We start from the raw sequence: 60,948 nt of genomic DNA on the forward strand, positions 1-60,948 counted from the left end.
CCTCTAGAGCAAGCAATCTTCACCCCGGTGCTCCCTGAAGCACCCAGAGTGCTGGATGCTCGTGTCCGATTTGGTGCTTGCGAGCACTCTTGATCAGCGTTCCACTTAAAAACAAATTATACCTCTACCTTACTCAGTTTCGTATCCAGAGGTTTCGGAAAATTCTTCGAGATCACTGAAGTTAAACTGTTTAATATTTAATCACTCACAAAACTCCATCAAAAATTCAGTTTACCATCAGTAAGAACAGCTTTCGTTAGCAGGCATTTGTACAGAGGATCATCTTTGGCTAACATTACGCTGACCATATTTCCCCGAAAGAAACACGAGAAATTGGGATTCCAAATATGGGAAAATACGGGACAATTATCGTCAAAAGTAAGCAAAATTGCAAAATGTCGCTGAAAAACCACTAATGGCGGGAAATTAAACACTGCTGCATTATTTGACGACCAATATGAAATACATTCATAAATTGAGTACGTCAATAAGGATTGTTGACGAGGAAATATATTTGGCACAAGTTCTCTGACAACAAACAATAGAAAAAAAATTTTTTACTTCAGAAAAATACAGCATTGAACCCAAATTCACATATTATAATTTTACATATAATATCCTCACATATATATTACATTTTTTTTTAATTTTACATGTACTCACTTTTTTTAGTTTTAGATATCCTAACTTTTTTAATTTCACATATTATCTTTTTTTTAAATTTTACATATCATCACTTTTTCAATTTTACAAATCATCAATTTTTCAATTTTACAAATCATCAATTCAATTTCACGTATCACTTTTTCAATTTCAAGTATCACTTTTTTAATTTCACGTATCACTTTTTTAATTTCACGTATCACTTTTTCAATTTCACGTATCACTTTTTCAATTTCACGTATCACTTTTTCAATTTCACGTATCACTTTTTCAATTTCACGTATCACTTTTTCAATTTTACAAATCCTCACTTTTTCAATTTCACTTTTTCAATTTCACAAATCCTCACTTTTTCAATTTCACAAATCCTCACTTTTTCAATTTCACAAATCATCACTTTTTCAGTTTTACATATCATCACTTTTTCAGTTTTACATATCATCACTTTTTCAGTTTTACATATCATCACTTTTTCAGTTTTACATATCATCACTTTTTCAGTTTTACATATCATCACTTTTTCAGTTTTACATATCATCACTTTTTAATTTCACGTATTATCACTCTCTTTTTTAATTTCACGTATTATCACTCTCTTTTTTAATTTCACGTATTATCACTCTCTTTTTTAATTTTACATATCATCACTTTTTCAATTTTACAAATCCCTTTTTTTTTAAATTTCACATATTCTCACTTTATCAAGAGATTGATAGATAGAGCATTCAACGCGCAAGGAGTCGGAAAAGGTTATAAAATGTCTTCATTGGACACAAACCGCAAAATGCCGCAAACAACCGCAAGGAGCCTGGAAGATGAGTGCGAATGCGTTGAGGAATTCAGGGCCGCCCTTAGGGGTGTGCCGCACCGGACCACTCACTTACGGTAATAACAATTATTTTCATAAATTCTGGAATTATGGGTTTTCATTTAGAAAGAAATAATTCTAAAATTCTGCATTTCCTTCATTTTTGAAATTCTGCATTTTCATCTGGAAAGAAATAATTCTGGAATTTTCTGCATTTTCTTAATTTTTTAGAATCCTAAATTCTGCATTTTCTTTTTTTTTTTGGAATTCCAAATTTTCATCAATCTCAGGAATTATTTATTTAATTGATTTTGAATTTCATCAATTCCTGGAATTATTTCTTGCATTTATTCTGAATTTACTTGATTTTCATTTTCTGAATTTTCGATTCTCCCTCTCCCACAGAATATTCTCCCAGTATAAAATTCGAGGCTAGCGTGGGTAGGGGGGAGGGGGCTGAAATTATCAAGACGTTTCTGGCCCCCGCAATTATTTTCGCATCGGGCCCGCATCTGGTATGGGCGGCCCTGGGTAAATTTCGAGAGGCGCGTTGGTCCATTGTTGCATTGTAAGACATTTCATTTTATTACCTACGTGCGAATCGAATGCTCCGTCTATCAGCCCTTTCACACCTACAAAATCAGGGTTGCCAACTTAGTTATTTTCCAACTAGATCTGGTCTTTTTCGGACATTTAGTTGCTAAAAATACTCATCTAGTTTAGAAGTCTAGAAAAAAGCGTTGTTTGTTATTATCTGCTATACTTTCATAACTTTTCTTCAATTTTTGAATTCAAATATCTCAGAAAATATTGCAGCATGAATTTCTTTTTTGTTGGGATCAGAGTTTTCCGAGCCCAACAAAAACAGTGTAAAATTTAGATTTTTATTTTTATTTTGTAACGCATTGTATTCTCATTCTTAATACTGGTACAGGGTGATCTTTGGACACATTTTGGGCATTTCTTAAACTGAAACCATACCTTTGTTACAAACGGTTGATGAAATAAAGACCGCATTAGCACTTACGGGTCATCTTGTATGATACGGCTTCTGAGAGGGATTATCATCCCTTCCACCAACCCCCCCCCCTTCCTCCGGGATCCGTGCTTGACCAAGGGTTCTAGAGATCGATCTTAATTCACCACGAGAAGAGAATATGGTCAAAAGAGAGGCCATGGGCTAAAAAAGATTGAAAACCACGAATTTAAATAATGACTGAAATTAATTCTGGTCGCTTGCTTAAGCCCAGTTTCTAGTTGTTTTTGATGAAGAATCTAGTTGGAAAATTTTCTGACTGTTGGCAACACCGTGCAAACTCAGCCCGAAGCTTAAACCTCATAAATATTGTAAGTAACAATCACGGGAATCTGGTATGCATGATCAGCCATGGAACAGTTTTTTACCAGTAAATTCAGAACATTGCAATTATATTGCATGCATTTGGAGACCAGAACTCCGTAAAATTGTTCGTTAACTTCAGTAGGGGAATCCACTGATGATAAGTCCTGTTCTTCTGCAAGGGAAATAATGTCCGCCGATTTAATTTGGGGGTACATTTCAGCGATCTTCAAATAGCTCGTATCCAGCGGGATCAACTTGATCTCGGTCTCCATTTTGCCGTCCTTGACCAAAGCTTTAACATCGAGAATAAATGCCGACACCCATGACACGGCAACAGAAGACACTTCAAAGGTCATCTCAGAATCAACGTTTGACATACGATCAATCACCCTTGCATTTTTTTCCTTATCGATCCGAGCATTGAACTTTATCTGCAATTCCTGGAAAGCGATGTAATTGGCTTCGTGCAAGTCCTTGTCCAAATAAGTGGATTTCTCCAAGCTCGATGGATCCTGTCCGCTTTCAACAGCTACATCAGGAAAGCTACCGTAGATTACTTGCAGGTGTATTGTATCAAGATCTTGTGAGCTAAGCAGAACCGGACCTAGTATTCCTGGTTGATACCATGTACAAATGTATGGGACCAACTCATATGGAATATAAGGAGGTATATTGTTCCATGATGGGAAAGGCGGGCTTGATATGGCCGTATATTGTATGTTATAAGGCAAGTTGCTTGAGGATTCAAAGTGTTGTTCTTGATGGACATCGAATTGATGATCAGGGAGACTCATCTCAACAAAATCTGGAGCCTTCAGGTTCTGCAGCAGTTTTTTAATATCTTTTGGAATCGACGGGTTGCCAAGATCAGCTGGCTGTGGACCGGAAGATGAAAGGTACAAGACAAAGTTGTCATTGTAGTATATAGACATGTCCCTGGAAAAATCCATCGCTGACGCTGTTGCTATAAGTGACGACGAAGGATATACGTAGCGGACTTCGAAGAGCGATGTTGGTAGTAAGCCATTGTCAACATATTCAACGCATCTTATCCTTCCGTACCTTTCCATACATTTTACAGTCTCTGGAGCTGCTTCCGATGTCGGTAAGAGAATAAACTTTTCCGGAACTGTTTCGAGAGAGCTTCTACTATTCCAGAAACGTTCAACCATTTCATTTATCCAGTACGGCAGCGGTGCAACTTCGCTTTTATTCCAAACTTTCAGTGCAAACAATCCGGTCTTGTCTTTCCTCATAGCATTGATGGCATGGACAGCTGCATTGGCCGCAAAGGTCTCCTGGTAAATTGCAAAAGCTACATGATCGAAAAATTTCAGATCGCCTCGGAGTATTCGAAAGTACTTGATGACTCCAAAAAATCCAAGGAGCTCGCGGATGACACGCTTACAACGGAGATCCGAAAAATTCTTCACCAACACCACATTCTCCAATGGCCAAAGATTGTCCCTATTCTGGTTGAAGGAAGCCATCACTTACCGTCTGAAAGAAAATATAAATTGAACTGTTATTTCATGACTGGTATAGAATTTTAGGTCATGAAAGATGTGGTTAAAGTACTCATACAGAAAGATATGATTAAGAATTCATATAAAAATATACGTACTCACAGAGCCACCCTTACTTTGGGCTCCTCGTTTTGGGAAGCCCTGCACTTACACAGTAATAATTATTTACTCGTCAATTCCGAAATTCTGCATTTTATTATGGAAATAAATAATTCTGGAATTTTCTGCATTTTCTCATTTTTGAAATTCTGTGTTTTAATCTATTTCGGGAATAATTTATTTAACTTATTCTGAATTTTTCATGGATGTTGCAATTATTTCTTGTATTCACACCGAATTTTGATGGGCGCTGGAATTACCTTTTGCATTTTCTCTGAATTTTCATGGACGCACACGATGAAATTATTTCTTCTATTTATTCTGAATTTCGATGGACAGCGCTTCTCATATTATAAGAATTATTTCTTCTATTTATTCTGAATTTCGATGGACAGCGCTTCTCATATTATAAGAATTATTTCTTCCATTTATTCTGAATTTCGATGGACACAGCGCTTCTCATATTATAAGAACTATTTCTTCCATTTATTCTGAATTTCGATGGACACAGCGCTTCTCATATTATAAGAACTATTTCTTCCATTTATTCTGAATTTGGATGGACACAGCGCTTCTCATATTATAAGAACTATTTCTTCCATTTATTCTGAATTTGGATGGACACAGCGCTTCTCATATTATAAGAACTATTTCTTCCATTTATTCTGAATTTCGATGGACACAGCGCTTCTCATATTATAAGAACGATTTCTTCCATTTATTCTGAATTTCGATGGACACAGCGCTTCTCATATTATAAGAACTATTTCTTCCATTTATTCTGAATTTCGATGGACACAGCGCTTCTCATATTATAAGAATTATTTCTTCTATTTATTCTGAATTTTGATGGACAGCGCTTCTCATATTATAAGAACTATTTCTTCCATTTATTCTGAATTTCGATGGACACAGCGCTTCTCATATCATAAGAATTATTTCTTCTATTTATTCTGAATTTCGATGGACAGCGCTTCTCTTATTATAAGAATTATTTCTTCCATTTATTCTGAATTTCGATGGACACAGTGCTTCTCATATTATAAGAACTATTTCTTCCATTTATTCTGAATTTCGATGGACACAGCGCTTCTCATATTATAAGAATTATTTCTTCTATTTATTCTGAATTTCGATGGACAGCGCTTCTCTTATTATAAGAATTATTTCTTCCATTTATTCTGAATTTCGATGGACACAGTGCTTCTCATATTATAAGAACTATTTCTTCCATTTATTCTGAATTTCGATGGACACAGCGCTTCTCATATTATAAGAATTATTTCTTCTATTTATTCTGAATTTTGATGGACAGCGCTTCTCATATTATAAGAATTATTTCTTCTATTTATTCTGAATTTCGATGGACAGCGCTTCTCATATTATAAGAACTATTTCTTCCATTTATTCTGAATTTGGATGGACACAGCGCTTCTCATATTATAAGAACTATTTCTTCCATTTATTCTGAATTTCGATGGACACAGCGCTTCTCATATTATAAGAACTATTTCTTCCATTTATTCTGAATTTCGATGGACACAGCGCTTCTCATATTATAAGAACGATTTCTTCCATTTATTCTGAATTTCGATGGACACAGCGCTTCTCATATTATAAGAATTATTTCTTCTATTTATTCTGAATTTCGATGGACACAGCGCTTCTCATATTATAAGAACTATTTCTTCCATTTATTCTGAATTTCGATGGACACAGCGCTTCTCATATCATAAGAATTATTTCTTCCATTTATTCTGAATTTCGATGGACACAGTACTTCTCATATTATAAGAATTATTTCTTCCATTTATTCTGAATTTCGATGGACACAGCGCTTCTCATATTATAAGAACTATTTCTTCCATTTATTCTGAATTTCGATGGACACAGCGCTTCTCATATTATAAGAATTATTTCTTCTATTTATTCTGAATTTGGATGGACACAGCGCTTCTCATATTATAAGAACTATTTCTTCCATTTATTCTGAATTTGGATGGACACAGCGCTTCTCATATTATAAGAACTATTTCTTCCATTTATTCTGAATTTCGATGGACACAGCGCTTCTCATATTATAAGAACTATTTCTTCTATTTATTCTGAATTTCGATGGACAGCGCTTCTCATATTATAAGAATTATTTCTTCCATTTATTCTGAATTTCGATGGACAGCGCTTCTCATATTATAAGAATTATTTCTTCTATTTATTCTGAATTTCGATGGACACAACGCTTCTCATATTATAAGAATTATTTCTTCCATTTATTCTGAATTTTGATGGACGCTGGGGAATTATTTCTTGCATTTATTCTGAATTATGATGGATGTTGGATTATTTCTTGCATTTATTCTGAATTTTGATGGATGTTGGATTATTTCTTGCATTTATTCTGGATTTTCACTGATATAAGATGGAATTATTTTTCCTGAATTTTTTAATGATGTTCATTTTCTGAATTTTTCGTTCCCCTCTCCCACAGAATATTCTCCCTGTATGAAATTCGGGGCTAAGGGGTCTCGAAATTATCAAGACGTCTCTGGCCCCGGTATTATTTTTCGCACAGAGCTCCACGTCTGGTAAGGGCGGCCCTCCGTACGCATTACCTAATACGAGGGCGCACAACCTGCGGCCCACCAAAGCGTTCCCTCCGGCCGCGAAATTTGTTCTGGTAAAAGAGTATCACAATGCACACTACACGATAAATACCTATGCTGACCATATTTCTTTCATAAAAATGTAGGATATCGCGAAAAAAGTTATCAAGGCAAGTCCGAAAAAATTGTTAAAGGCAAATAAAAAGTTGCCACTTACAGTGGAGAAAATTTTTAAAGGCAAGTAAAGTTGCCAGTTTCAACCACAAAAAATTGTGAAAGGCACATAAAGTTGTCAGTCTTGGTTTCGTTTAAGTGATCTGGATATGCGCTGGTGGCAACTTGAATAATCTGTCGCGAGCCACTGAAGAAGTTTGGAAATGTGCCACAGGCAACTCGGGTACCTTTCGTGGGCCAATTGAGTGGTTTGATTACCTGTAACGGGCCACATCACATGACTCCGAGGTCCACATTTGGCCCGCGGGCCATTTGTTGGTTAAATTCGGATTTTAACCAATTCGTGTCGTCCTATCCAAAAATTGTGACTACCTTAAACCATATATGCTCAACCCATGTACTGCGGGCCAAATGTGGCCCTTGGAGTTATCTGATGCAGCCCGTTACAGATAACCGAACCACTGAAGTGGCCCACCAAAGTCAAACCTAATTTTGTGAAAATGAACGAAGTGGTATATTTCCAGATCACAAAACTGCCCCACGGTGCAGTTCCACATCACTTGAGTGGCCCGTGACATATTCCCAGATCCCTTAAATGGCCCGCGGCAAATTTTCAGATCATTTAAGTGACCCTCGGTGCGTTCCACATCGTTCAAGTGGCCTGCAGCACATTCTCAGGTCCCTTGAATGACACACGGCACAGTTCCACATCACTTCATTTTCCCGCGGCACATTCACATATCACTGCGGTACTGTTCCAGAGTACTTGAGTGACCCACGGTTCAGTTCCAGATCACTCAAGTGGCTCACGGCGAAGTTCCAGATCATTCAAGGGCCCTGCAGCACCGTTCCACATCACTTCAGTGTCTCGCGATGCATTCCTAGATAACTTAATTGATCCGCAGCATATTTACAGATCGCTTAAGAGACCCGCAGCACATTTACAGACCACTTAAATAACCTGCGGTGCTGTTCCAGATCATTATTTATCTACTTAACTGAGTGGCCCGCGACTTGTTTTCAAATCGATGAAGTGGCCCACACTCTTCTAAAGGTTGATCGCCATTGGGCTAATCAGTGCTTTCAGGTGTTTCTTTTTTTAGACTGAACCTGGGGAACCGTGGATAAACGTTGCCGTGGAAAGAGAGTAGTGGGTGGCAAAGGTATAAGAACCATTGTCGTGGATGAATAAAGCTCAACTCGAAATTTAGTTGGCTAATAATCCCTCAGATCAAGAGAATGGTTGTTTGGTAGTTGGTAATTGCATTTAGCGATATCATGTTGAATATTCAATTCTTCGAGCCAGGGCCACCCTCACCAGCCGCGGGGTCCGGTTCGAAAATAACTTTGAGGCCAGAGGCGTGTTGATAATTTCGGCGTCCCTCAGCTCTGATTTTATTATTCTGTGGAAGAGGGGAGTGGACATCCAAAAACTCATACGCGCATCGAAAATAAGGAAAATAATTGACAGAAATAGTTCCAAAGCACCCATGAAAATTCAGAATTCATGAAAGAAAATAATTCCAGAACTATGTTTTTCTACATGAAAATGCAGAATAGCAGAATAGATGAAAATTCATAATTCCAAAATGAAGGAAAATTCAGAATTCCAAAATGAAGGAAAATTCAGAATTCCAAAATGAAGGAAAATTCAGAATTCCAAAATGAAGGAAAATTCAGAATTCCAGAATGGATGAAAATTCACTTTAAAACACCAGCGTGGATGAAAATTCAGAACTCCAAAATGGATAAAATTTCAAAACTCCAGAATGGATAGGAATTCAGAACTCCACAATGGATGGGAATTCAGAACTCCAGAATGGATGGGAATTCAGAACTCCAGAATGGATGGGAATTCAGAACTCCACAATGGATGGGAATTCAGAACTCCAGAATGAATGAAAATTCAGAACTCCAGAATGAATGAAAATTCAGAACTCTAGAATGGAGGAATATCAGATCCTCCCGATAGATGAAAATTCAGGATTCGACAATGGATGAAAATTCAGGATTCGACAATGGATGAAAATTCAGGATTCGACAGTGGATGAAAATTCAGGACTCCAGAACGGATTAAAATTCAGGACTCCAGAATGGATTAAAATTCAGAATTCTAGAATGTACAAAAATTCAGAATTTAAGTAAAAGGTTATTATTGCCGTAGGTACGGGGCCACCAAAACCACGGGGCTTGTTTTTGGGCCCCCTGTAAGGGCGGCTCTGTTTCTTGCAATAAACCATAATTTCCAAACTTTTCGTTCCATCGTCCCACCCCTCAATTTCAAGTCAACCCATAGGATCTTACGCTAAATACGAAGCTTCAACCGCCCCACTGAACCATTCCATCACCCCCAGGGAGCGATATTGCCCTCTTTGGGAAACACTACAATAAACGAATATATTCTTCACATTCAAATACTTAATATAAACACAGATTCGTTAATCAAATGTTTGCGTACTGTACTTACTTAGGTCGTCAATTTCAGAAATGTAATATGACCCGTCAAATCTGTGGTGTAATTCCGTAGAATGCCGATAGATCGACGCAACGTATACTGCACAAGACTGACTAAGACAAAAAGAGCATCGTTGCCGAGACTTCGGAGTATTTAACTCCACCAATAATTGGCAACTTGCCAACGCATCTGTGGAATCTTCCAAATGTTGCGTATGCAACGGATGACCATATCCCGTACTCACAGTACCGCAACTGGGAGGGGTGGGAGAGCAGGCGGATCTGGTGCCACCAGAACAAAGGGGGCACAAATTTCACTCTTTAAACCAGGGGTTCTTTACCTACGGGTGGTGACAAAAACTTGGGTCACAGAGCTCCCGAAATGGGTCGTTCAAATCCATTAACAGCCAGGGACTCTTGAGCTATGGATCCCGACCAAACTTGATTCGCAGGGGCGTCCGAGATGGGTCGGACAAATCCTTTTACAGCTAGGGATTCATGAGCTATATGGATCACAACCCAAGCTCAGTGTTGTCTTAACGCATGGGCCCACCCGGGCACGGTCCGGAGGCCTTAAGAGAAGAGAGGCCTCACAAAAGTGAGATCTGTTTGAAATTTTCTCGAATTTGCCAGGTAGGGCCTCAGAAAAACCACTTGGCCCGAGGGCCCCATGATGCTCTTAAGGCGGCCCGGCCCAAGCTTGGTGCACAGTGCTTCCCAAATTGGTTATACCAAAACACTTACTGCCAGAGTTTGTTGAGCTACGAGTCAGTACCCAAACTTGATCCTAGATAAGTCCTTCCAGATGGGTCGTTCAAATCCACTTACATTCCTGTTATAAATGCACTTATCACGTTACTGGTTTCTATAATTTCGCAAAAAGAAAAAAATCAGTTCCATGGGTCACGAAGCTGATCGAGTTGTTTATTTTGGGTCACAGTTAAAAAAGGTTAAGAACTCTTGCTTTTAACCATGCATGCTCACCCCATGTTGCGCGGGACAAATGTGGCCCTCGGAGTTATTTAATATGGCCCATGATATGAAACCCAAATTTGTAAAGATGTAAAGAGTGGCACACACATTCCCAGATCACAAAGAAGTGACCAGCCATGCAGTTCCACATCACTTAAGAGGTCCGGGGCACAATCCCAGATCAACTGACCAACAGCTAATTTACAGATCACTCAAGTGACCTAGCGCACATTTACATAACCACTTAAACAGCCCGCCAGAGTTGAGCACCCTCGCTTTAAACTCTCCTTCAAAATTACAAGGGGCACCAAAACGTGTACTTGCCTCGGCTGACCAATCATTTAGCAGCAGTATCCCCGTACTTTTGGTTGTCCCGACTTTTCTTCATAAGTATCTCTTCCCGTACTTTAAATTAAATACTTCAGCTAAGCCTACTTGAATTTTAACACTTCATCACTGAGCATTTTCTGACATGTACGGATGTGAATTTCCTCCGGTAAGCGATTGGAAGTTAAGATTTGGTAATCAATCCAAATGCGATCCTCAGTTAACGTGACAGTGTGGTGCCCTGTATATCCCCATCCAGCCTTTATCTCATCAACCGTTCGTCGTAGAGGTATGGTTCTAATTTGAAAAATGCTCAAAATGGGTTAAGAAATCCAGTCTGTATCAGTTTCGAGGTGGGAAAATACAACGTGCTATAAAATTAAAAAATCTTAATTTTTATACGGTCCCCCTGTCCTGTAGCTTCCAATTAAAAAGTTGGTGCCCTCTCTCTTCTGAGGCTAACAAAAAAAAATTCCATTTTTCAAAGTGCAATATTCGCTAAGATTTTTTTATCATTTTTGTCGCACCGCGGTCATTTTCTGCACACGAGGGCTTATTTTAGACCGGGACCTACAATTTATTGCCGATTCTGAACGGCAGGCTTGTTTTTTTTATACTCATCGAGAGGTTGGTGCGCTAACCCCTCGATGGGGGAACTCCCTGCGGTAGCAATTTTTTGCTGCGGTCAAGTCGCCGTTTTTTGTTGTGTGTACCCCTGTCAGGAAAGTTTTCTGACGAGGACGGGTTGGTTGGTAGGGTAGGGGGATGGTAGCCCGGTCGATAAGATGCTCGCCTAATGTACCAAAGGATGTTTAGAGGTGTCGCGAGTTCGATACCCGGTTCGTCCTTGTCAGAAAACTTTCCTGACACAGGGGTACAACAAAAAACGGCGACTTGACCGCAGCAAAAAATTGCTACCGCAGGGAGTCCCCCATCGAGGGGTTAGCGCACCAACCTCTCGATGAGTATAAAAAACAAGACTGCCGTTCGGAATCGGCAATAAATTGTAGGTCCCGGTCTAATTAGCTCTCGTGTGCAGAAAAATGACCGGGGTGTGACAAAAATGATCAAATATATGGAAGTTCATCGGTGCCATAAAAATAGAACAGAGTTTAAATGAAGTTCGGATGGAGCAAATTGTAAGTGGACAAAACCATCACATTAGGAGAAAGAAATACCGGGACTCTACGCAGAGATTAAAGAATTTAGTTGATAAGTATCATCAAGGATGTGACATTAAAGACTATTTGAGAGGTATAGCTCATAATGTATCATTTTAATTATGATATCAATATTTGTGAGAAATGAATATTTTTCTCCCGTTTTTTCTTACATTTGCGTGTTATCTGTTTTTCTAGATTAGTAGATTGGAACCCTTTAATTATAAATATGTAAGGAAGAAAATCATGTCGAAAATTTTTAAATAAATACTATATGTTTTGAATGAAAATTATGTCAGATATTACTAATTAAATATTGTAGGTTTTGATTGAAAATTACCAATTGAATATGTATGTAATGAAAACTGTGCGAAAATTATCCTTCTAAAATACTCCTCTAACATTGCCCAAAAAGAATGCCATTTTTTATATCGTTTTTTGAAGCTGTGGTTCCGTGAGTTTCAGTTTTCGAAAATGTTATTTGTCACCCAAGAGGTTTTATGTCCAAGAATTGGATGTTTAAAACGAGATAACTTCATACGATTTTTGAACTCACGCATATAACTTTAGGATCGAACCGGGTATCGAACTCGCGACACCTCTAAACATCCTTTGGCATTTTAGGCGAGTATCTTACCGACCTGGGCTACCGTGCCCCTGAGATTTTTGAGTTGAAAAATCGGAGAAAAATTGGGGAAGAACAGCATAAACTAACGGACAACGCTTCATTCCCTCATTTATGCTGTTCTTTCCAACTTTCCCCCGATTTTCGAACCCAAATAATTGGAAGTTAGACAACGGGGGGAATGTTTTGATTTTTTATTTTATGACACGCTCTATTTTCACTCTCGAATCTATACAGATTGATTTCTGAACAAAATTTTGAGCATTTTTTTAAATTAAAACCATACCTCTACGACAAACGGTTAATGAGATAAAGACCGAATCAGGACTAACAGGACACCCTGTATATATCCTCTGAAGACTGCACCCATTCTGTGTCGAGACACGTTTGGAATCGTTTTCTTTACGTCGGAGCCTCTGGCTATATCCACTGTTCATAAGTAGATTGCTTACACAATAATCAGGCCTGTATTTAGGGTCTCTTACTGCAGGGCCGCAGTGTGTCTTTTCGTGGCCCCGGGGTAAACTTTTCCTTGGAGCCCTTCTGGCAAGGGTTGTTATTAAGCGAAATAAGTGTAAAGGTTTTAGGGCCCACTATTCTTCTCGAGGCCCTGGGGCAGTGCCACGGTTGCCCCAGCCTAGTTACAGCCTGCCTTATTGTCTGTCCTAACAAGAAAAGAATAAAAAAAATAGCGACTCGATTTTGCCGGCAGCTGCAGACTGGGCCGCTACTAGAAAAGAAAACTGAGTCTATCGCCTGAAGCTAATACCTATTTTGAAACCCTCCTACCTGTTATTTTCAACAGAAAAAGAGTACTGATCCAGCGTCAGGAGCACCAGATCCCCTGCCCTCCCCTAGTTGCGGCCCTGGCTGTACATGCCTGAATATGGCCATGACAGAAGCGGTTCGAGCTTACATGCCACCTGAGTGCGAAGCCTCATATGCCGCCCCTAATGGTGACCCTAGCAGGAGGCTTACAGGGCTTCAGTAAAGGGGATCTCGAGATAAACCTGTTTTTTCCCAGAAGAAAGCCGCACACCATTGTTAAACATGCAAAATGTTCGTGATCATGCGTCCCGCTTTTTTGAACCAATTTTTCTGCTTTTTGTTTCAGAATTATTTTGTCATACTTACTAATGCCAGATAACTTAATCCTTGAAACGGCACTTATTTTAGTGAGCATCATCACTTATCCTATATATAAAGATTTTATTGTCATTAAGAAATTTATTTTAAAGGTGTTTCTGGTGATCCAGGGACCGGACAAGTGAGAAACCGAATTATTTTTTGCGTCAATTTGATTTATCTGGAACAAATACTTGGTGAGGGAACCAAAATGCACACTTGCCCCTTATGATAGAATACAGGGGCAGCTTTTGGCCATACGACCCGTTGCGGCCGCACAGGATGCCGCTCAAGAGAGGGTGCTAAATCCAAGGTGAATGGGTAAAAAAGTTTCATTGGCCAAACAAAATCAAAGAAAATGGTTTCTGTCCGCTCTTGGGGCGCCGAATCCGAGATGAAAGAAAAAAAAATTTCTGGGAAAAAAAGTATTTTTGTTAGGAAATTGTTGGGACAAGTTGCGAGGGAGGGCATGACCCACACAAAGTTAGAACTGACAGGGCCCCAGCTTGGGAGAACGGGACTAAATCCTTATCATTTTCTTCACACTATAAATTAACTGTAGAAGGGGCCCCATGAAAAATCTGGCTTGGGAGCCCACGAAAGATTCCAGCCTAGGAACCGACACAGAATGTAAGGACTATTAGTGGGGGATAGGCAGGAGACGCAGAAAATAAGTCCAGCACTTGAGCCCGAACTCACTCATTTAGATGTTGAAGAAAGTGAGTAGTCACACTACTCAGACTTCATGTCAATATCTCAATCCAATTTTCCATTACACTGTACCTTCTATCTGCACCACACCAAGCAGACAACCAAGAACTAATAGACGCTTTTGTCTATTTGGAGCAAAGTTGCATTACGAGTTAATTAAGAGCAGCATTAACTTTCAACCAGCTTTAATTATTACTACTATCTAGCTTGCACTCAGGGGCAAAGGAAGGATCAACTTTTGGGGAGAACAAATAATTTCTTCCAGGGTTGCCTGGAAAGATGTCCCCCTTGGTGCTCAATATGACTATTGTATTCATGTGTTGTCTTTTATATGTATTTTTTTTTTTTTTGCAAAAAAAATTTAAGTTACCAACCTTTAAAAATCATTTAAATCAACATAAATTGATAAAAATAGCATATAAAAGGTATTTTCTTTAAGAAAATTAAAAAAATATATATATCTGGTCGGATTTGGCAGGGACACGAGCCCTCTATGATCCTCTCCTGCAGACGCTTCTGGATACACCATAAACCTACCAAAAAAAAAAGCATTAAAGTTCCCCTCTATTCTAAACTAGGCTATTCATCAGAAAGCGCTAAGGAACTTCAGGAACATCTCAATAAGATCAGAAAAATTTTCAAAACTAATTCAAAGACTAAAAATTAATGAACTGTTTCTAGTACAGAGTCAGTTTTTGTGTTTCACTCGCAAAGCACAACCACGTAAAATCGACATCATACTCATTAGTGCAGTGTTTCTAAAAATGTGCATCGTGGCGAACTGGAGATATTGATTTGTGCGCCCATTTATGCTTTGAAGTAGTTCTTTTATATGGGAAAATACCTATCAAGCTATTCTGGGGAGCCCCAGGTGAAAAAGTTTGAGAACCACTGCATTAGTGAATGGGAACACTGTTGATAAAGACGTTTGGATGCCCTACCATGAAGCTTGAGCAGATGGGTCATATTTCTGTACTACCATTTGCATGAACTGAACGGATTTTTCTCTTTTCAATGTCTTTCCTATATTTTGGTTGAGTCATAAACAAAGTTTCATAGTTTTTCGATGAATAGTTATGCCATAGACAACTCAAGAGCAGGAGAACTTTAATTATACATCAGGCATCTCATATATTTGCACCAATGAATCTAACAATTTTTTTTATTACTGTTTTGATCATTGGAAACACATCATTCTAGTATTTTGCACAATACAAACTTGATATTGATTTGAATAGGATTTTGCATATGGAAAAAAGAATGAATAAACCACAAATAATTTCACCATTGAAAAAAGTTGTAGCATCTAAATGTTTAATGGCATCAGTCAGGAAAGACAAGCTACAAACAGCAAAAATTCACATTGATATTGGCCATGCCATTTCATTTTTAAATACATACATGTATATATATATAGTTTCAAACATTTGCTTTCTACACATATCCAACAAGTGTACAGGGTTCTTTGAACAAAAATAGATTGAGTGCGATCTTCTTTCACAAAAATAGAACCTTTCTTTCTATTTTTAACAAACTTTGTGCGCCATCATTATCCGACAAAATTTCAAACCTTAACATTTGACATGAAATCGGAACAGCATAACAACAGTCACAACACTATAAATTCCAACCATTGCATCCTTCTTTTGAAAAAACCTCAATCTTTTTCATATTATAAGAAATCTGACTGGTTTATCACATATCAATACTTTACACATATCACAGACCCTCAAAATGTTTATCTGAAAATTTTCATTGACACGTAAATTGTATATCAGAAATTTTGAAATGCTTCTCAAAGCAAAATTTGAGTAAAAATTATATCTCTAATAACAAAAAATAACATAAAATAGAAATTTAAAAAAAAAATTATAAACCGGTGAATTTGTAAACAAAAATATTTGTCCAGCATCAACAAGATCAAACTTTTAAACTTATGTGGTGACTATTAAAGAATTTTGGGCTATTTATTATGCCACAAGCTAAGTAGTGATTTTTAGTAAAATTTTTCCACCAATCGCATCTCAAAAGTTCTAAGAAATGTGAATATAACTATATAAGTTATTTTTCTTTATTTCATCAAGAACAATAAAAATTATTTGAATATCTCTAAAGTATGCTGTGTGCATACTGCAACATTACCAAAGAGATTCATCAAAATGTTCTCATATTATTGGACTTAAAGAATAATGACACTTACAGGACATATTTCACTAAATGCATGAAGGAGATGTATCTATGAAAAATGTAGAATTTGAACATCAATAATGCATACAGTACAAGCAAATTTACTAGCATTTTGTACACAATTACAAATGTGTTCAGAGTTAGGTTCTGCCATTGATGTATAATAATCATGAATTTTGGATGCTAAGAAATAAAGCAAAATACAATGCCTATTTATACATTTGTCAATGAAAATGCACAGAAAATATAAAACAGTGATCCAATTGAAAAATAAAATTTTTTCATTTATGGACATTTTTAAAAGGTTTTTGTTACATATTCTCATAAATTCCATGTTTTTAATTTAAGATTTCACTAGAAGAGCTGAAATTATATAACATAATGACATATAACTTCCCCTGCGTGTTTTGATAAACTATAAATTAAAGATTTTTATTTTTATTATATATGTTGAAACATGAGAAAATTCCTAAAAGCCAAATCATTTCATATTTAGCAGCATATAAGAACTTATTAATTTTAATTATATCTGGAATTAAACCATAATTTTTTAAACTCTCAACTATTTCAAAAAGGGGGGGGGCGCTACAAAGAATTGGACTCCATGCAGCTACATGATGGACTAATGAAATATGAAAAAAGGGTAACTTTTATTTCGGTTTATGTATATTTAAAGATTATTTAATACTGATTCCAATGAGCTTGAATGAAAAATGATATTTATTATGGACTAAATGCAAACTGTTCTATTGAAATTATTCAGAAGCAAAAACAAACGATTAGCAAGGACTTTTTTCCTGTCATTTTTAACTTTAGGAAGGTCCACTTTTGATGCAACAGAGATAAATTAAAATGCACAGGGTCAACATAAATGAATGACAATTTTAAAAATTCATATTTTCAAAACTATTACACATACTAAAATCAATGATACATAAAAAAGTGTTCAATGTGTAAACCTTTTGTAACACGACAAACATCTAATTCGTAATCAAGGATTCCACCATCTATCATTCCACACATTTTGCAGTTTTTAAAAAAGTGATTCAAGATGTAGCACCAATGTACTTTTTGAGTTCATTGTGCTTTTTTAGCAATTGTTTGCAAGCACCATTGCCGAAAATACTCAATGAACTTGAAGAATGTATCAGTGCTCATTTTGAACCATTTTTTAAACCATTGACTGTGTAAAACTGCAAAATGTGAGGAATGAACTTGATTACAGATTAGATGTTTGTCATGTTGTGAAAGGTTCACATATCAAACATTTCTAACTGGAAATAACCTTGGAATGTTTTTCTTTATTTTTATGTATCATTGATTATGTAGTATGAAAAAGTTTTGAAAATATGAATTATAAAATTTGAGTTCATTCATTCATTTATGCTAACCCAGCATATTGATTAAAAAAATATTTTTTTATATAATACTTTTTGTGATAATTTAACAAGCTGCACACTAACTATGCAAATCTAATGTAAATCTCATTTGTCTAAAAAAGAGGCTAGCAATTATTTTTGCACTTGGTCCTGCATTCAGGAATTTTTTCCTTTATTCATTGTCATATTTATAAATATGATGAAACTTGAAAAAATCCAAATCATACCTTTACAGGTTTATTAATTGCATGTGAAGTGTAATTTAATGTGTGAAATTATATTCAGAACTTTAAACTCTGTAGAGTAATTTTTAAAAACAGACTTAAAAAATAAAATCTATAATATCTGGACCATAATATTGGTTTTTGCATATGAACTCAGTCATAGTGAATAGTGGCAATAAGTAGTTATAGTGGCTTCTTTTACGAGTACAATGGCACAAAATTATTGCAAGTTAAGCCTGAAAAATCAATAGCCCATAGTTTATAGTGTTGATGTCCCTACATCTCTCCCTCAATCTACAAAAGACTATAAGTAAAAAAAAAAGACATTCTACATTTTGATTAATAATTTAATACTCATAGCTTTTTCTTAAATGCTAAGATGTGATTTTACACCACCTATGTGAGAAAACTGAAAGAAATACAAGTTGAGAGAGAAGAGGATAGGTCTGTATAAAATTTAATTATATCATCCTTTCTTCTGATATTTATGTTTGCATAAGACCCTCCATATAAAAATGTTTTATCATATTCATGCATAATCTCTATGGTGGTCATTTTGACTGCTGCCGTTGTTCAAGGAAGAACTTCATTTTACTACTCAATTAAGAAAGCTAGAGAATTTATCTTAGAGGAATTCAAAAAACTCAAAAGCATGAAAAAGTCACAAAATTTCAATTATCAGAAATTAACATCTTAGATCATATTTTCCCAAATTTCATCGCTCCCCCCCCCATAAATTTTTTTCCCTTCCCATGTGATCCCATAGGATCCTATATTGAATCCGTAACTGTAATCACCCCCCTCCCCCAGAGGGCAATATAATCCACTTTGGGAAACACTGGCATAGATGTAAGCATATGTCAAAGTAGCTGTGTGATTAAAATGACTGTTTCCATCATTCTAGATTTAATGAAGGAATAGAAAAGAAATTGAGAGGAAAAACACAGTTCTGACATGTACCACCAGAGGGAAAAGCGAAATTGTAACTTTCTTATAAAAATGTGACCAAACCGCTCAAGCTTTATTGTAGGATATGTAAACATCTTCAGCAGAACAATTTCCATACTAACTTCTTCACTGAGGAGTATAATGATGAGTTCGAAAAATGTATTTCGGTGGTGAGAGACTCTCCTATGAACATTGTAACCCTACACCAAAAGCCATGCTGAGATTTTCAGTCTTTAAAATAGTATTAAAAATCCTCCTTCATGTCTGTACTGAGACATTTCTAAAGCATTATAATTTTCTGATGAATAGTTATGTCTCTAGACAGCTCAAAAAAGAGGAACTTCAATTATGTAAATCCTAAAACCTCAAACACATGAGAAAATATTAATTTCAAAATAATTTAAATATAACATACGCTTCATTTTCACCATACATAGAAGAGATTCAAACTGCACAAATAAAAAAATTCTGTGGTGTTTGGTCAGAACATGATCTAAAAAAAACGGCTTTTTGATCTAAATGCATATTTTGCTAATTATAACAAATTAAAAGTGAGATAAATGCACAAATACATGCATATGGCTAAACAACATGCCGATGTATGATATTTTCATTTTTATTTGTGTGCATGCTTTATTATTTATTTTTAAATGATGATGAAAATGCTTATATCTCAAAAATGTGATTTTGCAGTTATGTTCTGATCAAAAACATCACAGAATTGTTGCTTCAAAATGAACATAAATTCAATTTTTCAGGTTTTAACTACTCCCAACTGAAGGGAATTTTTTCCCCTTAAAAAAAAGCTTTGCTAAGTTCTATTATCAAAGATCATCACATAGAAATTGTTAAAAAACATTCTGAACTAATACAAAAAATAAATTACAAACTAATTTTTCATTATATGTTCACTTTGTTTTACATGAGATAACGAAAATTTGGACACAGTAACAATCAACAAATTGCAATTTGAGCTATTAATAAAATGCTATACTGTATATAAAATAAGTTGTGATAAATTTATTATTGGACCATAATTTTTTGAGTGTATGTCATGCCTATCACTTTTAGTACTATATAATGGAATGTATATTTTTCTCTCACAGAGATCAATGAAAATTCAGGAACATAAAAAAATTGTAAGGGAAAAAAATAGATTCATGAAAGATTTATTTCAGAGTGATGAGAGACATATTTACTGTCAAGGGAATTTCCTGTCTTTGTGGGGATTGAATGTTTTGCTCACAATTCTTTTATAATCACACTTTAAACAAAAAAAAAATATTTTTCTACGAAAACTTTCACACCCAAAAAATAAATTTCAGGTTCCAGATATAACTTGAGCATATCATGAGCTTTAGTATGCCAACATTTTCTCTTTGTCAAACTTTCTATTTTTCACTGAACATGTAGTTCAGTATTTTTATGAAACACTCATAATGACTATAGTTTTTGAGAATATCACTTAGCAAAAGCGAAACTTCTAGAAATAGGTAAAACTGCCAATATGAGTAAAAACCATATAAACAGAGTATTCCAATATATTTTTCATACTACTGACACTACAATTAGTATCAATGTTTCTGAAAACTCTTATAAAAAAAGTAAGTATATAAACTCGTCTGTTGAATCTTCACAACTTCAATAAAAAAAATTAGATGCCTCATTTGGCATAATGAATGTTTAGGATGATTAAATATCAATTACTGCATGTTTTTACAATGTACAGATAACTGGATACAATGCTGAGATGAATTTCATAAGGAAAGTCCTACGTGACTTGGTGGGGAACTGTCTCCTCACAATCCAGGCGAGTGCGCTAGACCCTTATGCAACAGAAGCATGATGTTGTCCTTTTATAAAGTATATACAAATGCTCAATGAGACTTTACAGCCTTCTAACTCAGCTAATAGCTCATGATGACAATAGCCCCCAAATGGCAATGTACAGAGAGAGATAATGATGCCATTCTTTTTTATTGACACAAAGTACAGATGACTAGATATGATGCAAAGATGAATTTTAGAAGAAAAATTATGCAGAAATAAAATATTCCAAGGAAAAAATTCTAAGGAAGGAAAATGTTGGTGCTTCTGTAATGTAGTGGTCTAGCATAGTAGCTCGAGTTGCAAGGGGATAATGGTTTGCTTCCTCAGAGGAATGTAGAATTTTCCTTCCAAAGTTCATCTCTGCCTCGTATCCAGTAACCTTTACTTTCTATCAATAGCCGAGAGCAACATCATCTCATTGGTGATGTTCACTGGGCAGTTTATTATATATATATATATATTTTTTTTGGTGACATGTGCTTTTAATGTACCGATTCGTTGGGGGGTCCGCGGGGGGGGGGGGTTCATGTGTGGTGTAGCAGTAGTAGGTAGGGGCTCGGGGATCCATGATGTTCTTAAGTCAGCCACCTCGTTGGGCAATTTGCCTGTTGTGGCGTTGTATTTGTATTTGTATTTTATATTGGGTATTTTGGTTACATTCGTCATCCATATTTTTTATGGGCAAATTTTTTCAGCCACCTCGTAGGGCAATTTGCCCGTTGTGGTGGATATGCATATTGAAAATGAAAAATACCTTATAAGGGAAATTTAATATGCTTTTTATCTAATTTTTCATAGCAGTAGAGGAGCGTTATTCACAACTAAATATATCAATAAAAATTTATTTGCACTTGAAAATTTCCATCAACAGTGATAATTTGATGGAAATTAAAGAAATATTATCGCTTTTCATCATATAATCTTGCTAGAAATACATAGTGGCCAACAGCTGCCAAGTGTGGAGACAACACAAGTCAATGTTTCTGACTCTAGAGACCAGAGCAGAATGCTCATGCAATATGTTGTGTTGTCTATGATTCATAAAAAGCTCACTAGCCAAAGTAATCATTCAACAAAAAGTAATCTAACTGAAAAATAAATAATTCAACTAATTTCTGATAACAGCCAAAAAAAAGACATATTTGACGTGACCAAAACTGGGAAAAATTACAACATTGAATATTTTTAATTTGTATGGAATGTTTATTTCAGTAATCTTTAATACTCATTTCAGAACTAGTAATTTGTTTCTAATTTTTATCAACTGCTTCATAATGATAAAAATCATCAGACTTTTTAATCAATCACCACACACATTGATTTATAACCAATTTCAAAAAAACAAATTGTAAAGTAATTGATACTATGAGAGAATATCACACCATGAGATTCAATAAACAAGTGCTCTATAAAAGCAGATGGCATATCAATTACTACTGAACTATACCATGAAACACTAAGACCAAATAATCAAATTAAAATTTAAAAAAATATATGTATAGGTTAGAATATCTCCTCATATAAGAAGGCGATTTTCATAAAATGCTTTCATAATCTCATTCCTTTATAATTCCTTTATAGATACAGCAGATCCTGCTTATAACATTTTTCAAAAAATCACCATGAGAAATGCTGTAAGCAGGAAAATGATTTAAACGGGAAATTTAAAGTAAAGGTAGAACAACAAAAACAAGTTGTACTATGTGCGGAAAAGTTCTAAAAGGGAAATGTTATAAATGGGATCCACTGCATGTTATTTTTATCCCTGAAGTCTAGGGTTTTTGTGAAAGATCCAGCAAGTAACTAGTCAGCCACTATGCAAAATGACTGGTGTCTGAAGTCTGGGCAATGTGAAGTAGCCAGCCACTTCATAAAGATGTTACACTTTGGACTTGAGAAAGTAATACGTATAACATTAACTCAATTAATCATTCGTATATGATTGCAGCAGTGAAAAACAGTTGCTGTGCAGCCACGTGGATTTTGTGATGTCTTAGCACCACAAAAGCCCAGGTTTGATCCCTGCCAACGACATGGTGGTCGGCTGAAGCTAGTATTCTATTCTGTGGTTGTTTTAGAACTTTTAGGCACAAGTGCGAGCTGGTTTCAACTTTAAAACTAGTCTCTGTACAAGAAGCAATCAGGCCAACAACATTTCAACACAGATTCAGAAGACAGATGGCAGCACTTGAACATATAATATACACAATCTTAGGTTCCACAAAGACACAATTTCAACATAGCCACCTCTTCCAAGGTGAAAAGGTAGTAAATTTTACTAACAAAAATTTTTGAAAAACAATATTGAATGTTTTCTGGAAAAATTAAACAAACCATACAACAAAGTAAGTACACACAAAAATAAAACAAAGAAAAATATATACTTTCAGCCCAAAAAAGGGGGAAAAAAGCTTGTGTAAACTATAACTTGAATGGCACCTTGTGAAATTTAAGCTCCGATTTGACCACACAGCACCAACACAATCTTTTATATAAGAAATACAGAAAGCATTTATGATGGAAAGTGACAAAACAATATCATAGGAATACTTGTCAATGCATTATTTAGCAGCCTAATGAGTAAACTTTCACTTACTGTCACATTTATATGGAAACGTTTACACAACATGTATAAAATTTATAACTTAGCATTTTAACATACTATAAATCTCTACTTTTTACATTAAAGGGGGAAAAAACAGCATAAAAGATTTGAAACCTAACTAGTCACAGCACGTCTTGAATGTTGTTGCATAAATACTTTCACATAAAAGCCAAAAAAGTAAATTAAAGAATAACATTATATCGGCTGAATATCATATATCCAATATATTTATCTGAGTTTCAAAGCAGTTGAAAAGTTGCATATATAACTTGACATAGGGTATCTTCCTTATTAAGAACTGAAACAATAAATTTTGACTTGCTCAGCTTTGATACTGGAATCAAAGCAATGCTAATCACACAAACTAAATATATCTTGAAAGACTAAAAAACAGTATTTAAAAAAGTCGGAACTAGAATGCTCTCTATAAAACAATCATATTTAGAGTCTGCTACCCGGCAGACTACCACTGCTTTTCTTACCTGGCAAACTACAGTACCATCACATCTTTCAAAGATGCGTGTTATGCAAGTATTTTGCCGATATTTTTGATGTCAGCAAAAGGCTAAAATGTTACTTATTCAATTTCATTCAAGAGTGAGAGATTACCAATTTGAATGCAATTAGCATAACAATAGTTGACTTCTATTTGTGTTTTATAAAATCTACTTAAATTTTAAGAATTGCAATTAAGAAATAATAAATTAATTAAACCTTTGTTGAACAATTAGAATTTTTTCATATTTCAATTCATTTTATTTTTTGAAACATTATTGCAACCTTTTTTATCATTTGATCATTTTTGTTGCACCATTGTTATTTTCTGCACACGAGGGCTAATTAGACTGGGATCTACAATTTATTGCTGATTCCAAATGGCAGGCTTGTTTTTTATACTCATCGAGAGGTTGGTGCGCTAACCCCTCGATGGGGGACTCACTGCGGTAGCAATTCTTTGCTGTGGTCACGTCACAGTTTTTTGCTGTACCCCCCATGTCAGGAAAGTTTTCTGACAAGGACGAACAGGGTATCGAACTCGCGACACCTCTAAACATCCTTTGGTACTTTAGGCGAGTATCTTATCGACCGAGCTACCGCGCCCAACCTTTCTACAACTCAAATCAATATTTGTTTTCTGATTTACTAAACGCAAGTTTTCTGATTTACACAAATTTAAACATCAATTTTTTCATAACATATTTTACAAGAAAATTTAATAATTATTATATTTAAAAAAACTAATATACACTCAAAACTCAATTTCAATTTTTTTTATATCTCAAGGTAATTTAAATCCCCGTTTGATATCAAAGTTTGACTATAATAAACATGAACATCTAATCTTCTGAGAAAAACTGCTTAAAAGTAATGGTAGTATGAAAACAACTAAGATTTAAAAAAAAAAATCATGTGAGTGTGAAAAATATCAAGATAACTAACAATATTCAAATGAGAATGATATGAAGTTCATTTCTTTTTTTCACTAAGCTTTTTCTCCCTTTTGACGTACTATCATATTTTCTATAAACACATACCATCATTGCAAAGTTTTATAACTACATAGTGCTGTACATTAAATGATCATTCAAATGTAAAAATACTTTGCATAACAGATACATAGACTAAAAATTATTTCATAGCACTAATTATGGGCAACTTTGGCATATATAATGCATATAATGATCACAGCTAAAGCAGTAGATAAAAATTCTAATATTATATAGCAACTGGTATTATCAAAAAGAAAACATTATGACTCTAGCTTAATTTAATGGTCTCTCCAAATTTTAAAACTATTTTGAAAAATAATTACTTAAATAATAATTGATGGTTACACTTATAAGAATAACATATTAAAATTAGACAGATATAGTTTTGGTTGATTTTTTAATGCAAAATAAAAGTAATGTTGGAAAAAAGTATTTAATATTCAAACAAAACACTGTACAAAAAAATTTTGGTTGGTGGGTACATGCATAAAAAGAATGTTATAGTACTTGTCGATTGTTGTTAAGCCATTTAAGAGGATTTTGTAGTGAAAATTTTCAGAATATATGTGGCTAAATGAAAATAAATTAATAATGTTATATAAGGCATCAAACCATGTTAAAAGATCATTTTCTTTTCACACAAATAAAAGATACAGATTGCCAAATAGCTTGCAAAGAATGATTTTAAATTTAATAGATTTAAGGTCTGAATCAGCCAGAATGGTTATTGTTCAAGATGACCAATATGCATGTAAGTTACACAAAGCACATACATAATCAAAATATTCAAAAAAATTAAGAAATTCACTTTGCAACAAGTAAACATTGAATGATTAAAATCATCTTGGATTAGCATATGTACAGAACCGCAAAAAATTAGCCGAAAGACAAAAAAAAAACATGAGAAATATTTTGGCCTGGATTAACCTTTTCAGTTAAATACTTATGCTCTTTTGGGCTATTTCTAAATGTGCTATCACATCCTAGACATTTTCGTAATTAAATGTTTATTTGTTGCAGAGTGTATTTCCTCTTTTATTTAAATATTTTGATGACGTGCATGACCTGTTTAACTCGCATGGATATTGGTCACCAGGAATGTGAACTAATCTGACATATTCTGGCCTTGGATACAATGAATTTGATGTCATTTTTTGCAAACTATTCCTCAATCTGCTATTTCCATTTGTGTTTTTCTATCTTTTAACATGGTTCGATGCTCTGTTTATATAACACTATTCTTAATTTCTTTGTTTAACCGCATTTTAAAACTTTACACTACAGAAACTATTTAAATGACATATCAACAACCATCTAGTACCAGAGCATTCCGCTCTTATCCATATTATTACTAAATAAAAATTTTTGGACCAAAATTATTTTCCAAGTAAATATTACTCATTATTTAATAATTTTTTTCGAATGTAACACTTTTGTTCAGCATAATTATTTTAAAATCAACTGAAGCTATATCTGTCTAATTTTAACATATTTTTATGCGAGTCTAACAGCTTCTTATTTCATTAATTTTATTTCATTGAAATCAATAAATGTTTATGTTTCTTTTCATCAATCTGATGGCAGCAAGCCATTATTGATTTTTTTTTTCCAGGTGTTGTATTTTTGATTGATATATTCAAGTTACCATTTTTTTAATATACCTTAACAAAACACTTACACAGTTGAAAAAAGGTTGATTATCTGAGGAAATAAAAAATAAAGCTTTCTTTCAAAACTGTGATCTCATTTCTACCTCTATTTTAGCTAATTTTACATAAACATAAAGGACAATTAAAAAAAACACCATGCTTAAAGAGTAAAAAATAAAAACTTGATGTTACTCACATTTGAATCTAGAAAACGAGGATAAAAAGAGGCTGGTATGTCAGAGGCACATGTACGATTTAGCCACTTCTCCCATTCCAGTCTAATTTTCTTGATTTTTCCATTTCCCTGATTCCACCCATTTACTTGATTTGCCGCCCTAGGCTGTAGCCTGCTTAGTTCCCTTGCCCCCTTCCCATAAATGCACCTCTGAAGTCAATCACTTAATCATCAGACCAACAAATGATGAAGCTCAAAATTTTTATCTCATAGGGCATAACTGTTAAGGTTTTAATGTCATCAAGGGATAATAAAAAGTCATTCATAATAAAATGCCTTAGGTTTATGATAACCTATGTTTGAATAGACCTATGCTAAGTATTTTTGACTCAAAAAAAATATTGTTTTATAATTTTATTCACTGACTCAGCTTTCGTGATGCACTACAAGTTCAACCAACTTTCTCTAAATAAATATCTGCAATGATTCAATATTAATTACTTCTGAGGAAAGGAAATTCAATTTATGATAAACCAAAATTGTCCATGAATTAGAGTATTTGTGCTCAACACTGTAAAAATATAATCTTTCAAGCATTATACCATTTACAAGAGATTCTAACCTACATATAGACAGTGTTAAATTACAGCAATGAAGATATCAATATATAACGATGAGAAACAAATTTGGACATATCAACAAACCTATGTTCTTTGATGATGATGACTGAAAACAGAAAAATTTGATTTCAAACTAATTGCTCTGTACATTTAAGAGAAAATGCTGTTGACTCCACGGATGGCTTGCATAGTTTGGTTATACCATGAATTTTATGGACAACACAATTTCATAAATACAAAGAAATATACACATAAATCACAGTAACAATTTCTCCACACCATTTGCACTTATGTGACACTCTTTTGACTAGGTTCATTTAATCACGACGACTTCTTTTTGCACTACGCGTCACACATGATATATATTCAGACTCACTGGTATTTCGTCCCCGTTTCATAACCTGTACTTGAGACTGTGCTGTCAACAACAACTGGAGGGCTGAAGTATTTAATTTTTCAGATAGCAATAGCTCTTTCAGACCTTGCATTTTTTGGCTGTGTAAAGTTATGCATACAGGATCCTGTTTTTCATCTACCTGAAATGCCAGGAAAAAAAAGAACTAGTTTTAAATACTGTGTGAAATGGATTTAAATTATATATTCTACATGATTGCATAACCAAATTAGCATGTAATAAAGGGAATAAGACTTTTATTAAGTACTTGCATTTTTTGTAAAATTCTTTTCATTCTCTATGCAAAATTTACTGTAAAAATACAAATTCAAAAGCCACAACAGGCAAAGTACCCAGCAAGAATGCTGGGAAAAAAATACCCATAACATACATGGATATCAATTATTTCTATAGATTGATTATTATGTTTATTTTAAAACGTTAAATTGGTTTTCTTCAATGAATCATTTTACATAAATCATTTTTAATGATCTCACGAAAGAGGACAAACAATACAGGGGATCAATGACATTCTTCAAGCATTATTTTAAGAGACTTAAATGAATTTTTTCTTTTCCACATCAAAGTCAACCTTGTGATGCTTAATATAATTTCAACAAAAGTAATGAGAAAACTGTTTGTGGAAAATGAGCAATTACTCTTTCATGTTATTCTGTGTATTATATAGTGTTATTTATATTTTATATATCATGGTGCAACAGATGTGTGCATGTCCTTGCACTATCAAAAGTGAAAATCAAATGCAATCAAAAATTTCATAACATTTTATCTACATTTTCCAGAATATTTAATATGAATGTATTTCAATAACTAAAAAAAAGATTAGCATCTTCAATGAAATCCTTTGAAAGTGGCCATTTTGTAACAAATTGAAAAAAAAATTATTTCATCAACATTTGTTTGAAAATAAGCAGCAGAGTTTGTTTTTTATCTCAACATGCACCATTATTTTGTGCATAGAAATTGAACATCACAATATGTTGATTGTTTTCTAATCAATAAAATAAATTCTGGAAAAAACTTGCTTTGAAATCAATATTTTCACACACAAAACAAAATTCATATAGACAATAAACATACACAAATTAGACAAACACAGACTTTTATGACTGGAGCCATTCCACTACTTCAAGGATTCTTTTGGGTTGCTAAGCAATGGTCTACAAAGCTCAAACTAGTCTAGCTTCTTGTACACCTTGGACTTTGGTCGATACAGGAATGGGCCAGAGTGTAGACATTAGCCATAACCATATTTAGCATTATTTATATTTTAGAATAAAATGCAATTAAGCAAATATTTTTTTTTAAGCAAAATACAGTCAAATTTGGTTGCAACAACATTCAAGAGACCACAAAATCACATCACTTCAACCCAGTGATGTAACTGATGCACTATGGGGCTTCAAATATTCTACATTTTGGAAAAGGAAGCAAAGATTTAATTCACAAACCCCATGATATACTATAAATCATTGAAGATTCAAGTTCAACAACCTGGGTTCCAGTGATTTGGAAAAGGTAATGCCACTCTATTCTGAGTGCCACCACTAACAACCAAGGTGTTATTAAAAGAAAGGTTGAAGATTTTGAGATACTTTTGAAATATATAACCAAATATGAAGCATTTATTTTACCCTAATATAAATAATGCAGAAATAAGCAGGGCTTGCACTATCCTCAGGCGAGGTCTTCATATATAAAAATGTATAAAACACTTTGAAATCTGGATAGATGTTTCATTCCTTAAGCCCATTTAAACAAAAAAATTAAGAAATAATGAATGCATGGATTGAACAGAGTTAAGGATCCTGATGCCTTGCGAGATACTAGTAGCTAGCTATAGATACAACAAAGCGGGGAAATACACAATAGGGATCTATGACATCTAGAAACTCTGCCAATGTCCCTGGGTACAATTAATAGGAGCAAAACGATCAAGGCAAGGCATGATTAATTATGCAAAGAATCCTGCTTTTACTGCCATAGTTGTCGATAGAAAAAGGCAGAAATAAATTTAATGAATGTGTTGAGCTCAAATCATAATTTTTAATCCCTGCATTTAAGAACACAATGGGTGCTGTTATTAGAGAATGAGATAGATAATCAGTCAGAGAGATCATATGATCTGAGGTCCATTTAGGACCCCAGAGAATCAAGACACCTCATCAAGTTCTGTTAATAAATGCAAATAACATATAATAATTGACAAAACATATCTCTGTACATTTTATCTGACACAGGTGAACTTGGTTAATTAAAATTTTTGAGAAATTTAAATTTCAGAAATTTTCTTTGAATTTCCTATTCAATTTAATGTTAAAATTACCTGTTTAATTCAATATTTTTCCTAATGCTTTGGATAATTCAAAGTTTGATTCCGATATGTCATTTGCAAAATGTCTATTTATTAAGAATTTCCGGCTAAATTTGTCATTTATTTATTACATGGTTTACTGATCTCTTCCAGAATACAACATTTAAAAATTACAATCAACGAAATTCAAAGTTTTTTTGTTGTGGCTTTATGCAATAAGTAAGAAGCAATATTTTCTTTACCAGTTCCACTCACTACTTTTTATCTTTCCATGGACAGCTGAAGTTTGGCCGGTTCTTGAATAACTTCATAGGAGCCAGAACTGGAGGGCTGAGGCTGTTTGAGTCCCTCCAAAATAAATTTTACAAGGCAGCTGAGCCTTCCAATAATTAATGAATATACTATGGGACATACCACTCTCCCTCCCTCTTGCATGAGGAGTCCTGTATATATGGGAGAATTGGCAACTTTCAGCACGCCACTCAATACTTTCTTCATGTCAGCGTCTTTAGATGACTTCATTAACACCTGCCAAGGTCAGATGCAAATGTCATTACTCAGGAAATACGAAAGTTTGTGTGAGTGGCAATCTCTGCACACATGGAATGTTTAAAAGTTGGAGCGCTGAAATCCCAATTTGTCTCATAAAATGTGTTGAAGATTCATGTCTCTAATGTTATTGTTTGCTTAGTTTAGAATATTCATGTGCATTAGCAACATTTTTGCCATGTACAACCACAGCTCATTCGTAAGCTTGTTCAACTATAGGAGAAAAAACTGCAGTTGACTTACAGATGCAGATATTGGTGAAGTAACAGAAGTCCCTACTCATCAACACTTGCAGAAGCTACGGACAAGTTACAAAAAATAATGCTGTTGAAGCTCAAAAATCACATTTTGCATACTCTAAATAAACTTGAAGATTTTGTGTAATGTTTGAGAGCATCCAAAAAGAAAATTAAAATTACAAATGAAATGGTTTTCATGATTGTTTATATTTTATACGGCAATAAATGGTAAATGGTAACATTCAATACATTTTTATAATTATTGAGTGTTTTTGATTTTTTGTGAAAGCATAGTTATCCTATATTGATGAACCGAATGATTCAAATTTTGGATAATTTGAACCTTTTTGCTGTCAACTTGAGCTTTGAATTAACCAAGTTTGACTGTCTATAAGCCCTTCCATAAAATAAAAGTAGAATGAACTATAGTAAACACTAGCTTGGCATCTAAATTGAGAGAAACTATTAGTTCATCATTCACAATTTAGACAAAAGTATATATAGATACATTCCTCACCTCTAATAAACTGTTAGGAGCCTCTGATTTTTGTAGTGAACCTGAAGCTGTTACTGAACAGGGGTTTCCATTAGACTTTGAATGAATTGCACGCTGATCAACCTCATAGGAAGAACTCAGTGTTGAAGAAAATGGTTCACCAGATCCAAGTAAATACTCAGGGTTCAGAATGTTGTCACTACAAGCTGCGGCTAGGGCTATAATGTTTGGGTGTGGTTTTTCATTAGGATCAATCTGATTTTCCAAAGTTCTCAAAAAGTCACTCTCCTGTCTTACTTCTACTTTATTATTTGAATCTTCCACATTTGAGGATTTAGTCACAGTTACTTCTGCTGAGGATGAAATTTCACTGCCTTTTGATTTTGTTTTCGATTTTCTTGAAGATCCATTCATGGATTGCTCTGACTTATTATTCCTAACTTTTGGTATGCTTTCATTACCACTATCTGGTTCCTTTTTTTTCCCTTCATGGTTGTCTGCAGATTCATCAACTGGAATAAGAATTTTTGCTTTTGATCGTACCATGTAAGAAAATTTTGAGATTGTCGAAACAAGATGTCTAGCCCATCCTATATGAAGAACTGGAGTAGATGAACCTTCTTCCCATTGACATATTCCATCAATGAATTTCAAGATCTGAATAAAGCAATATGTGTCTTGAAGAAGAGGTTCATTTGTATTGCCAGAGGGCTCAATGCCATTCACACCAACAACTTTGAGAATGTGAGGAATCAATTCACTGGCTATCTCTAAAAGTTCTTTATAGATTTCTTCATCTTCTCTTCCATAATTATAGCTTTAAAAAACATTAAAGTGATATGTATGTATATACACACAATTTGACTAGGTAATTATATGAAATCAGAATATTATCATATGCAATGGAAAAATAAAACAAAAAAGAATTAAACAAATGATATCACAAATAAATTACTCCATTAAACAGGAGTCTCCCCCCCCCCCAAAGGAAATAGAATAGTAATAATTATTTATTTATCAAAGAAAACCTTGATACTATACAGACAACCTCTAAAAAAGTTTTGAGAAAAAAGGAATAAAGGATCTCTTCCGTGTAGACAATACTATTATGGGAATTTTTATCAAAAGAACGTTTTCAGTCAGCTGAGACCTTATTAGAGAAAGATGCAAAAAATTCTGCTTTTGCTATACCATATTCCCCTGCATTAGCTAGCATGCTGGGAAACACAAAGGTAGACCACTATGCCAGGAAAACCAGTATTTTCCAGTATGCTGGGAAATTTAAGATAGATTCCACGTAATTTTAAAATATTTGCACTCTAAGAATAGAGTGAATTGGCTAATTTGAATCTTGCCAGTTCTCTGCGTTTTATGATTCTTTCTTGTTTTACAAAATATGATTAGATTTTTTTTTTCTCATCTCAATATATGAAAGAAAGACTTTTCTGGATATGTCATGGTGAACTCCGAAAAGAAATTCTACTGGTCTCTGCTGGGAATCAAGCCCAGGTCTTCTTGCAAACCAGGCAAACAGATTACAGATAGAGTACTTGTATCCAGAAAAACGTCTTTCCTTCATATGTTTAGAAAGTTCAAGTTTTATGTTTGCTTTTGCTACCACAAATCTTGATTTATTGGAAATATTGGATACTAAGCAAGCTCATTCACATAAGTTAGAACTATTAAATTATAAATTAGATGAGTTAAATGGAACACATAGATTGTGAAGTATTTTTATATTCCTTGATCATGTATTTAAGATTGAAATAAGCAAAGCAAAAAAAAAAAACAAAAAAAACTAAGGAATTGTAAAGGAAAAACAATGCTGTTAATACAAAAGCACCTGATGTAAAACTGCAACAATGATGAAATTTTTTTATTGGACTACCATTTGTTTGTACTGTATCCTTTCTTTCACCTTCGAAGCATATTCTGCCCCTCTACATGATGTTTGCGATAATACTTTCTCATTTGAAATTGTGTTCTCATGCTATTCCCTATCTATAGATGTGAAATAAATATTCAAAAAATTTTATCTCAAACACAGAAATTACTAAGTTTAGTAAATATTCCAAAGCGACTGTATATCTACAGATAAGGGATAAAAGTTTCAAGCAGCTGCTCTAACATGCCATACAGTTCAAAATGATGCCTACACACTCAAATTCAGTGTATAAGAACTGTGTATATTTACTCATGGCATTTTTAATGGAAGAATATTTTAAATTTTCATTGAAGAATAGTATGTGCATTTAACACTTTGGACAAAAATCTACTGCTTGAGAAAAATTCCACCTTTATTTTTTACTCTCATTAAGTAGATTTTTTAAAGACAAATAACTTAAAACAGTAAATGAGGAATAAAAAGCTAGTTGCTCAATTCCTAAATCTTAAGGACAGTTGCAGTAGACAAATTTTCAAGAAGTCATTAAGAAAAAAATTCAGCTTTCATGAAAACTTAAAAATATTATGGCAATCAGTTGTAGATGATGAGAGTAGTTTAATAAGAGTTAAACAATAGACTTTAACACATTCATTAGAGTTTAAATGATATAAACACTGTGTTGAAGATAAAAAAAAATCTATCAAGAATGATTCTTAGGCCAGCATTACACTATAACATAATTTATTTGTCCCCAGTCAATTACGAAAACACTATACAAATTAGAGTTTACAATTAAATAACATATTTTACAATTTTTGAAAGAAAATGCAAAGAAAGAATTTTTTTTATCTATTATTATAAAAGTTTTAGAGAAAAGTTCTTTTATATAACTAGAAAATACAACCAATAAGCGTACTGGTTGCATTCAAGGAAATATAACTGATACGCTTATTAGTTGCATTTTTCAAGTTTTATAAAAGAACTTTAAGAAAACTTTTATGGTGTAATGCCGGCCTTATGAAGATTTCATATATTGTTGAAACCCGTTATAGCGAAAATATAGTTTTAACGAACACTTTTCTAATCCCCAGATAAGTTTTCACAGGAACAATACTTTCCTGGAAAACTTAACTGGAATTCCTTTATAACAAGATTTCGTTATAAATGAAGTGATGTCTCTGGTATCTTGGAGTTTGTCATAATGGGATTAGACTGTAGTACACTGGTTATCCAAAGTTTACATGGATTTCTAAAAAAAGTGGAAAGACTGTGAATGCAGAGTGCTGCTTTTTTACAAAGTTTGTACAGAAATATGCAGGTTTTGTCCGGTGAAGGTGTCATTCTGCAGTACAAAAATACAAAGACTCCATAAAGTCACTAAAACTGAATCTGTTATTGACTTCATTAGGAAGTTGTTGCATATTTGTTTGTTTGTAACCTTAGGTAGTGCCACTAAAATATTTGTACTTCTGTATATATGCAACTGCGATGCAGGGCTTTTCATTATGTCTTTCATTGTGATGCTTATTTGTGTTTGCGCAAGTATGTTCCACTTCACAGTTGTTTGTTATCTTATGTATTAATTAGTTTACATCAGTGTTTCCCAAAGTGGGCAAGATTGCCAGATCTATTGCTAGATGTTTTAAATGCCCCCAAAGCCAAAAATCGCATGGATTAAGGTCCAGGGATCAGGGGAAACCATAGATTAGGGAAGTGCCAGCTGATGACACGTTCTTCTGTATAAAATGTGTTTTAAAAACATACTTAACACACTGCAATGTGTGGAGGAGCTCCATCTTGCATAAAGATTGTGTCTGCAAGGCAGTGACATGCTTGCAGAGCTGGAACAATTTTTTTCTGTAACAGCAATGCATATCGCTTCCCGGTGTGATCGAACATGTCACTGGACCTGTAGGACCAAGAATAAATGATGCAGTAAATCCACAGCATACCGTCACTTTTGTTGAATGCAACGGAACCTCTAAGATAGGGTGCAGATTTTCTGGTTCCCAAATTCAGCAGTTGTGAGTACTGACTGCAACATCCAAGTGAAAATGAGCTTCGTCGGTCTACAAGATATTCCAAAGCCATTCTGAATCGACCACAACGTGAGCTAGAAACTGCAGTGAGAACCGGAGTCATGCATCATAATCATGTGGAAGCAACCACTGCATAACTGAAAGTTTGTATGGATAATATCGGAGGATATTCCACATGATCTTACAGACAATTGAACTTGGCCTATCCAACGCCTGACACTAAGTGCAGGGTTCGCAGTAAAATCTGCTCAACCATTTCCGACTTTCCCTGACCATGACTCAAAATTTTCCCTGACCAAAAAAACATACACAGGGTTCCCACTCAAAAAATTAGAAAAAGTAAAACAAGGGGGGGGGGTATCCCCCTAAACAACATAATCATAGCATAATATTTAAAAAAGTTCAGAAATTCATTTTTTCAAATTTGTAAAAAAATTCAAAAATAATTTTTTTCACGCCACTATTTCAATATCCTATAACAGCAGTTCTCAACGTTCTTTGACTCGCAGACCCCTTTTAAGTAAACAAATTCTATGGCGGAGCCCCGTAGGACAATTTTCAAATTATTCAAAGTTAGATAATTTTTACTATTTAAAAATATATTTAATTTTACTATCTTTTTATATTTTTCTCAAGTGGCCGCGGAGCCCCTGGAGAGTGCACAAGGAGCCCCAAGGTGTCCGTGGAGCACCGCTGTCCTATAAGATTGACTCAAGGTAAAGCAAAATGACAGAAATTACTTGGTAACAAAAACAATTTTTGGACAAAACAGTGTACATGCAAGCACAGATAATTCTATCCTGTCTTTCCTCACAATATATGTTACATTATTATTTTTTGAGGAGTCTTCCAGAGTCCAGTGTGTAAACTCTCTTCCTCAGTGCACGAAAGCATGCAAGTTTTTTTAAGAATGACGCTCCTTCGAGACCACTTTCAAAATCACAGTGCAAAATGTATAAGTTGCAAGGTCCAATGTAAATAAGTCCAGGTGAACTGGATGGTTTTACTGCGCTGTCCATCTTTTTCAAAGGGATTTGTTTACATTTTACTGTTCAATGCCAGTGCCATAATTTTCGATAAATAAAGCACACTTTTATTTCTAGCTTTTTTCAGAGCTTCAGAAACATTGTTTATGCCTCTACATGTCCTAAAAATACAGAAGATAATCTAATGCTATTGGGCAACACCAGAGTCACAAAACCTAGAATTAGTGGTTCTTAACCAGGGGTGCGAAAGAGCATTTTAAGAGTGCGAGATTAAAAAAACAAAAACATGTTGACTGATTATTCAGGAAAATTTAAATCAGGAGCGGCTTCCCAATTCAGATCAATTTCAAGAATTTTTTTGCAGAAGCTGCAGCCTCTAATTTATCAAATTTCAATCTTGCACAATAAATTTTCACATGAGATCTTGAAAAGAGCTCCAAACAAAAAAAAGAGCAAAATGTTTGGAGCTTTGAAATCTTTTTAGAAATGACTTGCACTCTGGAGGGAGTCTCTTAAAAAACTCATCTCACACTTAATGGAGTATCTTTTACTGTCAGGCCAACAGAGGTAGCAGGCTTACCTCAAAGAGACTTGTTCTATATAAATTTCACATTGTCAAAAATGTCTAGCTCTTTCCGAACATTATACATTTTCAACCCATCTCTTCATGGGTAGAGATACGCCCCCCCCCCCCAGGGTCAAAGGTGGAGTCGACTGATATAATGTATATATGAATTGACATCATCATCGTGCTCCCCCCCCCCAAGAATAATGACAGTGTCCCTTCAGACTTTCAAGTCTATCTCCGCCTATGCATCTCTTACTAAAAAATTCAGAGAAAACAATTCTCTTTCAATTTTAGCCATTTGTGGTGTCTTGTAATGTCTGAACTGTATGTAGCAAGGAGGAGAATTCTATAAGCAAAAAATATATACTACTGAGGAGTTGTTTCATCCCATCCAACTGCCTTCCATACAACCCACAGGTAGAACCCCACCCAACTCCCCCATCTTGACATATTTGAATTGCCGCAATAAAAAAAGCAAGAGGATAAACCATTTTCTCAGAAGAGGTAGAAAAGAAATTAGAGCTGGTATTGGCTGTGTTTTCAACAATGGAAAAGATGGTCTCCTCCTTAGACCCCCCCCCCGTTTCATTCATTTACTGAAAAAACAGGTTCAGTGACCTTGACCAGCATTCGTTTCCTATATATATATATATATATATATATATATATATATATATATATATTATGTAAAATCTCACCCTTCAACTGATAAGACATTTTGCTCATGTACACCAAAGTGTCTCTCAGTAGGGGATCCAGAGGAAAATGCAGATAAAGATTGTTGATAAGGATTTCTCATTCTCTCCCAGAAGATCTGAAAGAGATAATCTTCTATGGGGGAAAAGTGAAGACCAACCACTCAGGAATGGGAATTCACCCCCCCCCTTTAATTTTTTTCCCCTTCAGATTTTCCCTGACTTTTGACAAATATTTAACATTTTCCCTGACTTTCCAGGTTGCTGGGAACCCTGTACCACGAGAATTTGAAGCTCTGTCCTCTTCCACCTGAAGCGAAATCTCCTGCACTGCATCTATAGAAACGGGTTTTCTTCCTCTTCCAGGATGAACAACCAACAATCCTGTAGTTTCGAATTTCGTTATCATACTACAAAGGTTTTTAACATTCATTTGACCTTTACGAATCCTCTTCCAGGTCCGATATTTTAATAGAGCGGTTACTGCGGAATTGCTGTTTTGGTGAAACAATTTGACCAAGAAAGCGTAATCTCGTAAATTTATCGTCATTGTGAGCAGCAAACACATTCAGAAACAAGATCTCTGCGAATGTTTCTAGGTCTTATAACAGCTGCTGCATGACATCACATAAATTTACATGTTTACTACAGGTATTCAAAGTGAAACGCCCTCTGTTGGCAACATGTGCAACTAATCCCCCCGAAAAAAAATTTCCATCACTTCATGAAATTCTACACAAAATTTCACACTTTTCTGATGACTGGTTTTGCCCGTAGGCTACTTTAAAATAGGGTCTTTTTATTATGGATGCCCTGTATATATTGTATTCTTATATAGTAATATATTTGTTCACAACTTCAGATGTTGTAAGACTGGATGTGCTTATATTTATCTATTAATCTTTTATTTTATTAACACAAAAGAACCTAAAACTCAAGAAATATGAAAACACCTTGATATAGGCAAAACTTTGTGTAATATTTGTGTTCATTAAAAGTGGGCTCTACTATATGACATGAACTAACACATTTTAATGAGTCTAAACTAAATTTGAGAGAAGCCTTGTTAACAAATTTCAAAAAAAGTAAGCGAGATTTCTTTTACAACTTCAAGTGATTTTTATTACACTTTTTAAAGTAACACTAATGACATTATTTTTTATTAGTTTCTATAGGGACATGAAAACTTTAAAGAACTCATTTTGACCTACTATGCAGCCAAACCTCAGTATCTTGAACTGCTTCTAGCAATTGATATTCTTTTGAATTATCAAAAATTCCCTTGATATATAACTTTAAATTCATGGGAAATATATCAAATGGAAGATTAAAATTATTTCGAGATATCAAAAATTTGATTCAAAGTTGAAATGTACAAATTGAAAAATTAAAAACTGCTGCTTCAGGAAAACACATATAATTTTTTCCTTACTTTCTTATAACATCTGCAGCATTCGCCCATGCTTCCAAAGCTCGTTTATAATGCCCATTACGATACAGATAGCCACCAAGATAGGTATAAGGATAAACGTGCTGATTGGAATAGAATGTTTGAGCTGCAAAGATTGATTCTTGAAAGAGTTCAATAGGCGGAGGTCGCCCAGGACTAGGAGAAATCTCTTCAAGGTCACCAAGATTACCTAGTGCCATTGGGTAGGTTCGAAGATGACCCAAATCATACAATAGCCAGAGTAAATGCTGCAAAATTAAATAAAAATATTGATTCATATTTTCATAAAATAACTTACAGATCACATTTTATTCAAAATTTAATTTTTAATGCCAGAGGAAAACATATCAATCTTTCAAAAAAAAATCTTAGTTCTGAAAGAAATGTTTTTCAAACCAAATGAGATACAGATAAATAACTTTTTTTTTTAAATTTGAGAAACACATTCCAGAAGTGTTATAATTTCATACATGAATGTGAAGACAGGCTAGTGAACCAAAAATATTAGTTTGAGGTTATATCTGGTTTCTTTATATATCTATACCAGAGTAGCAGAAACACAGTGAGAACACCTATTGGACTTTCCTTGACTAAATACACATCTGCATTTATAACTGAATTCTAAAGGTTTTTCAGCAGGCCTAAATTAAGCAAAAGTTACACCTTACTTTTTCGAGTATGGTTCAAATTTGAATTTTCTGTTATCTTCATTTGGTTTGAGCATATTGCTCTGAATATAACTAAGAATACATAATATATATAAATATATAAGATTTTAAGATATTGAGTGCTTAATAAGTAATATAATAAAATTCCCAAAGAAAAAAGAAGGTAAGTTAAACATGCAAACTTGAATTTTTTTTTTATAAAAATAAATACAAATACAAGGCCACACCAGGCAAAATACCCAATGAGGTGGCTGAGGAAAAAGATGCCCATAACAAATATGGATGTCACATATTTCTAAAATACAGCAACTCCCAATTAAAAATGTAATTATAAAACCTAAAAACAATATATACACAAGATAAAATATTATACAATGCCCATAAAATATAGCTATGGTTGTCCTTTTTTTGAGTATGGACCCCAACATGTTTATCGTATTTCCTTTTAAACGTGTAAATTGTGTTAGAATATACTATCCCCCGGGGTATAAGCTATATATATACTCCATTTATTAACAACTCTATTAGAGAAAAATTCCCTGCGACGCCATAACCTAGAATTGTCCCTTATTAATTGGTACTGGTGTCCCCCTCGTAAAAGCATGCAGTTGATTGACAGAGTATTTATTTAATTATACAATATTGTTGGCCCAAGGCCTATACAAGAGGACGAGATAGATTACACATATACTTTGAAACATTAGACAAGAAATCGGAGATCGTGAGGGAGTTAACAATAGTAGAGGGGAGTTTGTTCCATTCAACTATGGTATTGGGAAAGAAACTGAATTTAAAACAATCTGTAGAGGCAAAAATAGGTTAATTTTTGGGGTGGTCAAGTTTATTGGAAACATAGGAAGGTCTAGACAAAATACCGGATGTATCGAAATTTAAATTACCATGAATAATTTTGTAAAGCATGGAGATAAGTCGGTGAGTAACGAGTGGGTGGAGGTTACGTTCGAGTTTGAGATCGGAAACTGAACTAAAAGATGACCAGCAGTCGTGAATAAAACAGGAAGATTTATTTTGGATAGCTTCAAGTTTGTCAATGTTACTAGAGGTGTGGGGGTCCCAGACCTCAGCTGCATAAGAAAGAATGGGAGAAATATAAGTTTGGTAGCATAGTCAGATGTCACGAGTAAAATGTTTGAGGTTGCAGCGAAGGAAAAAAGCTTGTTGAGGTATTTCTGGTAGACATAATCGATATGATTATTCCAACGGAGATCAGCCGAGATTATGACTCCCAGATATTTAAACTGAGCAACTTGGGATATGGTTGCGTTACTGATAGAGTATGAAAATTTGATGGGAAGAGTTTTACGTGTAGCTCTCATGAAAACTGTTTTAGATAGGTTAATATGCATGTGCCAACATGAGCACCAATCTGAGATAGAAACAAGATTACATTGGAGAGTTTCTTGATCAGATCTGTCATTAATTGTGTGGTAGATTACACAATCAGCAAAAAATCTAGTGGTGCAGCTGAGGGTTTCAGGGAGGTCGTTTATATAAATTTAAAACAGTAAAGGCGAGAGAACCACTCCTCGAGGAGTACTTGAATTTACAGGAAAAGGTGAATCACGATCTTTAAAATGAACGAATTGTTTACAATTTTTTAGGAAAGCTTCTAACCATTTGAGCAATTGTACATTAAGAGCAAGATTTGAAAGTTTAAGGAGTCGTCTATTGTGCGGAACTTTATCATAGGCTTTAGAGAAATCCAAGATGATATCGGTTTGTACCTTCCTGTCAATGGCTTTGGTAAGGTCACGGATGAAAAGGGACAGTTGGGATGTAGTAGAAAGGGATCACCTGAAGCAGTGTTAGTTGGGAAAGAAAAAGTTAATGGAGTCTAAATCAGTGAGGATTTCCTTTGCTATAACATGTTTGAAAACAGGATAAAGTAATAGATATTGGTCTGAAGTTAAGGGGGTCAGAGAGGGGACTGGTTTTGTGAATGGGAATAATTTTATTGATTTTCCTATCGGTGGGGAGTATGGCGGTATTTAGTGAGACGTTAAATAGGATTAGAATATAGTCAGAGATTTCTTCCACGCAATATTTGAGAATGGAGTTTGGAATATCATCAGGGCCTACGGAATGGGGTTTAAGTTTTTTAGTAACTTCAAAATACCTTCTTTAGTAAAAAGGACCGGATTTGAGTTATGGACAGAATCGACGAATGAGTATTGTGGTGGAGTGGGATGAAAAAAAAACTGAGTGGAAAGCCAAATTGAATTCAGTAGAAATATCTGAAGGAGACGAGACATTTTTATTTGAGATTTTGAGAGAAGTGGGTCAAACAGCTTTAGGTCTGAGGAAGTTCCAAAATTTGGTAGGAGGGGGCAACCTTCAAATTGACCATTGAACCAGGTTGGAATAAAATATGTACCCAGGCAGGGCCGTCATTTCAACTTTTTTCGGGGGGGGGGGGGACGGCAAAGCACATGTACTCAATGTATGTATATATATATTCGTGTATATATACCATTTTTAGTGTATTTTCGAAAGCCGGGGGGGGGGGGGCAACGTCCCCTCTGCGTGACGGGTCTGTACCCAGGTGTCTACCAAACACAGAAAGGTTAATTCAGGGACAGGGTGACTTTTCCTTGACCGTTCTTGTCTGACAAAATGAGATTTGTTGTAACAAATGATCTCCAACTGTTTCCTAATAGCAAAGGATAATGAGAAAACTTTCCTACTATTCATTTGTTTTCACAGTACCACAGTAATTTTAAGTTTATAAGGACCAACTAAACTGGGATCTATAGTTTATGGCTGATTCCAGATGAATTTTCTTCCATGACTGAGAGGTTGGCATTATAACTATTCAATGTGGGAACTCTCATGCAGTAGCCCTGTGCTTAATCAGTCATTGTGACACTATCTCTCTGCCATAAGTAGAAGTGCCCGTGATCAGCAATTATTCAGATAAAGACTGAGTCAATTTTGAAATTATAAAAAATATCTCCTGAAAATCACATCTTTCATTCTATAAAGAAACTTGAAGATTTTGTGCAATGTTTAAGAAAAGCATCCAAAAAAGAAAATTAAAATTACAAATAAAATGGGTTTTGATATTTAAATTTTATACAGGCAATAAATAGCAAATGGTAACTCTTCAATAATTTAATACATTTTTATAATTATTCTGTTTTTATTTTTTGTGAAAGTATAATTATCCTATATTGATGAATTGGATAACTCAAATTTTTTTGCTGTTCACTTGAGCTTCAAATTAACCAAGTTCGACTGTATAAAAGCCCTTCCATAGAACAAAAATATGGTAAACTACAGTAAACATTAGCTTAGCATCTAAACTGAAACTATTATTTCATCATTCACAATTCAGACAAAAGGTGTATAGATACATCCTCACCTCTAATAACTTCAAATTCATAAGGATCATGTTTTTAGTAGTTTTTACTCTACATTGGACTTTATTTTCATTTTATATTTTGCTGTGATAACATTGTTTCTGGTTTTATTCATTTTGGTGGTTTTATATGTGTGTTGGTTGTGTATGTTTTTACTTTTTTCTGATTTTGTGACTTTTTATATTGGTAAACACTTTGCATTTTATTTGTGTTTTACTTGTTTGAAATAAATATCCAGTGTAAATCTACACGTTATTTAAAGTGAGTAACAGTAATACATGCAAAACATTCATACAGCTACATATCATAGTTGATTTACAAATAACTGAAATAATGATTGTGTTTTTTGTTTCTTGTTCTTTCTACTCTATAAATAGTACAATTGGCCTCTGCAAGTTTTTTGTCACACAAAAACATCTTATCTCATCCATGTGGGTCCTCTAAAAGACATGGACGCAGAAACTCTGACCAGTTGGATGTGAAGTCAGACATGCATACAAAATAGAGTTAGGAAAACTATGAATACAGATCAGGATTTGACAAATCCCAGGCACCAGGTCACCATGGTGACTAGAAAATTGACATTAGCACCAAAACATTTAGATGCTTGATTAGTCAATTGGAGTCAGAGTGTCAATCTACACAGAAAGGAGTTGTCAAGTCTCAGATAAGCTGAAAGAAACCATAATTTTTTGTTTTTCTTGAAAAAAAATATGCTTGGCTCCTAAGCAATTTGTGTGGCGCCTAAATTATTTTTGGATTTTTCGAGTTTTGATCACTATACTGAAAGGTTACTGCGTAAATCAAAAGAAGGTATGTTATAATCAATTTCACTAAATTGTTTGTCATTCTATACCAGTGTTCGTTGAATTCCGCTCTTACAGCCAGCAAAAATATTTTTGGGCAAAAAATGACCTGCAAATCAATAAGTTTCTTTTTTTTCCTTCAAAATATATAAAGCAAAATTAACTTCATTATAAACTTATTGAAGTTTACAATGAAGGAGGTGGGGCAGAAAAATTTGTCCTTCCTGGATAAAAATCCTAGTTACTGCCCTGTCATACCATATATAATAGGGCTGGACAAATACCAGGCGCAGAGTCACCATGGTGACTGAAAAATTGGTATTAATGCCTAAAATTTTCTATGAGTAGTTACTAAATGGCAGGCTGAGAGCAGCATAAAGTGTTTGGAATTTATAGCAGCATATATGCCAAAATGAAAGAGGGTCATTATGCCCTGAAAAAGTAAAAAGCAGCATTATTTTGAACCTTCTTTGAATTAAATTATTTTTTGGAACATAATTTTTTTTCCTTCAACTTTTCCAGCCATAATATATATGTTATGAAATTTTCTTTGTATATATATCCCTGGTTTTCACAGATATATTTTATTAGTTAAGATTACCTGTTGCAAGCATGCAAGTTCAATACTGTCAGATGAAGCATTCACTGATGGATTCATTCCGGAAACAAGTGCAGCAACTTCTATTTGCCTTGTACATTTAACAGGATGACCATTTAGATACAGCCACAACTTCTTTGCAGTCTCATATATAACTGGTTGTCCTCTTTTGTCTTCATTTCCTTTACCTACATGAATATATTCCAGTCATTCTCACAAAAATGTAAAAAAAAAATTATAAAAAACAAATGTCAACCAAAAAAATCTCTTGGGGACACTTCTTTATAAGCTGATAAATGAAATATAGTCAGCAGCAAAGCTTATTAAAAATTCATGGCAAAAACCAAGAAATCTGGATTTTTTTTTTTCATTTTTATCCCCCAACTTATGATCAAACCTTCCTTCTGGTTACCTAATGTCAAGAGATAAACATTTTTACATGTTTTGCAACACTGATAAAAAAAACTATGCATGTTGAAAACATGTGCTTTCCAGAAATAATAGAAGTCTCTAAACTGAAGAAACATGAGGTAAAGTGAAAATAATTTTCAATTATATTTTTCGCACAAAAAAAAGTAGCCACATTTAATAAAAACACTTGCCTCTTTTTTTCCTGAATAAATCTAATTTGTGAATTAATTCACAATTCTAACTGATTCAAAAGAAGTTCAAGTGATGGCTACATTTTTTTCTTAACCTTTCAACACAAAATTTAATAGGTGGCAACTGGTGTTTTAGGATTTAAACCAATGTGCCACAAATGGGGGAAAATTTTCATTTGGGTATAAACTATTGATAAAAATATTCAAAATTAAAAAAGATGAAATATGAAAGTATACTGGTCCTAAAAAAAAATACATATTTATTGAAAATATTTTTTTTTAAGATATCATTTCAAAATTTGAAAAATGGACTAACTTCCTAGGACAGCCACGAGAAGGGCATTTCCTAAAGAAATGAAAATTTGTTCAAGTAAATTTAAAAAATCTATTGATGAAAAATTATAGAGTGGCAACTTGTTAAAAACAGGAATATAAATAGAAAGTGACAAAAAAAAGGTTCTCTGCCAAATATATTAAATATATGAACTGCTTGGAGACACAGTTTAGGCCAATTTTGTGAGAAAGACCCATTTATAAATAATAAATTAAATATGAGATTACATTTAGTTTATTGCAGCATACAAATATGCATATAAAAAACTTCTATTTTAATCAAGAATTGTTTTTTTTATATGACATAACTTAATATACCTTACATGATGAGCTAACTGGCATCGAAGTGGTTTATAAAGTAAACTCTGATTCAACAGGTCTGATTTCAAAACTTTGTTATGACATGCAGTAATTAAAGCAGTAACTGAGATTTAACTAGTCAAATCGTGAATCAGCACCCCAGTAAAATTTTTTCACACAATTTTTTTTTATCATTAAGGTGTGTCGTGTCTATACATGCATGATGCACAGTCATTAGGCAATTTTCTGAGTTCCTCTATAATATGAATGAGATGACAGATTATCATGATTTACAATACAAGCAATGAAACACTTAAGCATGAGGATCAGAACATGTTGGTACAACAAAGAGACTCATGCCATGCTTTCGAAATCATATATGATCACAAGAGCCCGGATTATATGCATTTGCATATTTTTGCCTTTTTTAGCATTAATGCATAAAATCAAAGAAATTTCAGTATAAGGGAATATTTTTGAAGGTTTATTTATGTATAAGCTCATTCAGTTTTTTTGTATAATTTTTCAAATAAATATTGTTCATAATATTTTCCCGCAGGTGAAATTTGGTGAATTAATACATATTTATAAAGTATTTTATGAATATTAACAGTTTTATTGTATTTCTAGAGATATGTCAAAGTGTTAAATTTTTTTTAAAAATAGTGTCAAAATTCTTTGTACTGCTGTTTTCGTTATTGAGCAGCTACAAAAAACTGAAAATTAAAAAATGCCTGAATAAAAATATGTAGAAGATATTTGCATATGCGGTATATATATACATATGAAGGGATATTTTTTTTTAAATGAATTCATATGCACTAAGAAATAGAAAAGATGCATTTTAAAAACACATCTGCTTTTTATTTGCATAGTGATTTTTTTAATGCATATTTTCTCATTTTTTATACATAGTTCAGAATTTGACTTTTTTAAGATTTCTAATGCATATTCTGGGATTTTCAGTGCACATTTTGCATTTTTAAGTGCTTATTTTTACATTTTTAGCATTGCTTATTTTGCATTTGCTCTTAACCTCTTTAGCCACAGACAAAAATCAACAATACGATCGATTAACTTCTCCAGTCATGGGTATCAACACATAGATCAAGCACCCTTGATATAAGTACTACTTTAATGTCCTATTTTTTGCATTTTTAGAGCATATTTTGCCACTTTATTAGTGCACATAATCCGGGCTCTAATGATCACATATACACTGCTGGCCACCCAAATTGCAACACCAAGAAAGACAAGATATCGCAACAATATTTATTTTGTAGATAACATGTTGACCAAGCATCAAATGATTAAATTTATAGACTTCTGTGAAGTGTGGTTCCTGCCAAAATCAGTAGCCAGAGTAGCCGCCATTGTTGGAGATCACCGCTGCCACACGCCTCAGCATTGATTCAAAGAGACTTTGGATGTGTTCTTGGGGTACAGCAGACCAAGCAGCTTCCACCCGTTGCCAAAGTTGATCTGGTGTGGCAGCTGGGGATGTAATCTGGGTCAATCGTTGAGCAACCATGGACCACATGTTTTCTATCGGCGAAAGATCCGGAGAGCCAGCTGGCCAGGGAAGCAATTCAATCTGGCGATTGACGAAGAACCTTTAGACAATGCGTGCCACGTGTGGTCGCGCATTATCCTGTTGAAATATGGCTGTGGGCAAGCCCTGAAGGTAAGGAAGGACAACTGGCTCCAACACCTCGGAGATGTAGCGCTGGCTTTTTAAAGTACCGGCAATGCGTGCTAGAGGAGTGTGAGAGCGATTTCCAATACCGCCCCATACCATAATACCCGGTGCAGGACCACTGTGGCGGTGCATAACGCAGCTGTTCAGCATCCTCTCTCCACGGTGTCTCCAGACTCGAATCCGACCATCGTTGCAACGTCCCTTATGGGAGTTGCTTGCCCGGTTCGAAATATCCAGCAATAAAGTGGCAAACGACAAGTGGAAAATGATTAGAAACAAACTTTCGCATGAAATATTATTATTTATTCAAATTAATTATATGGGTTAGTTAATTTTAACAATGGATTAGTATATCTTGGAGCCCTCTATTTGACGTTAGCAGTAAAGATACTGGCTCACCAATTGATGATCAACAACAGTCAACCTGTGCAGCGATCGGACATCCGATGTTGTTAGCTTTTCCGTAAATACCAGAGGAGTTTTCTCAGTTGAGAACCGGAACACCTTGATCAGTTCCTGGGGGCCTCTCGGTTGAGGGCCGGACCACCTTGCTCAGCTCCGGGGGGCCTCTTGGTTGAGGGCCGAACCACCTTGATCAGCTCCAGGGGGCCTCTCGGTTGAGGGCCGAACCACCTTGATCAGCTCCGGGGGCCTCTCGGTTGAGGGCCGAACCACCTTGATCAGCTCCGGGGGCCTCTCGGTTGAGGGCCGGACCACCTCGATCAGCAATGAAGAACTTTGACTGTGAAGATTGTTTTATATTTTGATTCCGGACCTGCCGGAAAACGGATTCAAATAATGTAGATTATTGCATTTTAACAATTCAGCCTAAGGCCAATAGATACGGTAGTAAGACGGTGAACCGTCCTACTAGAGGGCTTCAGTTGAACAGAACAAGATTAGACGAACGCAATGTGAGAGACAAAGAGGGAGGAATTTATACTCCCCTTTTACAAGAAGTTTGGGACCACATGTCCTCGCATGGCCTTTTCGCCTCAACAAAATTATCGAATTTGCATATTCATGCGTCACTATTATAAACATTACAAATTAATTACATTGGAATCTGGCAACATGACACAATCCGGAGAGCTGATCAGACTCTCCCGACTATGTAAACATTACCAACATAACAATATGAAATGAATTGTTCCGACGGAGGTCTGCAGCCCCCCGCCGAAAATAAGTGAGTACAACACTATATTTTCGTATCCGCACAACGAGACTTGCAACAACTCCCCCGGGAAGTTCTTCGATAAAAATAATTTAAACTGGGCTAAGCCTCGCCCAACTATACATATATTGGATCAAACCCCTCCACGAAAATAGCGGCATCGTCGTCATGAGGGAAATTAATTTATGTGGGACATCAGTAGCCCGACCTCTGGCCCGTTCTCGTTCGACAGCCGAAAGACCCCACCCGCCGACTGCCGAACTAATCGAACACTCTGGCCCTTACCGGTTCGCCAGTGGGTCCTCGGATGGTTTCCGGTAACTGAGAGGTCCCTGGGGTCTAAAATAAGAAGGAATTTCCCACATAACGACAAGACCACCATTAACGTAGAGGGATCGGATCCCGATACGTTACATCGTGGTGTTGCAGACAGAAGCGTGACTCGTCAGTAAAGACAATTTCATTCCATTGTGCCGTCCACATCCTTCTTTCATCGCACCATTGGCGGCGGAGACGTCTGTGGTTCTGCGTCAAGGGTAGACGAAGCAATGGACGTCTTGCGGACAGACCACTCTGCTGTAAACGGCGTCGAATGGTACGCGCAGACACTGGATGATGCGGTACAGACTGAATGTGCTGTGCTATGGTTCATGATGTGGCTGAGTGATCCGTCACTGCCATATGCACAATATGCCTGTCATCACGTGAAGTGGTGCACTGAGGTGGATGCGATCGAACACGTCGGTCCGTCGTACCCTCCTGCATCCAACGATTACATATCCGCATTACAGTTGTTTGGTTTCGTCCAACACGACTACCGATTTCCCTGAAAGATAATCCACAATCTCGGTAGGCCACTATCCTTGCTCTGTCGAACTCGGATACTTGATCAAAAGATCATCGCTGTTTTCTACGAGGCATAATTGATCGTTTTTTTGAAAAAACCACAAGAAAAACACAATTGCCGTACTTCAAATCGTCCAAATCTCCAAGCCTTAAATAGCGCTTTGAAGTGGCGCCACAGGCGCGCGTGATGTGCGTCTGCGCTGAAATTCTAATCATTTGCATATCTCACCTCCGCTAATGCATGTTGTAAATTTCATATTATTTGCATGCTTCCTTCAGGGTGTTGCATTTACGGTGGCCAGCAGTGTAATAAAAAGCTTTCACTAGTTACGCAGAATAAAAAGTAATACAAAGAACAAAACCACAAAGTATTTCCCGGCATCTTTCAATGACTTGCAGAATAGAGAGTCCATACCTTTGATTACCACTGCGAAGTAATTAACAATACAATCGATTAACTTCTCCAGTCATGGGTATCAACACATAGATCAAGCACCCTTGATATAAGTACTACTTTAATGTCCTACCTATAAAGGGTAAATGATTTTTTTTCTTTCTCTAGTTCATACATATACTTGGGAAACGATTTCTACTCACAAATTGAGCATTCAAGAAGTTTGGCCAAAGAAGGTCAAGAGCTACCGCTGATTTCATAGACCATTATATGCTATTGCATGCTCAAAAATGTGACTCAATGTCTTTAGTTGCTGTAGACAAGAAAAGGGTGATATCATTAGCTAGTATGGGTAGAAGACTTCATGAAGGTGGACTACATGTGAGGTAACTGGCCATTTTGTGTTCTACCCATTTCTAACAAGAGAGCATTCACAGAAGGCATGTCCACATGTTCCCCTCTTCCCATGGAGACCTTAGTGCTTTGTGCAGAAACTGGAAAATGGGAACTTAAGAGTGTATTCAGGTATATAAGTATTCCAATTATAAAGGGTTCCCAGCAGCATATAAGTACATAAGGTAATATAAGGAGGAATAGGTGAGCATTTGTGCTCTGTGACTTAAAAATTGTGGGAACAACTGCTACAGGGTATAAAATTTTGAATATGAACTTATTTTCAAAACTGAATTTTTATCTCACTTTTTGTATTTTTTATCACACACAAGTCTGAAAACAAAGAAAAAGAGTTACATACTAAAAAGACAAGATAGCAAATGAATTTATCTACATTCTAATAAATTTTTAACAGCAGTTCTAATAAAAGGCATAAAATACCCAAATGCTTGTTATAATAAATGTAATGAGAGGATTCTGTATTTTACTTTCCCTTACCATGCCATGTGACTTCAGCAGTTTCTTCTTGATCTTTGCCATATATAACCCATGCATGGTCTTCTGATAAAGAAAGATGCACATCTTTAAAACCAAGAACTTGGCAGGCAGCAACAACAGCAAAGGACACGCCAAAACAATCTAGTTTATTGCCTACATAAAGTAATTCTGATATTATATTTTATCAGTGCTTCTAATAGTTCAAACAAGTATTACATTAACTTCATTAGTTAAATTTAAAAAAAAAATTAACTCTCTAGTTCTAACACTATAATATAATGAGGCCTTGTCACAGAAAGAATAGTTTTCACTAATAACATATAATACTTTAGGTTTTCATGCACACTTTCGTGCTTGAAGCACAATGCTACTTTAATTAATGTATTATTACAAATTTTAAAACAATTATTAAAATTTTATTTTTATTAGAGGGAATTTTCATATGAGTGAAACTACCCACCAGGCTAACAGGCCTGGTGAGGTCACACACCCCAAAGAACACAATTTTCTTCAAGCAGGATTGAGGATTATCTCGGTAACCCGTCTTTATTGATCTTCATGCAGTGCACAATGTGGAAATAGTTTTTGTAAAAATTCTCTGAGGATAAGGTTTGTTCCATTTGGCATGATGACTGGAAAATATTACCCACAGTGCATGTGTGGGCAAAAGTGAAGAACCATTAGTTTAGTGGTGATCACATGAAACTGAGTAAAAAAGCGTATCCTCCCTCATTTATCAAATCAAAATTTGCTCTACACTTTTCCTGTCTAGCGAAACTCTTATAAATACAGTTCTCATAAACAGAGGTTCCACTTTACATTGTGTTAATAAGATGAAATAGCAGTCAAAGTGGCTGTCTGTAGCCCTTATATGGGTCATTCCCAAAAAAAGTGTGTAAAACATGTGGGAGATTTGGTAATTATTTTTTTGCAAAATTTCTCAGAGCATTTTTTTTTTCTAGTTTTTGCATTTGATTCTGTCATATGGTAATTCTTAATTTCTTTCGGATGGTATCTAATAATTTAAAAAAAAAAAAAAAAAAAAAAAAATCAATGTTTCTAGTTAGTAATAATCATTGTTTGCAATCTTGATGCCCCAGCATAAATAAAATGTTAAATAAAGGGAATTAAAAAAAAAGCAGACTACACATTAAAACTTGGAACATTTATATACCAGGTGTATAAGTATGAAATGCAGATTTCAGAAAACAGATGGTGCACCAATGCAATTTGTGCTATAAAGATTTGACACTGCGCCATTTTGTTGTGTCATCAACAAGTGTCAGATGCGCACGAGTGATAAATTGGAAAAGTGCGTGCATAGTGTTGTATTGTTGTGTTCAATATGTCGAAAGTTATACTGAACAAAGAGCATTCGCGGACAGCATTAATTTTTTTGTTTTCATTTGAAGAAAACTGCTGCTGAATCATACCGATTACTTCGAGAAGCTTATGGTGAACATGCTCCATCGCAAGATACGTGTAAATGATGGTTTCTGTGTTTCAAAAGTGGCGACTTCAATGTTGCAGACAAGGAACGTGGAAAACCGCCAAAAAAAAAGATGTGCAATTGGAAGCATTGTTGGACGAAGATGATACTACACAGACACAAAAACAACTCGCAGAACAATTGGGCGTTAGTCAACAAGCTGCTTCCAATCGCAATGCCCCATGACAATGTGAAATGCTCCTTGACAATGTTCAATGTGCAATGCTCCATCACATACAGCAAAAGCGGTTCGCGGCACATTGGAAGCACTCAGCTGGAAGTTCTACCCTATGCGGCTTACTCACCAGACTTGGCTCCTTCCAATTACCACTTGTTTGCATTGATGGGTCACACACTTTCTGAGCAGCGCTTTGGTTCGTACGAAGATGTGAAAAAACAGCTGGATGAATAGTTCGCAGCAAAAGAGGAAGATTTTTACTGGTGTGGTATTCACAAATTTCAGGAAAGATGGAAATGTATAACAAGCAATGGAGCATACTTTGAATAAAGCACTTTTTATCATTCTTCTGAATTTAACGTGTTTTTTTTGAAAAAAAATCTGCATTTCATACTTGTACACCTGGTATGTGACATAGATGAATAAAACTGATACAATTTTCAACCAAAAAAAAAATTTTTTTTCTAATGAAAATCAACATTAAGTGATAGTGCATGGACATGTTATAAAATACTGTTTAACTTAATTCAAATTTTAAATAATTCAAACTTTTACAAACTCTGCTTGAATTTTCAAAGTCAACCCTTACAGTAAAAATTCTGAGATATCTTGTCAAACTTGATCTCTTTTATTTCCAATATGGCAGTTATAATAGTAATAAGGAAAATTTTAAAAACTGATTAAAAGGTAAATGTTAAAAATTTAATATTTCGGATAATTTGAAGTTGAAGGGGAAAAAATCATGATTTTAATATGAGCAAATGTAGACAGTTGGGGAAATCCACAAGCAGTCAGACTTTGCTTCTCTTGACCAATTTGTTCAGTCATCATCATCTAGGGCTATTTGGGGCTAACAAATTTGTTTAACAGTAAATCTTAAAAAAAAAAGTTAAAAATTCTGATGTCTCTAAATTTATGTACTCAGCGGTGCTGCTTTTTACCTTAACTTCTGGCTGGAACAGTCATGCAAACATTCTGTCAGCTGAGCAATGTGTAAGGAATTGTTGAACCAGTCCTAAAGATAATCCCAGGTTTTAAGACAACTTGTAATAAGAAATGAACACTTCTTTTGAAAACGTCACCCTTTGTGTGCCAAAATATATGTCAGAACTTAATTTGCTTTTAATATTGGATTTATTGTTTGGCAACTCATTTTGAAAAAAATTGCCATTTTTGATGCTCGGAAAAACTGGCAAACCCATTTCTAAATCCATAAAAAAAATAAAAATAGGCTGAACTAATCTACCAAAAGCATGTTCCAGACAATTCCTCTTACAAGCTCTTAAAATGAGTAGATGATGAAACGAAATGCAGGACGTCACAGATTTATTTACAGAACAGCTATTACGAGCAGATATCTTGACGGAACATGACCTAAAATTAACAGAGAAATCTTGTCTTCAGAACAAATTTCTCTAAATCTCCTCTAGTTCCAATTTGTGGCCGCTTTTGTACAGTCAGAGAAAAATCTCGAAGTTTCTGGAAATATCTTTTAGGTACATGACATCAAACTATCAGAGCTGTTGCCAAACGTGCCAAGTTTTTGGTAATTTCAAAAGGTTTACAAAATATGTTATCGATTATTTACAGGTGAAAATGACAAATGTGAGAACTATTTATAACTTTTTGTAACACTGCCTCCTTCTTTAAAACTGTTCATCTCGACAATTCAATCTTTAATTCGGTGGATCGCTTCTTGTCACTCACTGTGATAAGGAGCCAGCCTGTTGAGGTGGACTAACTTGACTTTGATGATGGAGTCTTTTGAATCTGAACTACGACATACAACAACATTCAATTTCTTCACAACTCTGTAGGGTCTTTCCTATGATGTCTGGTGTTTCGAGCAAAGTCCTTTCCAGCACTTCGGGTTCCAGGGAAAATTAAAGTATTTTTTCTTGAAATCGAGAAGCTATCCATACTTAGAGAGAATAAGACAACCAGAAATACATTATGGGCATTGTATAGTATTTTATCATGTGTATATATTGTTTATAATTTTAGTTTTTAATAGGGTTGCTGTATTTTTGAAATATATGACATCCATAGTTGTTATGGGCATCTTTTTTTCAGCCACCTCGTTGGGCATTTTGCCTGTTGTGGCATTGTATTTGTATCATAGCAGTTCATCTTTTCAGAGCCAGAGTTGATCCTGTCTCTGGCGATTTAATGCTCATGCTTGAGGCATTCCTGGAGTCCCTTGACGTATTCTTCCGGTGGAAGAGGAGTATCTGGCGGTCACCCAAACAGCAGGCCACCCAGCAGCTGAAGATCTCGTCCCATGAGCATCTGCGCCGGTGAAAATCTGTTGCTCTCGTGGATAACAGTTTGGTAGGCTAGCAGGAAAAGTGGTAACTCTGAGTCCCAATCTTGTTAGTACTGTGACAGAGAGAGCGAGAGGCGGTTCATGATGATTGTGTTGAATCTCTCAACCATCCCGTCAGATTCCAGATGAAGCAGAGTAGTTTGTGTCTTTTCCATTCATAGAAGCTTGCATGGCCAAAAAAACTGCTAAAGTGAAGTTTCTTACCTGGTTGGAATGGATCAGCATGGGGACTTCAAATTGAGACACACAAAAACTTCGCACCAAAACTTCAGCCAGTGTCACTTCTTGATCAGGAATGGGATACGCTTCCAGCCACTTGGTCCATCACCCCAAGTATGTACTTGTGACCATTGTGAGTTCTGAGTAACGGTTTGAGGATGTCCAGAGCGATTCTTCCAAATGGCCTACCAACACTGTAGCATTGAAGGCGAGCCCGGGTGTGTTTCGGAAGACCATTGCAAGTGGCACAGACGTTGCAACTCTTGCACCACTTTTCCACATCGGTCCTGGACTTGTCCCGATAGAATCGTTCACAACTTTCTGGAGAGTCTTGGTTACGCCAAAATGTCCACTGGTCAAACGGCCGGTCTTAGACCTAGTGACGCCCTGTGCAAAAACAGTCAGGCCCCATCCCCAAGCGCGGATTCAAAGTGATGTGTCGGAGGAGGAGGCGATTTTTGCTAGTCATTACTATCCCGTAAAATATGGAACAGATTCATTCTCCCATATCATCAGGCTCTTAATGGGATGATCATCAACATTGCCCCCCACCTGCCCCCTTCCTTGTTGGATATTAAGGGACGTAGAAGTCAGAAAAGCTTTCTTCCTAGAATGGGATTACTGCTATTTAACTTGTAAACAAGCATAAAAACCAATTTGTTTGATTTAATTAAGAGATTTAAAAACATTAAAAAAACAAAACACACATTCACACAGGATACTCATCACTAAGGATCTATCTTCTTCACACTTATTTTAACTGAATTTGTATTATAAAATACTTGTAGTGCCCGCATCACATGAAGGCTAAACTGATAACAAAAGTGGTTAAATTGAAGTGATATTTCAGTACGATTTCTTTCATATTTATAAAACTTATGAATTTCATTTGAAATTATCCCTTTCAGACAAAGTACTAAGAAACAGAAGGCCCATAACTAGGCTTAGGCCCCAAAGCAGAATGTTTTGCGATGTTCTGCAACGAGCCCTCAGCTGACTGAAAATGTTCTGCGGTAAAAATTTGAATATACATAATATCGTTTTTCTACACTATTCTTAAAATTCTTCCAGATTGTTCTGCAACAGCACTAGTTGTTCTGCGACGTACGTCGCACATTTCGGCACATTCTGCTTTGGGGGGCTTAGGCAACTTGGGCGGTGCCCCAGGTAGCCCCGAGCCGAATGGGGGAAACTTATAATTCCTCCTTTTTCAACGAGACTCCAAGAAAAGTCTGCCCCGAGACAGCATGCTACAGCCTTGAGGAAGGGCTTGTTCTCTCTTTGTAGATTTTTTTTAAACCTCAGGGGACTACGGCTTTAATTTCAACGACAATGCACAATTCTTGGCAATGCACAAGTTTAGGCTGAACATACCTGAGGTTAAAAAAAATATATCTAAATTAAAAAAAGCCACCCGCACGTTTGTGCATACAGGGTCTAAAAGGATAATTCATAATCACTGGTAAAAGTGATAAATGTTACAAAATTTATCAAACTTACCAAGACTGGTGATCACAACTTACCATAATTGGTGATTATGCATTACCGATATGCTTTACCGATTCAACACCTTCACTGCAACATACATTTAATTCTGAATTACATTTTCATCAGCTTCAAAAAACCTCGTTTCAAATATACGAAGATACATATCCGAAATGGATTTGCTGTCGCTTCCCTTTGTTTTGTATGTGAGATACTTCATATCCTTATTTTCATGAAAATCCCCACTAACTTACCCTATTTTGCTAGGGGATGCGCTGAAGCTTGCAATTCACCAAAGTTTGCAATCCGACTACTGTTCATAACATTTTGAGGTACCCCCCACAGCCAGAAGTTGCAAGGGTTAAGGTCAAATGAACTGATGGCCAGCCAGGTGTCATGCAATCCTGTTATTGTCAAAATGGGTCTTCAGCAGCTGCTTTGCTGTTATTGCAATGTGCATCTTCATAGAAGTTCTATCCATGCTATAATTTTCTATTTACTATAAGTTCTATTTATAAATAATTTAAGACTCCAACTGTTAGCCAAGTTGGTAGAGTATAAAAGTGACAGTGCAAAGGTTGATGGCTCGAATCCTAGTAGTAACTTGTTTTTTCTTATTTTTTTACTTTCATCTTCGATTTTTTTGCCCTTTCTTACATCATTGATTTTTTGGATGTTTATCAATTTATTTTTGTTTTTCAGTTGCATGGTATAAGCTTCCAGTCATCTCTGGAGGGACGGTCCAGCCTCTATGACAATTGATTCATTTTTAATTACTTATATTCAGGGAAGAAATGTCACTATACACTTACTGCATGGGGTGGCAGATCAGTGAGCGAAGCGTGGCCTAGAACAAGCGGTCATGACAAAATAAAAGTGAAATCACATCACACTAATTATAATACAAATAAGATAATTATTTGTCTGATTATTTTCAAAAGATATGGCAAGCCAGTGCTATGACAAAAAAAATTGCTGTACATTGAATAAACATCCTGTGTCACATGTCTCTAAAAGATCCGGCGAGGTACGTGATGTCACTGCAAGGCTACTGCCATATACAGAACAAATGTCTGGTTCATATATGTAGGCTATCCTCTGCCAATAAAAAGATCTAGTTTTTTTATCCTCTTTTAAATTCTTCATTCAGTTATGAAACTGTCCATCCCAGCCTTTGGTTAGTTTTTGCCCTTTTTATAATGTTTTATTTTATATAAAACTTATTTTCAAATTTTAGGTGAAATAAAGGACAAATTATACTTCACATAGAAACCAATAGGAAATCACATTTTGCTAACAAACATAATTTCAGAATGAACAATCGGGACAACCATAATAAAGTAAATAACTCCCCTTTTCAATTGCCGATTCCTTTTCTAGCCTGTTGGAGCTTTTTTTCAATTTACTGTTTTCCCCCGTTGTTTTTTTTGGTCAGCTATCTCACCCAGCTTTTAGATTGCCATTTCTTTATTATACTGTTGGTCTCATTTTGTCATTCTCTTAAAGTGAAGTCACCGATAGGTGTCACAAGTAATAATAGTGCAGCGTTTAATTTTTTCCCCTATACCTCATTTTTTCCATTTGTTGGTAACATGTACCTTGTTTTTTCTCATTAGAATGTTTACAACCTTGGAATTCCATTTATATTATGTGTTTGTACTGACCACTGTATTATTTAAAATAGTCCTATTTTTTTGTAACCCATTGTTTGTTTTGTAATATGTAGCTTCATTTTTAACATAGTCAGAGATAGCCTTGAGTCTGGGGGGGGCGGGGGCGGGGTGACAGGATAATGTCAGTTCATATACAACCTCTGACAATAAAGTTTGGCGAATAGTCCTGTAACATTAACGTAGATGAAATGATAACGAAAGTTGCCTTACTGTCCTTCGAAATAGTCACCTCCCATTACTATGCACCGCTGAGATCTCCTATACATGTCCTGGAAACTTTGCAAGAATTCTTTTGGGATGGAGTTCAAAAGCCTCGTCACATTTTGTTGGATGTCAGGAATATCGTCAAATCTCTTTCCTTTCAAAGCGAGTTTGAGTCATGGGAATAAGAAGAAGTCTGGAGGATTGAGATCTGGCGAGTATGGTAGATGTTCAATTTGCACCACCCCTTTTTTTACCAGGAACTGTTTGACGATATTAGCTGTGTGAGGGCAAGCATTGTCGTGAACAAGAAACCATGAACCTTGTTGTGCGTACTGAGGTCGTACCCTGCGCAGACATTTCATGAAACGGGTCAAAATTTCAAAGTACCTTGCAGCATTCATCGTCGTTCCCTCAGGTAGAAACTAATTGTGGATAATGCTTTGACTATCAAAAAAGGTGATTAGCATCGTTTTGATGCATGATTTTTCTGCTCTGACCTTTTTCCGACGAGGTGATGCAGGAGAACGCCATTCCATACTTTGCCGTTTCGTTTCAGGGTCGTACCTGAGACACCAGGACTCATCCTCAGTGATCTTTTGTTCGTTTATTTTCCAGTCCTCAGTTAGGAACCAACGCACTAAACAAGCACTTTGTAAAACAAGTCTTTCATGGAACACAAACGACGCTCAACTGAACAACGGTGGCGGCAGATGTCAACACCTGCCACTACGCATGTGCAGCGTTTGGCTTCGCCAGTGTTGCCAGATCGGCCGTTCTGACTTCATTCACTGAACTTTATTGTCAGAGGTTATATACGCATATACAATAAATCAATAAGCTTCACCTTTGATGCGCTGGGGGGCATTATAAATGTATCTCCACCCATGATTTTCAACCTCAATCCCTTTAGTCGAGAATGTTTTGTTTGTCATTATTGAATATTATTGCTTTTATCTTATTTTTAATTTTAACAGCGGTAGTATTTTTTTTCTTTTCGGCTATAAGTTAGCAATTTTCTTCTTTGGCAAGAAAAACGTCCGAAAGCATGACTCCATTTCACTCTGACTTCTCGTCATGCTTCCAGACATTTTACCTCACTGAACTGAAGAAAAAAATCACGAACACATTGCCAAAAAAAGGGATTATATTATAGCTGTTTCAAATAATCATTATTTAAGGTACCCCTGGAGTTTATACAAATGACAACATATGCTTTTGAGAGTACACAATGTTATAGGAGAAAATGTAAGCAAAACACAATACTCTTCAAGTTATACATTCACGTCAGAGAGTAAGTGATCCATCAAATATTGTCATTCATGTTTTAAAAAAGTGTTGGTTTATTTAATTTAAATAGAACATGGTGGGATTACCTGTCAAGTAACTGTATAGGGATTGAAGATGAGCTCGGTCTTTGTAATAACTGCGAGTCAAGGATCCCCAAATGACATCTGATACTTTTTTGACTAAATCTCTGGTAGCATATCGGCTTCCACGATAAGAGCTTGGATCAACCGAACTCTTGATTTGTGTTTTAAACTTGATATAGAGTTCTTCAACAACCGAGTACTCAACGGTCGGAAATATGGATTCGGTTGCCGCCGAAAGTACGCTACTCTCTTCATTTAACAATTTACAACACGTGAGTACATTTTCTATGTACCCGGCAATTATAGATAATAAAGGTAGGTTGGGTTCCTCACTTTTCTCCAGTTGCGTTTCAAATAACGCAATGACGTCTCTAGCGTTTTTTAAAGGGAAGTGACGCTTTACAATTTCACCCAAGCCCGCCATTTTAACAGGTCCGGTGTTTACATTTCGAACGTGCGGAAAGCGGATTGCGAGAACTTTTTCGCCGAGTCCTACCTCGAAGGTGCTTCCACGCGATTGTAGCTAAATATATCGCGAAAACGTGCTTCCGGTCAGCAATAGACATTATGACCATACGTCCCATATTTTTCGGTACATTTCTGTACTTTCGGCCGTTCTAAACTAGATCGTGGCACACCTCCAGTGATGGTAACTCGTGGGAAAAATTGGTCAAAAATTCGTCCACGTGGGAAATTTCTTAGCATATGGAGGAGGGGGTATAATTCCAGATTTCACATAAAAAAAACGAATTTTTTGAAGAAAAAAATGCACGGTGCAATACTTTTCTAATGTAAAATTACTTGGTTACATATTTTCCCCGTTAGATGAAACATGAAAGTACATTTTCGGAATGTGCGGGAAAAACTTACACAAAAAGTGAGGTTTCCGGATTCAAAAACTTGTTAAACAGGATGCTCAAGCAGGTGTTCTTTCCAACACTTTTTCTAATTTCCACGGCAGATGGTGCCAGGGCCGTCTTG

The 60,948-nt window shown here is 35.3% G+C and overlaps 1 protein-coding gene across 2 annotated transcripts; it reads right to left on the bottom strand.

Moving 5' to 3' along the window:
- Positions 1–25,074: 25,074 nt before the first annotated feature.
- Mnn1 (menin 1) lies at positions 25,075–60,434 on the bottom strand. Of its 2 annotated transcripts, none has more exons than XM_089246625.1 (6): positions 59,971–60,434; positions 51,024–51,086; positions 44,788–44,972; positions 39,315–39,580; positions 31,731–32,526; positions 25,075–28,232 (listed from the first exon to the last, which is right to left on the bottom strand). In XM_089246625.1, the coding sequence occupies exons 1-6, from the start codon at positions 60,389–60,391 to the stop codon at positions 28,014–28,016; spliced, it is 1,950 nt and encodes a 649-aa protein (XP_089102751.1). In that variant the 5' UTR covers positions 60,392–60,434; the 3' UTR covers positions 25,075–28,013. The 2 variants fall into 2 exon arrangements, with proteins under 2 accessions (XP_089102751.1, XP_089102750.1); XM_089246624.1 differs by having other exon boundaries at positions 51,024–51,176.
- Between the last annotated feature and the right edge of the window lie 514 nt (positions 60,435–60,948).

This window comes from Pholcus phalangioides, unplaced genomic scaffold (assembly GCF_987345545.1).
Source record: "Pholcus phalangioides strain wild (caught in Gottingen) unplaced genomic scaffold, Ppha-v1.0 ptg000017l_1, whole genome shotgun sequence".
In the NCBI taxonomy this organism is placed as follows: Eukaryota; Metazoa; Arthropoda; class Arachnida; order Araneae; family Pholcidae; genus Pholcus; species Pholcus phalangioides.

What these genes read in the sequence shown, in the direction of transcription:
- Mnn1 (XM_089246624.1), bottom strand. Translation starts at nt 60,391, where the DNA reads ATGGCGGGCTTGGGTGAAATTGTAAAGCGTCACTTCCCTTTAAAAAAC. An exon ending in CCTATACAGTTACTTGACAG is followed by an intron (nt 51,177 to 59,970) that starts GTAATCCCACCA and finishes TACTTTATGTAG; the next exon opens with GCAATAAACTAGATTGTTTT. An exon ending in AACTTGCATGCTTGCAACAG is followed by an intron (nt 39,581 to 44,787) that starts GTAATCTTAACT and finishes TTAATTTTGCAG; the next exon opens with CATTTACTCTGGCTATTGTA.